The sequence below is a fragment of the Pseudorasbora parva genome, chromosome 2 (assembly GCF_024679245.1).
Source record: "Pseudorasbora parva isolate DD20220531a chromosome 2, ASM2467924v1, whole genome shotgun sequence".
Classification (NCBI taxonomy): Eukaryota; Metazoa; Chordata; class Actinopteri; order Cypriniformes; family Gobionidae; genus Pseudorasbora; species Pseudorasbora parva.
Genome location: NC_090173.1, coordinates 10,623,051 through 10,695,139, shown reverse-complemented (window position 1 = coordinate 10,695,139; position 72,089 = coordinate 10,623,051). Strand labels below are relative to the sequence as shown.

Below are 72,089 nucleotides of genomic sequence, written 5' to 3'. Positions count from 1 at the left end.
CGTGAGATGGCTGAGACGAACGCGCGCCACCAGACAGAGAGCTTGACTGATATTAACTGAACGCAGAACGAACCTCGCAAAAGACTTTTAAAAATGCCGGTTGAAATAAAATGCTGCGGAAGCTAAACCAATCAGCATGTTCAGCGCCCAAGTCCCGCCCTCGAAAGTTCCTGAATTTTAAAAAAGTACTACCTCGCGAGCAGGGCCGTTTGGAGGGGGAAATATTTACCCGGAACTTCATTTAGACCCTGGTTCCTGCGGTCTAAACACACCGAGCACCACCCAAAGTTCCTGGTTCCTGGGTAAAGTTCCTGTGGTGGAAACGTGGCTTTTGTTTAGAAGTAGCAAGCCACTTTGACGTCATTGTTACGCCCTGCCCACTGGCTCTATACACGACGTGATTGGCCTGACCAGAGTTAGTTTTTTCCAGCTCACAATCCACCGGAGAGTTACTAGATGAAACTTGCTGCAATATGAATAATGCTGCAATTTGATAATACATACTGCACCTTTATAACACGCATATAGTTGCTAATGCTAAAGCAGCAGGTTGGACCTCTGTCTACCCTGTGATTTCATCACGGGAGTTTCTATTGGGACTCTGAACACTTGGGTTGAAGCTCTTCAAAGAAACATCTGTTAAAGGTGCACTATGGAACTTTCCGTCCACTGGAGGGCACCTATTCAAAACAAATGCGTAGTTTGATGACGCAAAGTGGGAGCGCAGCATCTTGGGAGATGTGGTCTTCTCATCACAGCCGGTGGAAAATAGGACTCGGGCAGAAATCACGTTCATGCATGCGGTTATTAACGTTACTGTAGTGAAGCAGAGCAGGAGCGAGTGTTATGGACCTGATCACAGCTGCTGGAGCGATTGTTAAACAAATACCCGCCTCGCGAATACCGGGACTTTTATTATGACGGGACGGGACACAGTCGCCGGGCGCCTGCACAGATCCGCTCTTCCGGTTATGATTTTGAGGTAATGCTGCTCTGTTTATCATATTAGATACATTTAAGTGTGTTTAAAACGATGTTATGACGTTACTCCGTGCGTTCAGTTGTTCACACTGCTAAGAGTAAAGCGCTCCTGCCAAATAAAAGCCGAAACCCAGGGTAGCGCAGATATGACGCAATTGACAGGCGACTCCCTCAAATGCAATTCTGAAACGTCCCTGTCCTTAGTTAAAATAGCAATTTTCTCACAATTTACAAATAGTTGGAAACATCTGGGATATTGTAGGTACTCAACTGAACAAAATATATAACAGCGGCCTAGTGGTTTTTGGATATTTTACTGCAAAAATACTACATAGTGCACCTTTAAGGTGAAGGGGGACAAGTGCTCTGTATTCTAAAAAAAATATTTTTTTTCAAACATAATTTTTCAAACATTTCATATCCATATCCTAAGTCTTTTAAGATCAGATGTCTGATGACTGATAATCATTAATATTTTAAATCACCTTCCAGCATTAAATTCGGCAGACAAAGTGTTAAAAAACGCCAGACAAGATCATAAAAGTGAAAAAACTCCTCCCTCTTGTAACACTTACCAGGAAGTTACTGTCATTTCTCATTTCTGTCATACTAGCTCTGTTAGTGTCGCGACAGAATCGTAAAAGAATAAGTGGAGAACAAAGAAAAACATTTTCAAGAAGGATTTTTTGAGAAGTTTGTTTCTGACCAGATCTTTGTGATCTTTTTTGCAACGTCATTCAGAAAGTGAAAGTAAAGCTCAGATTGCTGGAGCTCAAACTGAGAAAATGGCTTCATTGTCTGACGATGATTTTTCTTGTCCTGTGTGTCAGGATATTTTCAAAGATCCTGTTATTTTATCTTGTAGTCACAGTTTCTGTAAAGAGTGTCTTCAACAGTTCTGGAGAACCAAGGACACTCAGGAGTGTCCTGTCTGCAGGAGTGTGTCAAGACATGAACCTCCGTGTAATCTTGTGTTAAAAAACTTGTGTGATTCGTTCCTGAAGGAGCGAAATGAGAGGCGTTCATTAGGATCTGCGGAGCTGTGCAGTTTACACAGTGAGAAACTCAAACTCTTCTGCCTGGAGGACAAACAGCCGGTGTGTGTAGTGTGTATTAACTCACAGAAACACGACAATCACAAATTCAGACCCATTGGGGAAGTGGTTTCATCATGCAAGGTAAGACAGATTTATTTACAATAAAAAATATATAAGTTGTATATCATTAATATACATATAATTTCTCTAGGCCATTTTACTCAAGTATTAAATACAAAATGTGACACAAATCTCTTAAATTCACTTTTAAATTCTAGGAGGAGTTCAATACAGCACTGAAGTCCTTACAAGAGAAAATCAAACGCAATAAAAACACTAAAGGAAAGTTTGAGAAAACAGCTCAACAAATCAAGGTGAGGATCGATTCTAGAACAGATGAACTGTTGTCTGTGTATTCTAATCATTTAACATGCAGCTGTCACTCACACACAGTGGTTTGTGTAAAATGGTGACCAAGCAGACGCCTCTGTTAGCTGTAGCTGCTAACCTATCACCTTCTACTTACACTAGCCTACATCTCGCAATGGCAAGAGAAATAATTATGAAATGTTTATACGTGGTGGATGGTGTACACAAACCCTGTTCTGAAGTTGAAGTTGAGAAACAAATAAAATATAAATCCAGTAAATGTGAGGTTTCTCATGCTACACAAATAAGAGCTCACTAACAGTATTATGAATTATTAGGAGCACACTTGATATCTTATTAGGCTACTACAGGATCTTGACTCATTTGAGCGGGACAAGACCACGTTTATATTCTTTTTAGACGATTTGATATTATTTGTGAACCAGTTGATTGAAAATCAGCTTTAAAGATTCGCTCACAAAACAGACATCACTATTGGGTCTCGGAGAAGATCTTGATTTATTTCCCTTAAAGGGGGGGTGAAACACTCAGTTTCAGTCAATCTCATGTCAATCTTGAGTACCTATAGAGTAGTATTGCATCCTTCATATCTCAGAAAAGTCTTTAGTTTTATCATATTTATAAAAGAAATATAGACTGTACCGAGTCTTTCCGGAAAAAACCGAGCGCCTGGAGGCGTATCGTGTGGGCGGAGCTAAAGAATGACAAGTGTGCAAAGCGGTGATGTCCTCAAGCGTGGAGAAACCCATCGCTATCTCAGCTAATACAGATAATGATCCACAATCAAATCTGAGGCTGAAATAAATTGAACAGGAGAAACGGCAACATCAGGACGTCCGTCTCTGTGGTATGTAAGTTACTGTATTTAGTGGCCTCTCCACATTTGTGTGTGTTTACTCGCAGTTTATGAGGACATGATTCGGTTTATGGACTATTGTATGCGACTAGACCTTAGAAGTAGCAAGCAAAACGGTTTTGCACGTCAGACTAGTGTAACGTTATACAGAGAACAACAATGGAGTTACCGTTAGCGCATTTGAATGACGAAGCACGCGATCGTGTCGTTTACTGATGTTTACTCATGCGTCCGTAGCCAAAAGCAGAGACATTTGAAGCAGTTTAACTCACCGGCTGCTTCCAAAGCAGGACCGAAGCTTTATCGCTGGGACTGCTCCGTCAAAAACGCACTTCTTTGGTATGATTTGGTAAAGTCCTGACAGCAGTGGCGTGTAAATCCACTTTGAGACGCGACTGAAACGATGTTGTGAAGCTTCCCGTCATTTCTGCGTTCAAATCTGTTTAAATGCAGCGCTGCCTTCCCGTTGAAGTCGCTCGACGTAACCCATAGGAATAAAGAGAAGCGCGGCGCCACATAAGTTTTCACGGACGACTAGATCTGCATCTGAGAGACTGTTTACGGCGTGCATTTCCTCTCTCTCGCTCTAGTCACGCGCGCACGCACCCTACCGGGAGAAGAGCCTGTACAGCCCATACAAGGAACTTCCGCTCTATTAACGTCAAGTCGACCCATACTCGAAAAAAACTCACCGAAACTTGTGAGAAACCGGAAGGAGTATTTTTAACACAGAAATACTCCATCAAACGTCCAACATTAGTTTTTGAAACTTTGTCTATGTTTAGGATGGGAATCCAAGTCTTTAACAGTGGAAAAAGCTCAGTGTGCATGAAACAGCATTTCACCCCCCCTTTAAAATAACGAGGAGCAACAGGTTTTTCTAAAATGAAGTAAGGGGTAAAAAGTCTGATATTGTGCTCATATTGCAATAATAGTGATGAAAAATAAAGGGTATTGCCTTAGATTACGGCCCGGAAAGTACTGCGTAATTAAAGTGAATTTACAACATAACTTTCAGTAATTATAGTATAACTATAAAGTAAGAAGCTACTTGTATAAGGGAATAATATGTAATATTCGGGGAATAAAGGTTTAACTCTTAGGAAAATTAAGAAATTATTTATACTGTAAGTATTTTTTAATTAAGGGATAATTATCCGTGTAGTTACAGAGTAAATAAATGAAAATAAATGAAATAAATAAATACACGGCAGACACATTAGCGTATTGTAGGGTCATTTAGTCATCATACAACTTCACACTTTCTTTTTTTAAAAATAAGTTTCCAGTCCATTGAGTGCTAGAATAAATTAATACCGAATACATTTCCAAATATACAAATAATGTAAAATAAAAAGTATAACAGCTTCTCTTGCCTTGTGCGCCTTTTTTCTCCACTGTTTCCCTCAAATAAATAAGGAGTAAGCACCTGTGGCGATAGAAATGATTGTAAATGAGCATAAGCCTCGTACAGTCCACCATGCTTTGTTTACATCTAGCTCCCACAATTCCTTGCACTCAGGCAGTTTGGCGTGACTTTGCCTGGAATGCTACAAAGTCGTGAGTTTTGGTTTGAAAACCCAACTTACGGGGTCAAAAACCTGCCTGGAACGCAGCAATAAGTGTCTTGCTGTTTTATTAAAATTAAAACAATACTGATAAATCTTTTTGTTTCTTTTCTCACATAATCTTGTGATTATGACGTAATCACATTTCATGAATCGCTTAATTCATAATTCATCCCTCTACCTGACTAACCCTCCTGCTGTGGATAATCAACCAATACTTTAGATCGATCAGACACTGAGCTGTTGACAACATATTACCTGAGGGAAAACATGAATAAAAAGTCCATCGATCCATTCTTAACACACCTTTACAGATGGCTAGTCCACCTCCAAAAAGAGAAATCTTCTTTGACTATTATAAGCTTATGTTGTTAAACAGATGAAAATATTTTACATTTTAGTAACTTTTTAATCTCAAATCTCCAAAAAATAATTTTTAGTCTTCACAGAAACATTGAATGTCTGAAGCACTTCCACCAAATCTCTAATTTCTGTTTAATACTGTATGGAAAAGATTAAGAGTGTGTATGTGAAGTTTGATCTTAAAATACCTCACAGATCTTTATAGCACATTAAAATTGTCACTTTTTGAGGGTGAGCAAAAATGCCCCATTTTTGTGTGTACCTTTAAATGCAAATGAGCTGCTGCCCCCCCCCCCCTTTCTAGAAGAGGGCGGAGCTTCAAGAGTCCATGTTAGCAGCATAGACCGTAAGAAAATATAGACTACTCGACATCATCCGTTTCCGCTTGCCATATTTGAAGCTTTCAGGCGGCCTTGCACGGCGCGGACATCTTGGGACCGAGTCTGCGCAGTAGCGATTTCGGGACCGGAGTTGCGCAGTAGAGCGCAGGAAGTAGAGCAGGAAGTACAGTCGCGATATCAAAAGCCCGCCCACACTCTCGCAGATGCAGAACAATTAATTATGTTGGTGTGAAATAAACAGTTATGGAAATGTAGAAATTAAAGCTCTAATCTGCTTCCAAAAATTTCGAAAAAAGTCCGTTAGTGCCTCAGTGACAACTTCACTCAGAGAAGACGTCAGTCTCAGCTGTCAATCATGACGTCACACACCTCGTTTTTATAGCATCAAATAACTAACTCAAACTAAACTTATTTTAAAAGCGAACACCTGAAAGGAAATCATCGTGATGATAACTGCCTTCAGTGACATAAACTAACTTTGGGGAAAATTTTTTTGAAGTGTAATTTTATTATTTAGTTTGCCTCGCGTCCATTAGAAAACACAGAGGGGCGGCTATACTGGGACCGGTCACCGGGGGGCGATCGAGGCGCGAAAGCTTCAGTAAATGAGAGGGAGACTGCAGGCTTGGTTAGCAGCGCTGATTAACTCACGCAAACACACACTGAAAATATCAGAAACTGCTCAGCCTTTTATGTTCAAACCAGAGTCGGACAATGATGGAGAGACTCAAGAAGAAGTGACAACATGTAGAATGAGACAGGACGTTTCTCAATGGTTAGTTGATTAATTTATGTAGCTGATGTGGAGTTAACGATCTTCAAGTCATCGATTAGCATATTCTGTAATGATAATCTATAAATCACTGGTCTGGGAACTGTTGTAAAATGAGCCAGAGAATATCTGCTGCATGAAGAGAGATGCAGAATATCATTTAGTTTAACGGTTATAACTTATGTTGTCACCTTCTCAACATGGCCTCACCCCATTTGTTGCGTGGGGGTGGGGTTTATGTACATCTTAGGGTTCGCGATTTCTTTAAAAGAAAATATCAATCAATCAATCAAACTTTATTTGTATAGCACCTTCCAACAACCAAAAGGAGGACCAAGGTGCTTTACATTTAAAACAGAAGAACATCTACAATAAATACTATATTAATACTTTAAGCAAAAACCAAAGGAACAGTTACAAAAAATACAAAAATAAAATTTAAAGTGCCACAGTGCTACAGTGTGGTAAAAGCCAGTCTAAATGAATGCGTTTTTAACCTGGACTTGAACAGGGCCAGGTCTGTAAGAACACGCAGGTCTACAGGTAAAGTGTTCCAAAGTTTAGGAGCAGCAAAAGCAAATGAACGATCACCCCACTGCTTGCAAATGTCTCCCTCGTTGAAACTTTGCAGATCTTGTTTATGCTCAAACAGCGACACTACACACCTGCTAAAGTTAAAAAAGGGAAATCTTAATCAACCACCCCTTTAAAATTTGGTCATAAAAATACTCATTTGACTGATGTTCCTTAAAAGTTCAGTATATGTGCTTTTAGATAATTATTATATCTTATTAAAAAAAATAATTTAAAATGGCTTCATTTGTAAATGGAGGCTGATGAGATTTAGATTTGTGTCTCCAGAATAAGATTCAGACGATTGAAGTGAATGTGATGTGATTTCAGTCTCAAGTCGAGGACACAGAGCGGCAGATTAAACAAGAGTTTGAGAAGCTTCATCGGTTTCTCAGAGATGAAGAGGAAGCGACGATCACTGCACTGAGAGAGGAAGAGGAGCAGAAGCAGCAGATGATGAAGGAGAAGCTGGAGGAGATGGACAGACACATCTCAGCTCTTTCACAAACTATCAAAGACATGGAGGAGATGATGAAGGCCAGCGACGTCTGCTTTCTGAAGGTCTGATTTCACACCATTGATTGATGGATGGATGGATGGATTGGTTGGTTGGTTGGTTTTTTTGATTGATTGATTGATTGATTGATTGATTGATTGATTGATTGATTGATTGATTGATTGATAAATGGTGTGTTTGTCCTGCAGGAGTTTCCAGTCTTAATGGAAAGGTGAGTGATCTGCTGGTGTCTCTGTTCTCTCTGGTTCTGATCAAAAGCCACTGCAGTTCTGACTCCTGAATGTTCTTCCAGAGTCCAGATCTCACAGCCAGATCCACAGATGGCTTCTGCAGCTTTGATTAATGTGCCACGGTACTTGGGCAACCTGCCGTTCAGAGTCTGGAAGAAGATGCAGAACATCGTCCAAAACAGCGAGTCTGGAGATGATCTGCCTGTCCTTAACCCTCTAAATGATGATCTTCCCAATGATGAGCAGAAGCGATTTCAGCACCTTCGCATCTCAAGGCCGGTACAACAGTCTGGTGGAGCTAGAGCTAACATCTGGACACAACCACCCCGACGTGGACACCCTGCCGATCGTAGACAGGCCTTATTTAACACCCTGGATCGTATACGAGACCCTGACGCTTATAGACAGGTGAGAGAAAAGCGCTGCTTCACTGTGTGAGGATGAGGAGCATGTGTTTGTCATGTAATGAAGAAATGCAACTTCACATTCTGGATTAACAATGTCTGTTAAATTAGCGATCTGGATTTCACCACCGTAACATTTGGTTCATGCTAATTTGAGAGTGTCTTTTCCACTCAGAATTAAGAAACATCAGAATCCATTTAAATTACTTCATACATCTAAATGATTGGATGAAGTCTCTCTGTTTGTGAGGGATCAGGAAAAATATAAAGAAGCTGCTCACTTTCTGAAATATTCCAGAAATATTGCTTTCCATCAGAGAGAAGACACTTGGGAAAGACCATCCTGCTATAAGTGAAATTAATGTTGATTTGAGCAATTCATGGGAAATTATTTACAGTGCATCCAGAAAATTAATCACAGCTCTTCACTTTTCCCACATTTTGTAATGTTACAGCCTTATTACAAAATCGATTAAATTCATATTTTGTTCCTCAATTCTACAAACAATACCCCATAATGACAACATGAAAGAAGTTTACTTATGTACATGTGATATTTTTATTTTTATACATTTGCAAAGATTTCAAACAAACGTCTTTCATGTTGTCATTATGGGGTACTGTTTGTAGAATTGAGAAAAAAAATGCATTTAATTCATTTTGGAATAAGGTGGAAGTTTAGGTCCTGTGCTCATGGGCACACAAACAGCATGAGAGATTTCTGTGCTTGTTTCTGACGGCTGCTTTGTGAGGTTCATGTTTGTCTTTCAGCAGCAGAAATACAGATCTGTGTTGAATAAAGCAGACAGAACATACTGTGTGTGAGAATAAGATGAAGGCTTATACTGTATTTGAATCAGTTATAATGCAACACACTCAGATAATCAAACTAATCTGTTCTGGATACAGTGACCCAAAACGTGTGTGTGTGTGTGTGTGTGTGTGTGTGTGTGTTTGTTTGTGTTTGTGCAGGACAGAAGCGCTGCACTGAATCACAGAGGTTCATTCACACGGCTCAGAGATTACGCACTGCGTAATCTTCAGGATAACCAACCACCAGAGCCACACAACACCATGTACAAGCACACAGACACGCGCGCGCGCGCACACACACACACACACACACACACACACACACACACACACACACACACACACACACACACACACACACACACACACACACACACACACACACACACACACACACACACACACACACACACACACACACACACACACACACACACACACACACACACACACACACACACAGTTTTTTGAAACATTTAGCAAAAATACCCTTTTAATTATTACAGCACATTAGGGATGGCTCGATACCACAATTTTGGCTTCGGTACGGTACCACAATCTAATACCGAAGTACCGATATTAAATCGATACCACAAGGTCTGATATTAGCGCGGGTTTATTGCACGCGAATGAGAACAATTATGCACGTTTTGAGTTTATAAAGTGGGAAATTACCACAAATGTTTATTAGTAAATTAATCAGCAAAGCTTATCACATCAAATCAGTCATTTGAAAACTTTCTTGTGAGAAATAATTTCAGCAAAAATCTCTCAAAATTAGCTAATTGCTTCTGGTTTCAAAAGACATCGCACTACACTAAAGCAATCTGCATTCCGATTCAACATTTCACCTTCGTCTCGGATGGAGAACGGAAATCATTTGAACACGCAAGAGATTTTATAGCATTTCGTAAGTTACAGGAGATATGAGCTCATACGACACACACACACACACACACACACACACACACACACACACACACACACACACACACACACACACACACACACACACACACACACACACCTGTCACTTAGTCACGCTCGCACATTACACATTAAGTTTCCTTAAACAGTTAAATACACAGAATTATGTACAAATGTCCGTCTTTAGTGAGTATTCACATAAACACAGTCGGTTGTGTCTAACGCGAATGTAAATAGTGCACTAGTACGCATGCAAATATAATGAGATCTAAATGTCATTGGTTGAAACAAACGCTGGAGATTGTGATATTTGATCTTATGTTAGGCTCTGTATGTGCGTTGATCAGTGTTAAAAGAAAATAAATGTCTAAATGAGATGGTTTGAATGATTCACTGAGCTGTCGATCTCTTCAGAAGTCTTAAAGTCAGGATAGTGACAGATGCTTGGCTAGGTTTGATGGTTCTTCATCAGTTTTATAAGCAAAGTCATTACAAATGTCACTTCTACTCCTCTCTTTATTAATTCGTTTTGGGCATCTTGAGTGAGATTCAACTGCTTTATCCATTTTGTCCCTCTCTGTTGTTGTCACATTTGCCGGTTGTTTCGGGTCAGTTTGGGTAGAGCGCTGCCATCTAGCGGTGAACTTCGGAACAGCGGCATATACCGAAATGTGCCAAATCATGATATCGTACCGTTTTAAATAAAATATATACCGGTATTTTTCCAGTACCGGTATATCGCGCATCCCTACAGCACATCCTGACTTGTAATGGGACAGAATTTCAGCCAAAAGCAACATTTGTCTCCACATTTGTCATATAATATGCTTTTTAAACTTTCAAAATCACCTCACCCATGTTTGATGATTAATATACATGAGGAGTATTTCTTTGGCCCAGTGAGAGTTTGATGTGGGCGTAGCTTCCCGGGACAACACCTTAAGCAACCGACAAAATGTAATGTTGCTGCCGGTTAGGACAAACTCCATGATAAATAGTTTTTGCTCTCTAATGTTTTATAATAGTATTTCTAATAGTATTTCTTTAGGGCTGGACTCTCATCTATGAGTATTTAGTCAATCTCAGGTCATGTGATGATGGCAAATACTTTATAACTGTGCTGTAAATTAGCACATGTTATAGACTTCTATTGGTGTTTTATGAAGCTAATTACAGTTACTACAGACTCAAAAAGAAAAGAAAATATTAGCATTTTTAGAAATTAGACTTTATTCTTCAATCATTTCTCTGTTTAAGGATGTTAATGGAGGGTTTGTCAGTTTTAGTTTAGTAAGTTTTGGGGGCAAATTTGTCCCCTGACCAGACAGACAGACACAAACACACACACACACGTTGGTGCAACTTCCTTATGAGGACTCACCATAGACGTAATGGTTTTTATACCGTACAAACTGTAAATTCTTTACCCCTACACTACCCTAAACCTGCACATCCCAGAAAACATTCTGCGTTTTTACATTATTAATAAAACATTGTTAAGTGTGTTTTTAAAGCTATTTTTATTATGAGGACACAGGAAATGTCGTCATTAACCACGTTTACGTTGTAATACCAGTGTAATTCCCATGTCATTATACAAATGTTTGTCCTCATAAATCACACACTCACACTACATGTTGTCATGACACATCACCACAAACATGAATATGAACACACATTTGAATTTTCAGACGTATTTTTTTGTTCAGTTTCATTTCAGTAGTAATTTTTCTATCGTATGTTTTTTTTCTCTCTAGAGAATGAACGCATGACACCTCACTAAACATGACGAGTGACAATTCCTGCCAGGTAACTGATACACAATCTCAGCTCATAATGTAAAAGATGTTAAATCACTGTCTTTTTCTCATAAATAAAAATGAATCGGTGCTCTCAACCCATTTAGATCCATAACGTGATGTATTTCTAAGTAAAACAAGGAAAAAAGAGCAAGTTATTACATCTGATGAAAGGTTATGAATTTCTTTAGAATAACTTCCCTGATGAACCAATCACAATCAGACTAGGAAGATGAATTAAGACAGTAAATAGAGTCTATTTTTATTTCATGTTGATCCAAAGGTCTGACTGTTACATCTTCAGATTGTTTCCTCTCACACTTTCAGCTCACACTCATTCGTTGTTTTGTGTGTCTTTCTCTTTATGTTTTGTTCTTATATTCAGAGTCTGAGCAGCTGACGTCTGAAAGACAGATGAGATTTGACTTCCAGTAATGTGTGAATCTGTACAATACAGTTAAAATCTGTCCACACAAACCGCTCCGCTCTCAACCAACCAGAACCTTCATATAAGACTTAAAACATACTTAAAAAAAAAAAAACTATATATATATATATATATATATATATATATATATATATATATATATATATATATATATATATATATATATATATATATATATATATATATATATATATATATATATATATATATTTTTTATTATTTTTTTTTTTTTATTTCAACACCATGTCAGATTTTACGTTGGAGTTGGCTTTGGGGTATATGGTATAGTTGAAGTATGTGGTGTCTTCTGTTTTAGGATAAACTCTTTGAGTATTTCACTTCTGGATCCGTTTGCAAGGAAGTAACCAGGACCAACCACTGGCCCAATGACTGAATTCAGTGGTGTGGGTTATATAACATACTTCGTGTATGTCTTTTCTTGCCCTTCTCTTAGTTGTTTTATTAATTTAATTTCAATGTAATTCTGACTCCCTTGTTGAGAAAGAAAACCATTATTTTAAATTGTAATGATATTTCACAATATTACACAATTTAACTGTATTTTTGATGACATAAATGCAGGCTTGATATTGTTAACTATATTCTCAATAAACTACAAAAATTATTATTTTGTCCTTTTATTCTTTCTTGTAATTCCCTCTCACATACCTGACTCAAAGGCTCATTCATTATGCGTTGCGTTGCATTGTCATGTTTTTGTTTTTAAAACCACGCATAAATGTTATTCTCTCGAATACAAGCATGTACATACATGTTGCTCACATATTATGGTAGCCCAGTTTGTGCTGAATACACTTTTGATATTAACGTGTTTATAAGCTACAGAAAAAAGCACAAATGTCAGAACATGTCAAAACTTCTAAAGGGTCCCAAAACAGCTCAGACCCCAGAGGTGAACATAATGACCAGGGCTGGACTGGGGCTAAAATTCGGCTCTGGCATACCCAGCACATCCGGCCCATGAGTTCCCCGTGAATGTTTTTGCTGGGGTTGGGGCCTTAAATTGGAGTAAATAAATAAAACTAGGACAAGGACAAATAAAGATAGATATTATCGAATTTGCTGCAAATGCAGATAAACTTAATATTGCTTTTTTTTGTCACACAGAAATGGCCTTGACAGTAAAGCACTGATGATTTTGAGCTAGGATGCAGTAAAGTACATTTACTTCTTTTAAATGCTGTCATCATTCACTCACTCTCGTGTCATTCCAAACCTGTATGACTTCTGTGAAACACAAAAGATGTTTTGAAGAATGTTGGCAACCGAGCCATTTTGGTTAGGCTACCATTTGAATATTGTATGAACAAAAAAACAGACTCAAATCATTTTATTTTATGCTACACAGAAATAAATTCATTTAGGTTTGGAATGACATTAGGGTGAGTAAAGGATCACATTTTTAGGTTGAACAATCATATTTGAATTAACACATCATTTAAGTAAGTCACTGATATCTATCTTTCATGAGGCTATTACATTTCATTAAATCTATTAAAAAAAGTAAAGTAAAACTTTTAAAAGAGGGGAAAAAGCTTTGTCCTTAATTCATGGGATCCAATTCAGAAGACAAACCAATGGGCTGCTGTCGCTGCATGTTGTCAGTGGTACAAAACAAAAAAACAAAAAAACACTACCGGCCCCAAAGTGCGTCGGCCCACCGGGCAAATGCCCGGTATGCCAGATTACCAGTCCAGCCCTGGTTTCAAAACAACTTCTCAATAATAAACAGGAACATAACAGAATCAATAGTGCTAACTTATAATATGAGACTAATTCGAATTCTGCTGTAAATCAGCTCTAAAAAGACAATAGTGTAATTATTTAGCTCAATTCAGTTTAGTGTTAAGTACAGTTCAATAACAGTGTCATCTGACTTTAGCCTCAGCTTTAGATCAAATCCACTGAAATGACATTAAATCTCTCTTATTCCTAAAACTGACTTTATTTCTGTAATTTGTCTATATTTCTTTTTGAGAATTACCAGGGGTTTAGATGTTGATCTTTTATTGAAAATGTTTGGTCACCATTATGGTGATCAGTGTTTGCTTTAGTTATCATTCGATTCAGTGTCATTAAGGGCCCTTTCACACCTATCTTGTTTGGTCCAGATTTTTGGACTTTTCAGTTTTGATCCGAATCAAAATTACAGGTGTGAATCCTCCCCTGGAACACGGTCCGGACCAAACAGATGAAATCTGGTCAGACAAACAGGTAATCTCCGTCCGGATCAAACTGAATGAAGGTTTGGTTCTTTTCTAGTGTGAAAGCATTTTCTGTATGGTTCAGTCTTTCAGACCATTTACAGGAAATTCCTGTTTATGTTTAAATATTGTTATTTTTAAATTTCATCTTGGCTATATTGATTATGAAAAGAGAAAAGATGCGCAATATGTCAGAAGACAGAAGGTCAGAAATCATTATGACCACTTCATTAAGTTTTGTTTTGTAGAAATCCTTTCTTTAAAGTAAATTTTGTTTTGTATATATTGTATCTTAATTTGAATCAATGTTTCATCAGCCAATTGCCTGGATTTAATCAATAAGAAAGCAAATAGGATAGCAGATAACAATCGTGACATGGAGGCGCCGCAGCTATCACTTGCATTGCTCTTGAACATGTCTCATAAATAACCCGAAACCCAGCAGGTTACTTGCCTCACAGACATGAGAAATATGTGTATAGATATTTTGAAATGTCCACTTGTAAACAAAACAATTCTGAACAAAAGTAAATAGTCAAGCAGTGCGCACTGTTCACTAGTGGTAACGATATGCGTCTGTTCATTCATTCTTCATACCTGCAAACTTGTCGCTTTTCGGCGACAATCACCGTTTTCTTGTTCAATTGGGTCATTTACGTGAATCACGTAGAACCGAAGAGGTTTTTATTTGTGGGGTGGAGGGGTCTACAGTTCTGTAGATTCTATTGGATAATTCTTATAACTGACATTTCTCTGGGCCAATCGGAATCTTAGCTCACTAGCGGCAGAATCTTGAAGCACACAGCGTCAACTGAGCTCGCTATTGAAATGAGATGCCTGGCTTTCGAGATACCACACGAATCTGACGGATGGAAGTAAGCAAGCTTAGTGTTCAATTCAAGCATGGGCGTAGATTACGGGACGTGTCCCCTGCACTTTTAATAAAGTGTACTTTTTACTGGGTCTCCCCGATCCTAGTCGACCCGCTCCGAGCAGGATATGAACCGGCGTTACCTGCGCGAGGACGGGCAAGTTAACAGGGACGCTAAAGAGAGCTTTCTCTACCTCGATTGCGCGCTTCTTGAGGTCACAATCAATACATGAATGCATGATAAATACATCAAGATTTAAATTCAGAGACAAAAAATAATCTATGCATGACCTGTCATTTTATTCGCATCTAAATATGAGGAGGGCGCTCTCACAGAAAGTCCAAAAGCGGATTCGTAGAAACTTTGTCACTGGAGCTGCAGCTGAAGGAAAACAATCGTTATGAGTGATGAAACGTGCTTTATGCTTTATGTGTGTTTTTCAAGCCATGTCAATGTAGGCTATTTATTGACTATAAAGTAGGCCTATATCATATGAATAATGCAGTGCTAACTGACAGCTTTTGAAATGTTTATCTTCTGCTCACCAAAGCTGCATTTAATCAAAAATGCAGTTAAAACAGTAATATTGTGAAATACCATTACAAATTAAAGGATTTCACAATCAAGAAACATTTTTGATTATTATCTGTGTTGAAAACAGTTGTGCTGCTTAAAAAAGTTGTGGAAACCATGATACATTTTATTTTTCAGGATTCTTTGATGAGAAAGTTCAATGGACAGCATTTATTAAATAAATTATCTTTTGTAATATTAAAAATATCACTTGTGATCAATTTAATGTAGCCTATGTCTGATCAACAAAAGTATTAATTTCTCTCTTTTTTAATTTTACCACAAATGTTTGAATGGTATGCTGGTTTCAGCAAAAATGATCAAAATGAAAAAAAGCAGCATGATCATCAAATCCTAATATGAGAATGATTAGTGACACTGAAAACTGGAGAAATGATGATAAATTCAGCTTTGATCACAGAAATAAATGACACTTCACTATATATTCATTTAGCGAACAGATGATGTACATCAGATATTATTTCATTGTATTACGTTATTTACTGCATTTTTAATTAAATAAATGATATATATAGTCTATGATATATATATATATACACCCCCCCCCCGGCACTGTCACCTTTTTTATTCTGAGGAGTTTGCTGGTCTGATTCTTGCTGGACGTCAGACGAATGTCCATTTACAAACCAATCAATGTAAGATGCAGCCCACATAGATGATGACGACAGGATGCAAGTACGTCATGTAAAGTCCTTTAGTCCGCTCACATAATTGCAATGTTAAGGCAAACCAAAACTAACCAAATGTATAACTTTGGTTCGGACCTTGGTGCGAACAGTGTGAAAGCTCCCTAAAGCAACAATATTACTGAATATTAAAGCATTTATCTCATAACATTATTTATGCAATTATAATTGCTGTAAATGCATTCATGTCACCTCTGAGCAGCATTAAACATTAGTGTAAATACATCTAATGCCAACTTCAGATGCAGCTTCTGGCCACCTTTTCACTGCAAACCTTGATTTTGTTGATACTGAAATCATTTATTGGTAACTGCTCTATAGTGCCATATATTCTATTGAAATGGCTCATATATTACTAAATTTGATTAATTTAAGAATTTGACATAAACGTTGACATGTTTAATAAGAATAGGCAAATCAATCAAAAATGTATGAACATTGTTTTATGTGGATCTGTAAGTCAATAAATTAGTATTAAAGTTAGTATTAAAAAACCAACAACAAAACAATCAGGTTGCAGCAATTTATAGCTTGTCTATAACTTTGTAGCTTGTTTTGTGATGTTTAGCGTTGCTCTATTTCTCTATTTCTATTTTCTTCATATGCTGATTCTTGATGTCTGTGTGAGGCAGGGGTCAGGAAGTATATTTGGCCACGGGCCATAAAAAAAATTCTCCACTATAATGGCGGGCCAGAATATAGTCAAAGGTTAAGAAATAAACTGATGAAAAATACAACTAAAATTACCTGACAGACTGTAACAGTGTATTTTGTAACTGGTAGTGAGCTGTTACTCTGTTGGATAAATTGGATAAATTAATAAAGAAGTAGTGACACGTAACCTGGCAAGTATCTTCATTCACCAACTTGCAACACTGACCCCCGTGCTAAAACACACTTATGTGCGAGATGCGGAATGGATAAAAATAACTCATAAAAGAGGACTTGAATAAGCCCATTAATGGCATGTTTGAATCATGCTCTTAACAAACTGTTTTATTTCCTCTTTCCATATTGTGAATAATAAATGTGTATTTTAATTAGCTTGTTACACAATGGAGCCTACCTTATTGTAATAATAATTTGAAGTAGCATACTTTTACACTCAGAATTATTTCTTGGCATCATCACGTACTAAACTGCCTTTTTTAACTGTTTGCGTGCTGGAGGTACGTGACGATGTCGCGTGCACAGTGATGTTAACATTTAAGCTATCACTATCAAAGAGTCTAAAGAGGAAAGTTGACAGCGAAAATACGGCATACAAAGAAGAATCAAAGACAACTATGTGATCATCCTATCTGATTTTGTGAATGTCTTATCTGCAACAAATTTGAGGCTGTTTATAAAGAATATAATATTAGACGGCACCACGAGAAGAAGCATGCCACCTTTTTTTACTGGTTGTCTTTGCTGGTAAAAAAGGAAGCTGAATCTGAGTTATTATTGTTCACGTGTTGGTCCTGAGGCCCAGCTTTATAAGCAAACATTTCAATGGTTCACTGTTCGGTTTTTCATACCACACATTTCATGACGGCTCTTTTAGTAATCCATTCCACAGACTCTTTTGAATGTCTTTCAGAAGTTTTCAAATTAAAACCTCTCAATTCATCCCAAAATAAAACATTGCTGCAAAAACATTCTTGTACCTTTTTTTTAAAGGCAAAATCACTAAAGACACAATGATTGTAAGTATCTGTTGTTGTGATTTCTTAGATTTCTTAGAAAATATCAAAGCACTGCAGGGCTACAGTATGGGGAATGAATAAATCTAAAAATTCTCAGATTAGACTCTAGATGAGATCAATGAATCAGGAATTACATGAAGGTTATATCACCACCAGAAAGTAACCAACTTCATCTGACCAGAATTTCTCTTGCAATCTTTAAAAAAAAGTCAAGGGTCAAGAGCCCAACTAAAGCAAACACTGATCACCATAATGGTGACTTCACACTTTATTATTTTCAATAAAACAACTAACATAAAAGATTTCCTTCTTTTTATAAAGAGCAATTTATTTATTTAAAGCAGCAATTTATAGCTGGTCTATAACTTTGTAGCTTGTTTTGTGATGTTTAGCGTTGCTCTATTTTTCTGAATATTTTGTTGATTGTCACCGTTGTTGAGATTCATATGCTGATTCTTGATGTCTGTGTGAGGCAGGGGTCAGGAAGTATATTTGGCCACGGGCCATTAAAAAAAAATTCTCCACTATAATGGCGGGCCAGAATATAGTCAAAGGTTAAGAAATAAAATGATGAAAAATACAACTAAAATTACCTGACAGACTGTAACAGTGACTTTTGTAACTGGTAGTGAGCTGTTACTCTGTTGGATAAATTAATAAAGTAGTAGTGACACGTAACCTGGCAAGTATCTTCATTCACCAACTTGTAACACTGACCCATAGTTCCTTATTAAGTAATCAATAATTACTGACTGAGATTAGCCTCATTGATAACTATTAACTAACTGACCAATTATCCCATTATTGTGTGTCTGAGATGTAATTAATCATATTCTTTACTCTGAATAAAGTCATAAAATGCATCACTAATTACTTAAGTGTTACCTAGTCATTATGCAGGAGATACTTGTGATCTGGACCATTATTTTAAAGTGGAAAATATGTTCCACTTTATTTTCACTTTAAAATAAGAGTCCAGATCGCCAGTAGTCCTTGAAGAGTGATTGGGTACTTTTATTTCTTTATTCAGAGTAACAAATGACAATTTTTAAGAACTACTAGTGATCTAATAATGTTTTCCACTTTAAAATAATGGTCCAGATCAGTAGAAGTTCCTGCATAATGACTAGATAACACTAAAGTAATTAGTGATGCATTTTATGACCACATTGAGAGTAAAAAAAGACAATTTCTCACATCTCAGACATGTTAATGCTGTGATTAGTAATTAATTAGTAATTCTTTATAATATTTCCTTGTTACCTATTAGTTATTAGTGACACCAATCTCATTCAGTAATTATTAATTACCTAATAAGGAACTATCTTAGTCCTGAATTCAATATTAGTTACTGATTATTTCAGCTTGTTTCTATATTAGTTAATCTGAAGTGTTAATGAAGTGCTGCTCATTAGTCCTGCATTACTTCCTGCATAGTTATCTATTAATAACAGACCATTATTCTAAAGTGTTACTGAAATTTCTTCTGCCAGGGAGTCCTGGCCAAGATGGCCATAATACAATTTCACAATAACCATATAACCAGTGTTGTGCAAGTTACTTCCAAACTGTAATATATTATAGATTACTTATTACTGCTATTTAAAAGTAATTCTTTACATTACAATACTGTCTCAGAATTGTAATGCGTTACATTACTCCTGTATTACTTTTGAGTTACTTTCACCAAAATAACTTCAGAAGTAGCTCTTAATATTCTAAGATGTAGGCAGAGAGCATTTTACATCCAGTAGAAGGCGATACGATGAATCATAGTGACTGTGGGCTATCCAGGCTAACAATAGAGAATTGACTCAAGACAATGCAAGAAATAATGACAGGCAGAATCACAAACGATCCAATTCTGTTATAAGAGAGAGTAGAGAAAGAGTAGAGTAGAGGTAAAGATTATCTGGCAATATCTGGGAATAGCTCTGCGTTACTGGAAATGTACCAAGTAAAATATTACTGAAAATTCATTAGTAATGCCTTACACTACTGCATTACATCAAAAAGTAATAAGTTACTGTAATGTATTACTTTTGTAATGCGTTACTCCCAACACTGCATATAACACACATGATATTCAGTATTCTAAACAGGGTAAGACTGTTTCTGATCAAACAACTCAACCGGGAACTGAATTACAATAAAAGAGAACCAAATTACATAAATAATTCAGAATTAATCTTTAACTCCTTATCAACTTTTCATCCACCGATATGTTTATTCATCCACCCATATGTCGACATTAGAGTATTTTACCAATTCTGATCAGGATATTACTTTGCCAATGGTAATAATTTCATACATTTTATGTTCATTGATATGAGCACGGTAACAAAATCGATCAGTTTAAGGCAATAACTTAAACACAAAGTACAAGACACTTGTATAGAGGAAACATTAATACAAGGCTTTATTGAACTATTCTAATACACATAAACTAATCTAACGAAACACACACACACAGGTACACATGATATACATCGTGCTGAAAGAGTCTCCAATCTCCGGATCTCTGGTTAATCGATGCCTGTTCATGTGTAATCCTACAACAGTCAAAGCTAAAACATTCATCATAAATCAACAAATTAATTAAAACAGCAACATGATTCATTCATTTTACACTGCAATACATTTGTGAACATATTCAAAGGAGGAATTGTTCCTAGTTTCTAGTAGTAGCTTGAAATTCATTCCACAGCCATGGGGCATAATAAGAGAAAGATGATTTTCCATGCTCTGAGCATACCTTGCCATATGGTACTAATTTAATCCCATTTGATGATCTGGTGCTATAGTTCTTTCGACATAAGCATAAAAGACTATGGTAATGTCATTTGGAGCAATACCTAACAATGTCTTTACAATATATACTAACATAAAAGATTTCCTTCTTTTTATAAAGAGGACCAACATAAATAGTTGTACAGCAAACAGTGATGAGTGTGTGAACAAGCATGTGTTATAAAACACAGCGCAGCATGATAAACACCATACATCCTTTTTAATCAATTGAAAGAAGAATGTAGAAGCATGCATTTAAATAACATCACCATACTCTAAAATGGGTAAGAAAGTACTCTGTATAATTCCCTTTCTAGCTCCAAAGGAAAGCCCTCGTTTTTTTTCTTTCTTTCTTTTTCTTTTTCTTTTTTGCTGTAAAAGAAAACCCAATCCTGGTTTAAGTCTTTCCCCCAATTACTCAATATGAACATCAAATGCTAACTTCTCATCAAGACTCCTAAATATTTGTAAGTTGGTACTCTCTCTATATGCAGGTCACCATAATGGTGACCAAATATTTTCTATAAAACATCAACATATAAACTTGTTAATTCTCACAAAGAACTGTGGACAAATGAAAGAAATAAAGTTTGTAATGAGAGCGATTTAATGTATCTTCAGGTGATTTAATCTAAGGCTGTGGCTGAAGTCAGATGTAGTTCTTGTGTTTCTCTTTCCTTCAGTGATTCTGATCATCATCAGTAGTTATATATATATTTTTTTAAAATCAAACAATTATCATTCATTTAATCTCTTACATATCTAATTTTTTTAAAGTTACTTTAACACCCTGCCGGTGGTTCCCATATGAACAATGAGCGGTGTTAATTTAACACTGGGGGATTTATTGTGAATTGATTCAGTGTTAAGGTCTTCCAGTAAATGTATTTTTAAATAAAAAAGTGCTGTTTTATTATAAATACAGCTTTCCTCTCTATAATGTTTTAAGTAATGATACAATAGAAAAAAGAAAAAAAAAAGAAAAAAAATATAAGTGCATGTTTATATTTTATATTGTGTTCTGCCAGTAAGTGGCTTAAATTAAGTTTTATTAAGCTCTGTTAGTTTATATATGTTTAAATGTATTTATCCAAACTCTCAATGGCATCCTGATTTGTGAGCTTTCTCCATTCATCTGGAATTGCGCCATCAAATTGTTTTTTATAGTGTGTTTCCAGATCTTTCTGGAATCTGCACACAAACCACTTCCAGTACGGCAGCTCAGAGCAGTCAGGGGTGATGCTCCAGTCTGCATAAACTCCTCCTGCTTTTCTGTATTCTTTGCATGGAAACGATACATCCTTTGAAAGAAATGTTGTATCACTCACCACTAAATTTGTGCAGATATTTGCACAGAGATTTTGTTTTCGAACTTTATGCCATCCATTAATTCCATTCACTCTGTGGAAAGGAACGCTGTGATCTCCTTCATGGTTTTCTATGGTGTTGGTACAGATGGCTGCACAGAACGGACACTGAACCCAACAGCACTGACAGAAGTGATCAATCAGAAGCTCATCTGGCCTGAACTTGAGGTCCAGTTTTTCATTAAATGTATTTGTTTTGAATCTACTGCTGATATCAGACATTATAGCAGGAAGTTCTTGTTTTATCACATCTTCTAGGAGGTTGAAATCATCAACATCATCATGTTTCACTCCACTGAGGTCTTTTTCAGAGAAGATCAGCTCATCTGAGAGCTGCTGTGTGAAACTCTTCAACCACAAATCAACATCTCCGCTGTTCTCTTTAACCTGTTCAGTAGATTCATGAGCTGCTTTCCTGATCTTCTGCTGCAGGAGTTCAATGTTCTCCTTCATCTTTGGTAAAACACTGATGCTGAACTTATCATTGATGTACCGACTGACTTCATCTCTGATGAAACTCTTGAAGTGATCTCTGGGATTCTGAATGTAGATTATGTATTTACAGAAATTCTCCTCTTCTGCCAGTGTCTTCAGGATGTGTTTCTCCAGATTTGATCTGTTTCCATTCAGTGATTCACAGTTTGATCTCATTTCACCAGCCAGTTCTCTGGCAGTCTTCTTGTAGACGCTCTGCTCAATGGGCTCTTTCAGTTTCTGACAGATGATCTCTCCAAAAATGGCAGCTGATGCTGCTCCAGTGAGATATTTTTTAAAAATACTATAGTACTCTTCTCTCTTTTTCTTAACATATATTAGAGGATCATTGGCTTCCCTGAACATGTTCTGTTGGTCAGTGATCGTCTTGTTTGCTCTCTTACAGATGGAAAGAACTAAATCCACGAAGAATTCATTCTTGAACACATATTGCTCTGATTCTTCCTCATGTTGTGTTACTCTTGCCTTGATGTAACCTGTGAGTTGTTGAATGCAGCTGATGTTGTAGCCCATCTTTGAAATGTTAGATGACATGATCATTGTGTCTGTATGCTGAGCAATATCTGTGACTAATGCTCTTATTTGGGCTTCATTCTCTTTAGATAGTATGTAACCAAGTGTCTTCTTAGTTGATCTGTAGGCATTTGTGAAAACTCCTGTAATTCCACTGGACTTTTTTACCTTTACATAATCTGAATAACTCGGCACAGTAAAGATATCTCTGCTCTCCTTACAGTGGTCTACAGAAACACTTCCATAGATGTCACTGAGGATCTCTCTCACATCTCTCATTATGTCAATGTCTTTGATTGGAGGAGAGTCTGAGATGATCTTCTTCACGCTTTTTTCCCAAAACAAATCAAACTCTTTCTTCAGAGTTTCTTCATCTTTTGCTTTGTCTTTGAGTTTTAAGGCAAGTTCTTTGCTCCTTTCAAAGAGAGTGTTTTCATGATTTGTCCTCTGAGCATCAATCTCTTTTTTCATGTCTCGCTGCCGAAGAAACTCATTTAATTTCCTCTTTGTTTCTCTCACAATGTTTTCCTCAACATATTTGATTTTGATTTTAAACGATGTTTTCCACTGAATCAGTATATCTTTATCTTTGTCTCTTTCAAATAATTCAGACATTGATTTCTCCACTTCTTCACTTGTCTCCTTCAGTTCTCTTTGAAGATCAGTTGTCTCAACCTCATGAATTGTTTCATTTTGTATTTTGTTGTGTAGTTTGTTCTCAGTTTCCATCATGACACTGCGAAGACTCCAGGTCCACTTGCTGTATTCTGTCTCCAGTTTCCTGTAGGCTGAAATCTCCAGAGAATTTCTGAAGCTGAAGACGAATCGCTCATTCAGTAAAGCCTCCCAGAGATCTTTAATACGAACTTTTAAGTCTTTCAGAATCATTCTATGTGATATTGAGGCATGAGACATAATCGATTTCTTTAGTTCTTGAATATTCTCGCAGTAGTTTGGGTTTGGTGGTGCCATCGGTGGGCTGCCCTCCCAGAGCTGAGCGAAATACTTCACATCATTCTGAACATCAAATTTAATGATATCACTGAAACATTCAGCATCACTGTCTTCCTCTTTAGCAGCGAGTTTTGTCATCTCATCCAGTGTCTTCTGCAGTCGTCTCCTTCCCTCCATGTTTTTCTCCCCAGCTGTGATGTCTGAGACGTTCTGATGCACAAACACACAGCTGGGATTCAGGCTGACCTTTTTCATCCTCATAAAGGCTTGAACAACAATCTGAAGAATGTCCTGCATCTCAGATGGGTTTTCTCCAAAGATGTTGATCAATGTCAGATTTCCAAGACCAACAACAAATGTGGCCAATTCATTGTCATGATGTCTTGTTGATCTTCCAGCCAGTTCTAGAGCACGAAGCCCCTCCGTATCAACAACCAGAATATAGTCAAAGTTCATCTGTGTTTTCATCTCATCTGATACTTTGACCAGCTGCATGAAAGCTCCTCTGGTGCACCTGCCAGCACTGACGGCAAACTGGAGTCCAAACATGGCATTGAGCATGGTGGATTTCCCAGAGCTCTGAAGCCCTAAAACTGACAGCACAAAGACTCTCTGGTCTCCCAGTTTCTGGATGAGTTTATCTAGAACAGCAGAGATCCAGAGCAGAGGAACATGAGCAGCATCTCCATCCATGAGCTCCAGTGGAAATCCAGAGATCATAATCTCAGCTGCAAGACTCGGGAGAGATGAGAAGTCAAACTGCAGATCTTTCTTTTTCTTCACAGATGAACATGATTCATAGATCTGACCGATCTCCCTCATGATGTGCTCCAAACCAAAGGATGCAGCTTGAAGATCCTCAGATATTCTCTCAAGTTCAGCTTGTTCAGTCTTGAGCAGTTCAGATTTATCATGACTCTCTTTCAGTTTTACAACTGTTGACCACTTTTCATTATACTCCTGGAGTAGATCAGAAAGATCAGTTGAGATATATTCATCAAGAAGTATTCCAAGATATTTCAGAAAAAATTTCCTCTCATGTTTATCGTCTGAGTTCATTTCTTGAATAAAGAGCTTAATAAACTCACATATGTCAGATTTATGCTGCTGTTCACGGATTGTATTCATCTCTGTTCGTTTTTCACTGATGTCTATTTCTGTCTCATCTCCTCGAGGTCGATGTAGTTCTTTGTTCTTCTCACACCACTGATGCCACAGTTTCCCCTGACGGGGCAGAAATGCTTCTTTGATTTCTGTCAGATGTTTCTTCTCCAGTAAACTCATCATCTGCTGTGCTGCTGCTCTTCCTCTCCTGCAGTCATCATCATCATCCTCATCTACTCTGATGTCTGAGTGTTTGGACACATCTTCAAGTCTGAAAGAAGAAGATGATTCTGAGAGACAATCATTTATTGCTCTTCTCAGTTCTTCAGATACATCTGACTGATTTCTGTCCTTCAGACCAATCTTGAATTTCCCTTTCTTCATTTGCATTACAGTAGATCCATCTTCTGTAAAAAGACATATAAGAGGCTTTCCATTTGTGTACAGGTTTTGGATTGTTCCTGCACTTCTGTCATTCTTGTCCAGTCGTGGTAGAAGAACAACATTGACTGAGGCCATTTCAGTGAGGATCTCCAGCTGTTTCTCATGGTCTCCAGCATCACCGTGTAGATTACAGAAAGCAACACAGTCAGTGAATTTATCCGTGTTTTTCCCAGAGGGGCAGAACCAGGCTATCTCCACCACCCCATCCATCAGGACTCTGGTTCTGCTGCTGCCTGGGCAGTTCCTGTGGAAGAACGTGTTGTGTTTCTCATTGATCAGACTGTTCATCAGCTGAGACTTGGATGAAGACACCGAGCCAAACCGGAAGAAAGACACCATTGGAGTCTGTGCCTCATAGATCGGCTGGGTTTGACTGATGATTTTATCATTGTTGTTTTTCTTCCAGCTCTTGTTGATTTGTTTGAATGTCCAGACAGGAAACTCAATCTCTCTTGTGAATGGATCAGGAACAAGCAGAGGCAGAGCGTACTGACACTGGGACAGTTTAGTGACCATCAGCTGCTTCAGGAAACCATCAGCACAATGAAACACGGCCATCTGAACATCCAACGGGTGGATTCGCTCAGATTGACTCGCTCCTTCATTAGAGAAAGATATTGCTTCAAAGATATCACTACTGTCTTCGGATAGGTCAGAGTCTCCTTGTTTTGTATGATCATGTTCATGGATATTAACATGAATGTATCTTGCTCTGTAGTTCATCATCAGTAGTTTTTGTATGAAACTCAAAACCAGCTCCTCTTCAGCACAGGATTCATGGGACTGTAATGAATGTTCAGTTATCTGAAGAATGTCTCCAGCTCTTAGTTTATCGTTCCTATGAAGACAGAGTCTGTGAAATAGATGCTCTATGTTTTCTCTTTCAGTCTTTTGCTGCTGTAGATGTTGTCCAATGTCCTTTTCTCTCTGTTTAACAGACACAATAATAATAGATGTATTTTATTCAGTCCCATTCTCATAGAATCACTTTCAGTACTGATTTGATTGCTTTTTATCTTAAACTTAGCCATATTAGCAGATGGTGTCATTTCTGTATTCGCTTCTCTTTCAAGATTGTAATTCTGATATTATTCAAAAAATATAGATTTTATTTAATTTTTTGTTTATCACTGAAATTGAACAATGATATTTGGTGCACTGACTGAAGAGGTTCTCAATATCCCTGGTCACAATTTCAGGAACTCTATGACTAATAGTAAAAACAATAGTATAATTTCATATAGCTTTAAGATTATAACTTTTGACCAGGACATCACATAAACAAAACGATGTCTATTGTTTTATTATTGAGTTCAACAGTGGCTGACTAGATTTTCCACCATTTTGAATTTTGTCAGATAATCAAATAATCTATTTATTCAAATAATCAGAATGTTGGCACCATTTCAGATTCACTGAGCAGTTTGGGAACAGGGACACCTACTGGTTAAAAAAAATCACCTAAACTATTATACCTTTGCTTAACCTTTAAATAATTTTACCTTACAAAATTGATCCAAACCATGCTAAATTTGAGTCAGATTATATATAATTTCATATTTTCTATAACATGCCAATGAACTTGACTATAACAGTCCCAAAAATGACTTAAGACTTCTCAGTTTGTGTGATATCTACATGCAGTGACACAGATCATGGGATAAATGGCTCTGAATGCTCACCTTTATATAATCATTAGATTCAACCTCTTCTGTCCATTGCTTTCCTGCCATCTCTGTGTTTTCAGGTGAATCTGAAAGAGAAAAGGGCACTACTTTGTAAAATAAAACCAATGAAGATTTTAGGGTTCAAGTAAGAAAAAAAAAAAAAAGAAAAAAACTATTTCTGCCTTTCGTTGTTTACTCAACCTTATTGTTCCAGTTACTTTTATATCTGGAATGCAAAAAATTAAAATGGAATGCAGAATGACAGCCACTTTATTCACAGTATTCATCTTTTTCCCATTCAGTGAAAATGAATGGTGACTGAGCCTTTCATTCTGCTTAATATCTACTGTAGTTTTTATCCACGTAAGAAAGAAAGACAGGTTTAAAACAACACAAGGACGAGTAAATGATAGAATTTGAAAATACTATTATACTGAATCACCAGATGATACCGTTTAAATATTTATTTATATGGTCTCGTCATTGTTACGCCCCGTGGCTCAAAGGGACGCTACAAAGATTGGGACACACACGAAAGCCGAAATAAAATATGACATTTATTAACAAAATAGAGCTATACAGAAAAGAAACAGTATTAAGTGTAACAGTCAGGAATCAGTGTGTTGTGTAAGGAATGCATGAAAGGGTAATGTGCTGTTGTAGTGTTGGATGTACCAAAGAAACAAAGTCAAACAAACGCAAAACAACAATCAAGTCCAGCTTGCCGACCTCATGGGCCTTTTCCTCAGACTCCTTTTAACAAGGCCCAACAGGATGTCAGCAACAGGTGTGCTTCATCAAGATATCTGAGAACAGCCATTTAAGGGCGGAGCCAGCCAACCATCCTCCTCAGCCTGGGGAAACCCCACTTAACACAGGAGTCGTCACATCATCCACATTCTGCCTCGGCAAATGCTAGATTAGATCCGTACACAATATATTTGGCTTTTATCCCTCAAGATGAAAGTCCACAAGCACAAGGCTGAAATACCCGAAGCATCGGGTTCTCCACCCAGAGGAAAGAAGACGCAGCACGGGCTTCCGCATGGGGAGTGAGAACATTGGAACTGTCTGATGACTGGGAAAGTGCCAGCTGCCTTTGCGATCCCCACGATCTGAGCCGCTGCGCTGCCTCAGCAAACACAGGACCCGAACCGCGAGGAATGCGAGCCTGACTGTCTTCATCAAACACGGCCAGACAGGAACGCAGCACTCTGATGTTTAGTGCTTCACAGTGCTCACAGCCAGCTCCCTCGAGAGCCGACCGAGCGTGCTGCGCTCCCAAACAGTTTACACACATAAGATGTGTGTTCCGACCCTGGATGTAGCGAGGGCAGGGGTGCATATATCTTTTAAACTGTTCACTCCTCCTTTTCTTTCACACAGTGACTTTACTGAACTAGAAAATCAGTCTTTAGCCCTGTCACAAATGGGACCCTAAACCCAAACTAAAATAAAACCTAATTCATAAATTTTATCTGTATAATTAGTTGAATAACTTTAATCATAATTTTAGTGTCCCCAACTGAGCAAGCCAAGCCAAAGGCGACAGTGGCAAGGAACCAAAACTCCATCAGGGCATGATGGAGAAAAATAAACCTTGGGAGAAACCAGACTCAGTCGGGGTGCCAGTTCTCCTCTGGCCTATTAACACACCGTGTAAGATTATTATTCTGGCAACCTTACAGGTCAGAAATCATATTAGATTGGAATATTAAAAATTTCAGGGTATCACGGAAGAGACGGGTTTATTTAGGATGGGGCGTCGATTACACAATAGTATGAATACATAAAGATCGGAATTATTGCGGCAGAGACGGGTTTTGAGCATGACGTGCCGGTGAGGCAAATTCGGAGGAGACACCATTTGACACGGCTCAGCAGACACTCCAGGATGCGTTGGTCATGTCCAGGCGCAGGTCCACCATCCGATCTGGACAGGGCCCAGATCCAGGATAAACCTCGGGAAAAACAGAGAGACTAACATTAGCGTAGATGCCACTCTTTTTATGATGTAACGAGTACATCAGGTGTTATGGGAAGTGTTCCCGGTTCCGGCTGACCTAGTTAATGCAGCCTAACAATCAGTCAATTGATTTGAATAATGAAAGTTAAAAATGTTCTATGTGTATGCCATAGTAAAGAGATGTGTTTTTAGTCTAGATTTAAACTGACAGAGTGTGTCTGCTTCCCGAACAATGCTAGGAAGACTATTCCAGAGTTTAGGTGTTAAATAGAAAAAGGATCGACCCCCTGCAGTTGATTTAGATATTCTAGGTATTATCATCTGGCCAGAGTTTTGAGACCGCAATAGACGTGATGGAGTATAATGTGTTGAGAGCTCACTTAAGTACCGGGGAGCTAAACCATTTAGTGCTTTGTAAGTAATAAGCAAGATTTTAAAATGTATGCGATGTTTAATAGGGAGCCAGTGCAGTGTTGACAGAACTGGACTAATATGATCATACTTACTGGTTCTAATGCCGCTTTGACTGCCGGGTAGAAGTCCTCTGGGTAGCTCGCAAACTTGCGGGCTCAGCTTAAGTGTACATCGAGGGCGCATAGCAGCCGCTAAGGGGGTGCTCACAAGCTCCCTTCTTTAAGCTAAAATGACGGATGGGACACTGTACAGTCTTGTAGCCTTAACGGACACGTGCACACAATGGCCATTGTAAGCGAAAAGTGCAATGGCAATGCGACCGAAAGTGCACATGAAGGGTGCCATTTGGGACGGGGCCAAAGTGTTGTTCTGACACAGATCTCCCTTGAAAGAGAACTAAGTAACTTCCGTTACTTATTTGAAGAAGTAACTATTTTGTTGTCAATTTTAAAAGCAGTGCATTACTTTACTAATTACTTGAAAAAAGTATTCTGATTACATAACCACACATTCAATGGAAGTCAATTCATTCCATTCAAACACATTATTTTGCAAAGCAATTTTTCCTTTTACAAAATTATTAAGAATAAGAGGATAGCATGGTAACCAGTGTTTATGAAATGAAGAGCCATTGATTATTAAGTTTCCCCAATAGCCAGAGAAGGAGAGTATTCAGTGCCTCTGTGCGCCTGCCCAAGTAGAATGCATGATATTGGGAAAAGAATGAGATCAGACTGATTTAGTTTTAGAAACTTCATCACCCCAGTTGAGTGAAGACAACTGAATCAGGAAAGGATCTTGAGTTGGGACTAAAACTCAGCAGTTTTTGTACTAACACCAACAATGATATGACTAATTCTGTCTCAGTGATTAAATTTTCCTAGATAAATTGTTTAAAAATGTATAAATATTTTTTACCTGGTTTTATAGGAGATTGTTCTTTTTCTGTTTGTAGGGGTTTATCTGTCTTTGGAGATTTGTCTGTCTTCGGAGATTCGTCAGTCTGTGAAGATTCGTCTGCCTGCAGAGATTCGTCTGTCTGTGGAGATTCGTCTGTCTGGAGAGGTTCGTCCGTCTTTGGAGATTTGTCTGTCTGCAGAGATTTGTCTGTCTGCAGAGATTCGTCTGTCTGTGGAGATTCATCTGTCTTTGGAGATTCGTCTGTCTTCAGATGTTCATCTGTCTGTGGAGATTTGTCTGTCTGGAGAGGTTCGTCTGTCTTTGGAGATTTGTCTGTCTTTGGAGATTTGTCTGTCTTTGGAGATTTGTCTGTCTGTGGAGATTCGTCTGTCTTTGGAGGTTCATCTGTCTGTGGAGGTTCATCTGTCTTTTGAGGTTCATCTCTCTGCAGAGGTTCATCTGTCTTTGGAGGTTCATCTGTTTTCAGAGGGTTGTCTGTCTGTGGAGATTCATCTGTCTTCAGAGGTTTGTCTGTCTGTAGATGTTCCTCTGACTGTGGACGTTCTCCTGTCTGCAGACATGAAGATGTGAGTTACAAATTACATATGAAAACAACATAAATATTAATAAAATTATAATTTCACATTTCTCAAAAATGAAAGATCAGTGTGGTCTTTCTCCCCATTGAAAAAATAGCCTTTATTAAAACTAAACCGCAAAAATGGTTAGTTGTTAACTTAAATTTTCTGATAAAAGAGCAAAGGGCTGAGCAAACTGTCTACCTATATACTGATGCGACTGATTTACCTCATCACCTCATTACTTTATCTGAACAGTTTGAGTGCCACATTTGTGCTGACTGTTTCATGAATCTGTCACAAAGTTATGAGACTTCATCTCAATAATTCAAAACTAGTTCAAAACTGTGATTCAATATAGTATTGTTTCTCATTTCACATGTGAAAAGGGTGAGCAACAGCGCAACGGACTAAGCTGTTCATAATTCATAAAGGGGGAAATATGTTAAAAACCAGCAGTGTAAATCTACTATTATTTACATCGCTGTTGTAATAATACTTTGCTTAATACTACATTGGTGACACTTTACAATACGGGTGCACTAATATGCATTCATTCATGCTTAATTACCAAGAGTTCACGCAAAGCAAGGAGAGTCTGCTTTTAGCTATTATGCCAGCCGTAGTTGGAACCAGCTTCCTGAACAGATCAGATGTGCTCCAACAGTAGCCACATTCAAATCCAGACTCAAAACACATCTGTTTAGCTGAGCATTTACTGAATGAGCACTGAGCACTGTACGTCCGACTGATTGCACCCTATCTTATCTCTTTATTCTTTTTATAATTGTTTTGGTTTACCTTTGTTCTTATCTTTGGTTATTGTTATTTTATATGTTCATTTGAGTTAAATATGATGAGTGAAAACTGGGTTTGATGGAAATAGTAAGTTTGACAATAAGGTTTGAGTATGTGGAAATCTGTGGAAAGGTATGATGAGTGAAAATGGCTTAAACAAGATGGTTCTTGAGTAAAAATCAGGGAATAGTGATTGAAATGGATGTGATGAACGTGTTTATGAAAGAAATGAATGAGAGGTGTTTCAATTAAGATGGTACATGCATGTAGACTGTAAACTGAAAGATGTTTTATTTTTGTTTCAGACCACTATAGTGTATCTGACCATTTTATTTTATTAATTATCTTTACAACTGTTTTATTATCCTTGTTTTTAATTTTTAATTTGTACACATGGTATTCTTTTTCTCATGCATATGTTATCACTATTTTAATTAATTTCTATGTAAAGCACTTTGAATTGCCATTGGGTATGAAATGTGCTATACAAATAAATTTGCCTTGCCTTGCCTAATTAATGCACAGATAATTATGAGTTAATGTATGACTCATGAAGAACTAACCCATTTATTAATGATTACTGCATCATCAACTAATGAAGAATTGATATGATTAATAGATTAAATAATATATGAATTGCTATTAATTAAATATGACATCAGGTATTAATTCCTTAATAACATATTATATTAACTAAAAGGCATGGGAAGTTTATTTTTATTTATAATAGTGTAAATTAATGTATTAATTACCACAACGGGTCAACGCCATACATTTCAGCTTCCAGTTGTCTGCTTTAATTAATCATTTGCTAATGATTTACAAAGGTATCATGCTGTTATGACTTTACTTGTTGAGGCACATGACTGTTAAATAATTCAAATTAATTAAAAACCCATAACCACAATTACATATTACTTAACAATTATTTAATAGTTAACTAATTAGGCCTAATAGTTATCGCTAAGACTTTTATATTGAAATAAATAAAACGTGTGAACACAGGAACTAGACGAAAATGACAAATGAGCACTGTCACTGTCAGGGCAAAGGAAAACCCAGCGGACATTCAACTGAATTTTTTTTTTTTTAATGAACATGGAACTGACCTTAAGGAATATGCTGAATGCAGGTAATACACTCAGTCACTTAATTTCTCTCTCACAATAATACCGTATATACCCGAATATAAGACGAGGTTTTGTGTCCTAAAAATAGGCTGAAAAATGGGGGGTCGTCTTATATTCGCGATATAGACAAAATCACATATCTATTAAACTGACGATAACAAGGTCGCGCTGTTGATGCTCGCACAGCCTCTCGAGGATAAATCAAAACACATGAGCATACAGAGCATTTCATACAGAGAAACTGTGCTACACATTCAAAATTTTGTTTTTATATTCATACCATATGATACAATTAAACAACATCACTCAATGAATGTTTTCCTGAATACCATCACGACTGAAAATTACATTGATTTCATGTGACAGTTCCATAAACAAATTAAAATTAAGTCACTTACATTTTAGATGCAGTATTGAGTGCTTTTTTTCAATTTCAGCAGTGAAAATAGTTCCAAAAAAAGATTCTAAGCAACAAAGTTCCAAACAGCAGAACCATAACGCGGCTCACAGCAACAGTATGCGTTACTGAATGATTTAGTGTTTGGATGAATCATTTGAATCAAAGATTCAATAACCTGTTCGTAAATGCCTCATTCTTGAATGAATCAGCCGTTTGAATGAATCATTTGAATGAATGACTCACTCATTAAGACTCACCTGCTGCCACCTACTGGTGGTTTTGTTTCATGTTTAGACATACTTTCTAAAATTTCTTATTTATCCAAAAATATAAATCTCATAACATTATTTAATGCAGTTGTAATTTTTCAGTGTAAATTATTTAATTTGATTTGTAACAGCCCTATAGTGTCTTGTTTTAATTGAATGTATAGATTTTTTTTGAGAATATAATATAAGATTGGGGGGGGGGGGGGGGGGTAAGTATTATAAGTATTTACTTATAGGCTACTCTTATATACTCTGCTGCCTGCTGCTGCTGCTGCCACCACAGTGTTTGTAGCTCTGTATAGCTGTGTTTGAATCTCTATTTGATATATTTTCTTTGTAATTTACACTGCTAAATATAACTTACCTATCACCATATAGTGTTTAATATAGCCTATCAAGTTAAATTTGACATTACTAGCTTTTAATCTAAATCACTACCACACGTTAGCTTTTCGCTAGCCTGGTAGCTTTCCATCCCAGCATCCGGGTCTCCTGTTTTCTGAGTTCTTTAGACAACTGTGGTGAGTTGGATTATTAAAAAGATTCCATTAGACAACTGTGGTAAGTTTTGGATTCATCAACAAATACGGTAAGCCATGTCTTCTTCTCCTGTCATTGTCACTTGCACTGCATGCTACATGTTTAGCATATCTATCTCCGTTGGCGAACAGGGCTTCACATGTGATAAATGTAAGGAATTAATCAGGCTGACGGAGAAGATTTCAGATTTAGAGACACGCATCCAAGCTTTATGTGAGAGTAGTGAGAATATAACAGCTTTAGATACTGCTTTGGATGCGACTAGCTTAGTGAACACTCATTGTTTGGTTCCGGCTGAGCCCGCGCAGCAGGGCTGGGTGACGATGAGAAAGCATAGTCGCGGATCAAAAAACCGCTCTTCCGTTCCGATTAGAACATCAAACAGGTTCTCCCCACTCAGTGACGCACCCACTGAGGATCCTGTTGAAAGTGCCCTAGTTATTGGCGATTCTATTACACGGAATGTGAAAATAGAGACACCAGCCACCATAGTCACATGTTTACCGGGAGCCAGAGCGCCTGACATCAAAGCAAATTTAAAAGTGCTGGCTAAAGCTAATCGTAAATTCTCTAAGATTATTATTCACGTTGGCACTAATGATGTTCGACTTCGCCAGTCGGAGATCACCAAAATTAACATTAAAGAGGTGTGTAAACTCGCAAGTACGATGTCAAAAGCGTATTTTTCTAATATGATTTCTGACCTGTAAGGTTGCCAGAATAATAATCTTACACGGTGTGTTAATAAGCCAGAGGAGAACTGGCACCCAGACTGAGTCTGGTTTCTCCCAAGGTTTATTTTTCTCCATCATGCCCTGATGGAGTTTTGGTTCCTTGCCACTGTCGCCTTTGGCTCGGCTTGCTCAGTTGGGGACACTAAAATTATGATCTAAGTTATTCAACTTATTATCCAAATAAAATGTATGAATTAGGTATTATTTACTTCTATAAACTTAAATACTGATCTGCCAACATTGTTGCTATATGATAATTTAAAATAAGCTGATAACATCACTGGTTTTTTTTCTCCAGTACGACTGTACAGCCAAATCTAATTTTGTCGCAATATTATCCTGTTTGACACTGTGAAGCTGCTTTGACACAATCGTGATTGTAAAAGCGCTATATAAATAAAGTTGATTGATTGATTATATCATTGATCACACATAAACTGACATTTAACAAGAGACTGGCCTGTGTTTTGTCATATTTCATTTTATTAGAGTGAAAATCATATATGCACACTTGTCTGAACCAAATATTATTATTATTATTATTCTTTAATGTAAATGAAAAAAGGCAGGGTTTTTTTATAGTTCGTTTTGTTATACATGTTATAATATTGTTACAGATAATGCATTGCCTGCACTACATTTGTGTGGCTATATCATGTTTAATTTTTTTTAATGAAAATTAAAAGAGGCAGAGTGGTGTTTAATCATATATTTCATTTTATTGTAGCCTAAAATACATAGCCTTTAGGCCTACACTTTCAGTGACACTATGAAGAACGCTGCTGTTAGCAGATCAGCCTACTTGACTTGTGTCCTGCCGTCCTCGGGAGTTTGTTCTCCAGTCGAACTTGGCAAGTCTGAATTAGCCTACACGGACGCAAGTCAGAAGTTCGCGTACTTGGTATTGAGAACCGTATATTCAAGGCTGCAATAAAACGATATGTCGTATATGTAGGATTTTAAGTGTAGCGTGCTTGGCTAGATGTGAACTTTGAATTGGAACAGTACTTGGGCAGCGACTGATGACGTTTCACAAGTCCACGAGAACACAAGTAAAGACAAGTACGCATATTGAGAAAGCGGCCGACAGTGAGTTAACCCCATGTTTAATCGATTTAGTCTCTCAAATCAACTCTAGACTTGTCTTGCCTATAATAAAATCCACAGATATAAAACACTTCAAGCATCACAATGTTAGTTAATTTCGCCTAGCCTACAATTACCACCACAGTAAAAGGCATTTTTGACGAGCTGAGGCAGGCCGATTCTGCTCGCGGCTATCGCAAACGGAGCTAAGCAATCTAAAAATAAATAAAAATAAAAAAAGAACATGCAGGTTGTCTTATACCTTACACCTACGCAAAAATGAATATAAATCCGATCTTTTTACAGATCCGGAGTTTACAGCAACGGAAGCAAAAGATTGAAGATGCATTTTATTCAGCAGCTTATTTCAAATTCAAAGACCACAATATAAGAGAGCGCGACCAAAGCACCGGTAAGATCATTTAGTCTCATTCATTTTTATTGAAGATGATTGTGTTTTTGAGCATCTAAGACTTATTTTAAGTTTCATTTACGGCCATTTGCGTTGGCTTGCTTTACTCATTTGCGGCGATGCGTGTTGCAGTAGCACCATCCTATCTATCTGACTACAACATATAGCCCATATAACGCTGTCACACGTTTATTTTTTAACCGTTTGCCAGGAGTAAAATTTATACATGTGATTTATACAACCAGATAGGCTACATTTACATTTGTCCGGTTTCGTCTGAAATGCTTTCATCCTTCTGAATTGGTCTGTTTAGTGATCGGAATTAAATAGGCTACGTCTCGAAAGAATCTCGGGACTACTCCTGGTCATTTCGCAATCAGATAAATACCTGGTCTGAGAAAACAAATGAAGGAACCAGCTGCGCTGAAGAAACGTGCGCTGCTGCTGCTGGCGCGGACACTGCTGGCGTGGACTGACAGTCGCATTAGCTATTATGGTCTCGTGTTGTTTCCACCAGCGCAGAACATCTCATTGTTCCTTTTAATTAATAAAATAAATATAAAACGAAGGACAAGCCTTAAAAAAAGGCCCGAACCCCGTTTTAGGTATGACGTGAAAATTGGCCCGAAGCGTGGCCCTAGGGGCATAAAAATGTCGGGGCCCGTCGGGCTCGGGCATAAATGCAGGGCTTTACTCCTGATTGGCCTAATCACTCTGTCTCCTCTCCACCAATCAGCTGGTGTGTGTGTGTGAGGAGATGCCCCTCTTCCATGTAAAGCGATTTAAGTGCCTAGAAAAACGCTGCATAAATGTAACTAATTATTATTATTATTATTATTATTATTATTATAAGAATATCCTGTAAGCTTCAGAGCTGAAAACGTTCTTGTTAGTCAAAGAAAAGCTTTTATTGACAGCAGACCCAGTAAACTCTCGATCTAAGAATATGCCCCACCTTTACGTCATTGTGTGGTGAAACCGCCTCAACAGAAGATGAACAACGCCTGATTCATCGAACTTCTAACATATGCATAAGTTTCTTTCGGATTCCAGTACTCTGAATGCATGAATGAACTTTATTTTTAATGAATATCCAGCTCACGTGGGGAAAACATTGCGAGTCTTTTCCTCATTTAACCAATGATTCGTTTGTAAACAAGACATTGGATTTGAGGACAGGATGAGATTAGATGATTGAATGAAGCAACACACTAATGTGAGTAAAAATGTTTTTTATATGTGATAGTATTGCATTGTTACAGATCATTTGATATACAGTAGATCGTATTGATTATGTGTACGTGTCTAACAGGGCATAGCTTAGCACGCTGTCAAAGGCTGGAGAATCCTTTAGTTGTGGTGTTGTTGGTTCATTGAGATTCGGGATCAGACTCGAACATGTATGGACCAGGGCTCGTAAAGCCTAACGTCCCGGGGCTATGTGTTTTCCAGACGGGCTACCAAAACGTATCACCGGCCTGCTGACGGGCTGTCTTAAGTAGTGAAATAACATTTCTTTCTTGATGTGCGTTGTTCACTCTCTAGACTTGATATTTGAAGAAAAAATATGTTTGACATGCTGTCTGCAACGTACTTAAGTGTGTGTGTGTGTGTGTGTGTGTGTGTGTGTGTGCGCGCTGTACGGTCGGACGGGCCAAGTAATACAAAAAATAAGATTCCAATCAATCGCGGGTGGATGAGAAATAAATCATTGTGTTTGTTTGATAAAGACGTTTACGAGCCCTGTGGGATGAATAATTCCGTTTGCCGTTTCCCCACACGCTTCAAAACAATTCCCACATGTACTGACAGGGGAGCTGAAGCTCATTAAAAATGCAAATCTTCCCCAATCCTGTCCGTGGGCGTTTACTTCCAAGTCTTCAGTGTGGCACGGCCATAAAATCTGAGCGTTCAGGAGAGAGACTCAAAACCAGTGTAGAAAAAAGTTTATTACTTGTTAGTTATGATATTTTTGAATGTAAAAACCACGCAAACGTCATAAGTTGACCTCAGACAACAGTATAAAAAACAAAAAAGCCAGTTCATGACACCATTAATGAGAACAGACATATGTTACATTACTAAGAGTGGTTGCTAAGGGTGTTGTGCAGTGATACACAGAACCATTGGGTGAAGCGGTCATAGCCTTGTTTTATTGTGAATAAAACACATCACACAATTAAGGATTGGAACTATCTGTTTTATAATGTATAACACCTATGTTCTTTATGGACAGGTTTTTTTTTTCTTGCACAATTACCCTTATTTTTGGTTTATGCATTTAAACAAAAAAGTATTAGATATCCCCACTTACATGCTGCCTCTCTGACGTTTTTGGGTACTGCAGTTTCCATTCTGTCAGTCACGTTTGTAGTTATGTCGGACTGACGTCATGGGGTCTCGCCTGGGAGCCCAATCACCTCCGAGTGGTAACAAAATGAGCCAATGGACATTGCCCATTGTGTGCCTGGTCACAGCCACCCAGACATACGGGTATAAATAGTCGAGAGTTATAAAGCAATCGCTCATTTCCAGCAATTTTCTTTGCTATTAAGAGTCTCACCTCCAAAAACAGCAATTGTTATCACTTTTTCTTTTTCTTTCACAGCTTGTTGTGGGTTCTACTCGGCCGGTGTGAAGACACATCGCAGCGGTGTGTTTCCAGTGTGCTGTGCACAGACGGTGCGGCATTCAGCTGAAACAGCAGTTACCTAAAACAGTACGGACGATCAGTGTCTTTCTCAAGAGTCTTTTCATCCATGTTTCTGGATGAGGTCGTTCCTGATCTCATCTGACAGCCATGATCGCTGTATCACATGCCTGGACAAACAGCATGCTGAGAGAGCATTTGTGGATGGTGCAGGCTTTCTTGCCAATCAATGTCCATGTTGGTGTTGCGGTCGCAACTCTCCTTATGGATGCAGGAGATTATGGAAACATGAGTTTTACTGCCAAAAGCTGCCCATTACTGCGAGATTCTGTAATCTCCAAGTGGAGCCGGGGCCTATACCATGCAGCCGGTTTAGCTATCTAGCCAGATATGTTTAAGATTAGTTTGTGCCAATCCTGGGTTTTAGGTAGGCTACCATTAAAGTGGTTTGGCTTTTAGCAGTGTTCATCTCCATAGTAACTTAAACTCCATGGCTAACCTGCTCCAGGGCAGGCTATGTTCTGGATAAGAGATCTCAAACTGAAATTGGACCAATCAGCTGTGAGTAAAGTGACACACCTCTGATGCAATAAAGTCACTCCCCTTGTTTCTACTCCAAATTAAAGGTTACTACATAGCAAATGTTTTTTAAAGACTGAAGCGTTTAGCTTTTAACAATGCTTATTTATAATAATAATAATAATAATAATAATAATAATTTTGAATGATTTTGATATAATTTATGTAATTATTATACCCTTAATTAGATGTTTCATTTTAGTTAATCAATCATTTATAGAAACTGTAGCCACAATGACGATGTCTGTTCATCTGGCAAATGGCCAGATGTCTCTCGCCTCTCGTGAGGCGCGTTATCAGATCATGTTAATACGATTGATGGCCGAAAATGGCACCACGATGTCTCAAAGACCACTCTTTGATCTCCCTTGGGAGATAACAAGCAGGCTCCGTAGTGACTTTTATTGCCCCCAAATGGCCCTGCACGATATCTGACACCTCACAAACATCTAGACACACACACCCACATAGAGTCCCACTAGTATCAGAGGAATTTATGATTAAAAGCCACCCCAAAAACGTATTAAATGCAGAGGTGTCAAGTAACGAAGTACAAATACTTCTTTACCTTACTTAAGTAGAAATTTTGGGTATCTATACTTTACTGGAGTAATTATTTTTCTGCTTACTTTTTACTTCTACTCCTTACATTTTAACACAATTATCTGTACTTTCTACTCCTTACTTTTTAAAAATCGTTACTCTTTCATTTCATCTTGTTTAAAAAAAAAACAAGCGTGTCCCCCTCACTTTTAATAAAATGTATTTTCGTCCCCCGCACTTTTACTTGGTCTCACCGATTCTAGTTGACCCGCTCCGAGCGGGATTCGAACCAGCGTTACCCTGCGCGGCGACGGCCAAATTAACAGGGACGCTAAAGACAGCCTTCTCTAATCTCGGTTGATAGAGCGCTTTTTGAGGTCACGGGCAAGTGTATTTACATAGAAACCAATGTGAATACATTAAGATTTAAAATCAGAGACAAAAATTAATCTATGCATGACCTGCTGTCATTTTATTCGCATCTAAATATGAGGAGGGCGCTCTTTCACAGAAAGTCCAAATTCCAAAAGCGGATTCGTAGAGGTAATACCCTGTCACGCTGGAGCTGCAGCTGAAGGAAAACAATCGTTATGAGTGATGAAACGTGACGAAGACAATCAGACGACTGCGACAATATATGCTTTATGTGTGTTTTTCAAGCCATCTCAATGTAGCCTATTTATTGACAATAAAGTAGCCTATCATATGAATAATGCAGCTTTTTTTAATGTTTAGTATATTCTGCTCGCCAAGGCTGCATTTATTTAATCAAAAATAGTTAAAACAGCAATATTGTGAAATATTATTACAAATTAAAACAGCTTTTTTCCTATGTGATCAAAGCTGAATTTATCATTACTCCAGTCTTCAGTGTGACATGATCCTTCACTAATCATTCTCAGATGAGGATTTTATAATCAACAAACATTTATGATTATTATCAGTGATGAAAACAGTTGTGCTGCTTTAAAATGTTGTGGAAACCATGATACATTTTATTTTTCAGGATTCTTTGATAAATAGAAAGTTCAATGGACAGCATTTATATGCATTTTTTAAAATCAATTATTATATTTTGTAATATTAACAATATCACTTTTGATCAATTAAATGCATGTCTGATCAATAAAAGTATTAATTTCTCTCTTTTTTTTAAATTTTACCACAAATGTTTAGATGGTTTCCACAAAATGTAAGCATCACCATGAGCAGCAAAACTGATAATAATCATAAATGTGTGTTGATCATCAGATCCTCATATGAGAATGATCTGTGAAGGATCATGTAACATTGAAGACTGGAGTAATGATGATAAATTCAGCTTTGATCACAGGAATGAATTGCATTTTTCTATATATTCTTTGAGCCCTGCACAGGCCCTGCACAATCATATGAAACACTCCTGCAGTCATTAAAACAGTTCAGCTTTGTTTGTAATGTCCAAGTAGTTATATTTCGTTTAGTTTCTTTATTAAAGTTAATTTAGAAAAATGTTTGGATAATTTGTTTGTTTGTTAATTTTTTTTAAAGTGACAACCAAGCAGTCAGCGGCCGACAGTGGGTATGAGGTTAGGGGTTTAAAAAAAACAGGGCCCGTAGGGCTCTAAAGCGTCGACCCAATCTGGCAACACTGATCACACATGTAGCCTACATCTACATTCCAATAAAGGTTATTGATAGGCAACTAGTCATCATATCTTCCGCTTCAGGAAACATATGTTAATGCTCAGCAGTACACATAATGGTATATTTCCATTGTACTAAAATGCATTCATTTTCAATGGGTATATATGCAGCTGAAGCAGGTAGCCAGTGCCTCCCAAATTTTTAAACATTAACATTTTAATATAACATTATAGTCAGTATGGCCTTTAGAAAAGTGTTTTTCTTGAGGAGGTGGGGTAGTGCTCTATATGCCCCTGTGGTGTGGCCTAAGCTTTTGTCTTTAATGGCATTTTTTCCTTACATTACTTTTACTTTTATACTTCAAGTAGTTTTGAAACCAGTACTTTTACACTTTTACTTAAGTAAAAAGCTTGAGTTGATACTTCAACTTCTACAGAATTATTTTTAAACCCTAGTATCTATACTTCCACTTGAGTAATGAATGCGAGTACTTTTGACACCTCTGATTAAATGTATGCTTTTCTGCTTGAAGTGTTTTTATATGTGTCTGGAATAATTAGGAGGATTATATGAATGTAACTCAAGCTGTGTAGGCCAACAGACAGTGGAAAGCCTGTATTTGTGTATTCCCAGATCTCAGACTTATGATCCATGGTATCCTTGTAATCAGAAAATGCGATCGTACCGAATCTTGTAAAAGAATTTACAGAACATGCATTATTACAAAACTACCAGCGTTGTAAAGAAAAATGCATGAGCATATCTTCCCCGGATAATAGCCAGGAGGAGGAACCCAGCCGAACAAAGAACTTTGTTTCGCGCCGAAAACGCCCAGATCGATTGGACCATCCAGAAAATGGGCGTCACTCTACCTGATCTACAAGTGCCAATGTGACCCTCACTTTTCCCCTTTTTTTTTTGCATTGCATCAACCGCCGCAGGCAATCTGCCATCTGCTTTCCAGCCCCCGAGGGCATTCTTCAGAGAGGAGAATTCAGCACACTTCCAAGAGACCCGCCACCCCAAACCGACCTCGGAAAGAACCACCGGACGCGCAGGACATTTGAACTCAGAATACACGCACACACGCGAGAAGCCAAAACCAAAGCAAGTATTCTTATTTCTACAATCCAAACTGCTGTGAAAAAGGTCGTGTTATTCCCGTTTGGGACGAGTTTAACTCCGTGAGGACTCTGTGTAACGAACTGAAGTGAACGCTGTCTCTCTCTCTCTCTCTCTCTCTCTCTCTCTCTCTCTCTCTCTCTCTCTCTCTCTCTCTCTCTCTCTCTCTCTCTCTCTCTCTTACGTTTAGTAACGTAAACTGTATGAACATATTAAATATTATTTTGTCCTGATCAGTAAAGTTAATGTTTCTTATGCGCTCGTAAAGCAGTAATCCCTTATTGAGAATTGATTTGAAAGTCTATAACTAATTTGCAGGACAAACTTAGTAAGATAATTTCAAGCAATTCCGTAAAGGTTACTTGTATTTAATTAAACATTTTCCTTATCGGAAAATTTAAATAACGTAATGAACGACTAGTAAATTATATTCATAAATTCATGAATATTAAATCCCTTTTGAGTTCATTATTCCCCGAGACATTAAACTCATAGTCAATATTATTACAGCACTATAGGACCTACCTCAGACCTACCTATAGGACCTACCTCAGAGATCTTTCATATACTGCCCCTCTGGTCAGTCCATATGTGTAGCCTCCAAACATTACCTCCCTTTGGGTGTGGCCTCTATAGCATTCCCCTCCCTTGGGATTGGGCACACTTCCCCAGCGTTTTGGTCATGGCTGGAAAACGATGGGAACTGAGTTCCGAATAATTTTTTTCCTGGGGTCCAACAGTAGCTTCGACCGTCCCCAGGGTAAGTCCTTAGTGTTTTGCTAATTTCAGCCCGACGCAGTTATCATTTTTATGTCCTGCACCACATTGGTTAAATAGCAAATGTGCTGCAAGCCCATCTGTACGCCCATCGGCGTGCTGGTCCGGCGTGCTAAGCTCATTTACCCTCCTCCATCCCCAGCGCCTCCTCTCGTCATTCAGGATTTGGTATAATAATCAGACTAAATTACCGAATTACTTTGTACATTTAATATCAACATTAACTCTTTCCCTGCCAGTATTTAAAAAAAAAGTTTCCAGCCACCGCCAGGGTTTTTGACCATTTACACAAAAGTTGAATAGCCCATAGAATATTTTGTTTTATTAATATTTGAGCGTGCAATATATCAAAAGAAAGAGCTGACCCTCTTCTTTTAAACAAAAATATGTTTTTATTCTTGCTTCATCCATTCCTTTTTTATCAACACTTGAATATGGGTAAGTTTCATAAAAAACAACATTTTAAACAAAAAGCTGAGCTTTTTTGTGAAAGACTGACTCCAGATCAGATTCAGAGTGATGATTAAACGCAGATGGAGGAGATCGAGTCCATCAAAACCCCTGATGCTTCACAGTTCTGTAGCTCGCTCTGGGTCCAAATTTCATTCAGGAACGTTGGGCAGTTTTGATTTATATGATGTTTAATGCGGATGATCACGTTATTTTTCATATGCATCTGCTTACATACGATGGCTTGTTTTACTGCGACGTCTTCGTGTGTGGTTTGATCAACAGATTCTGTACTCATTCAGAGGATGCCTAATTTTGCCCCCTAGCGTATGCAGTGAAAACACGGAAACACAGAAAAACTAGTTTTTGTCCGGGAACCGTTTTCTCACAAATAACTGAAAATTCGTTTGGCGGGGAAAGAGTTAATGATATCTGCAATACATTATGTTGGTTCTGTTCTGTTTACCCTAAGGGGGGTTATTGCTTGCCCACAGTGATGCCAATAACGCGTACATAGTAACGCGTTACTCTAATCTGACTACTTTTTTCCAGTAACGAGTAATCTAATGCATTACTATTTCCAAACCAGTAATCAGATTAAAGTCACTGTGAGATACTATTTTTGTCATTTTCCTTAGTTAAAACCGACAGCTTATCAAAATTCTCAGCCCGAGTCTGGGTGTTTTTTATTTTTATTTTTTATTTTTTTACATTGTTGCAGCCATTAAAATAGTTCAGTTTTGTTTTTAATGTCTAAGTAGTTATATTTTGTTTCGTATCTTTATTAACCTAATTTAGAAAAATGTTCAGAGCAATTTTTTGTTTGTTAAATTAAAGTTTATATCGGCAAGACAATTCAAGAGTTGGTTTGAGAGACTAGGCTATTAAGCATGCGGTTAACTCACTGGGTCGTCACATAAAAAAATGTAATCTTTAATTTAACAAACAAAAAATTGCTCTAAACATTTTTCTAAATTAACTTAATAAAGAAACGAAACAAAATATAACTACTTTGACATCAAAAACAAAGAAGGCTAGTTATTATACCCCCACAAAGGCATTTTTGACGAGCTGAGGCAGGATGATAGGCTAGCCTACTGCTCGCAATGGCGCTCAAAAAAACGAAACGGGCACACAATCTAAAATGAATAAATAAATAAATAAAGAACATGCAGGTTGTCTTATAGCCTACCTTACACTTCAGCAAAATTAATATAAATCCAATCTTCAATTCCCACGGTATGCTCATTTAACGGAGTTCACATCAAAGCAAAAGATTCCAGCATTTTATTCAGCAGCCCATTTCAAATTCAAAGATCGCAATATGAGAGAGAGTGACCTAAGCACTGGCAAGATTATTAGTCTCATTAATTTATATTGAAGATGATTGTGTTTTGTGTGACTTATTTTAAAGTTTCATTTGCGGCCATTTGCGTTGGGTTGCTTTACTCATTTGCAGCGATGTTGCAGTAGCACCATCATATCTATCTGACTACAACATAACACGCTCTCACACATTTATTTTTTAATTATTTGCCAGGAGTAAAGTTTACACATGTGGTTTAAACAACCAGATACATTTACATTTGTCCGGTTTGACAAATGCTTTCATGCACCTTCTGAATTGGCTTGTTTGAGTGATCAGAATTAAATACGTCTCGAAAGACTCTCGGAAGGCATTTAGGCCTATACTCCTGGTCATTTCGCAATCAGATAGATACCTGGTCAGAGAAAATGAATGAAGGAACCAGTTGTAAAAAGGCCATTACTCTAGCAACTGCGCTGAAGAAACAGACTCTTTAACCCTGCGCGAGCCATGTCTTGACAGTGGCGTAAGCTATCATGGTCTCATGTTGTTTCCACTAATACAGCACATCTCATTGTTCCTTTTAATTATTAAAATAAATATAAAAAGGAGAAGCCTAAAAAAAGGGGCATAAAAAAGTCGGGGCCGTCAGGCTAGGGCATAAATGCAGAGCTCTAGTCAGGATACATTGTTGACGTAACTGTTAAAAATGCACTTCCAATAAAGTGTGTTGCCAAAAACGGTTGTCATTTCTATGTTGAGGCTGCAGGTTAACTAATAAAGTAACTTGTAATCTAACTAAGTTACTTTTTAAATGAGTAATCAGTAATCAGATTACTTTTTCAAAGTAACTGTGGCAACACTGCTTGCCCAGAACAGAACCATACGGGCAATCCAAACTATATGCTAATAGTCAAGCAATCATATTTGATGATAGTGGTCCTGACAGAAATTGCTTCCCCTTATTGATGAGATCACTTCCTACTAGGGCTGCAGTAGATTCCACCATAGTCGTAGCCTGTGTTGCATGGTGTGTCAGGAATTTAGGGGCAGAGTTTTCAAACTAGGGCTGTGATCCTTTTGGGTAGGGTCATGTTTGTTTTGGTCATTTCAACATAATTTCTCAGAAATCCCTTACTGCACCTTTAGTGGTATAAATAATATTAAAAGCCAGACTTAGAAGGTAAGCTGCCACTGGAACCCCAGAAGTTTTCCAGTGCAGTTCATAACAGGGAGCGCAGTTATTCTGGCAAAATCTGAATTCTTACCATCACTGCTGCTGGTGTCTGTGATTGTCCTGATCCTGTCACAAGTCCTCCCATTAATCCTCCGATGAATCCTGATGCTGCAGCTGTTCCTGCTACTACTGCTACTCCTACTCCTACTCCTGCTGCTCCTGATCCTGCTAGTCCTGCTGCTGCTGACCCTGCTCCTGTTGTTCCTGCTGCTGCTGATCCTGCTGCAGATGACCCTGTTCCTTGCGCTGCTGTTCCTGCTGAGCCTGTTCCTGCTGACCCTGTTCCTTGCGCTGCTGTTCCTGCTGACTCTGTTCCTTGCGCTGTTGTCCCTGCTGACCCTGTTCCTTGCGCTGTTGTTCCTGCTGACCCTGTTCCTTGCGCTGTTGTTCCTGCTGACCCTGTTCCTTGCGCTTCTGTTCCTGCTGACCCTGTTCCTTGCGCTGCTGTTCCTGCTGACCCTGTTCCTTGCGCTGCTGTTCCTGCTGACCCTGTTCCTTGTGCTGTTGTTCCTGCGGACCCTGTTCCTTGTGCTGCTGTTCCTGCTGCTGTTCCTGCTGACCCTGTTCCTGCTGCTGTTGATTCTGCTGCTGCTACTCCTGCCTGTGATACTTGTTTATATACAGCTACTGCTGCTGCTGCTGCTAATCCTGATCCTCCAATTACTGTTGCTGTGGGTTTTGCTAATTCAATAACCCATTTTACTGCTGCTATACATTTTTTTACTATAGATATCACCCACTTTACGGTATCTATTGCCCACTGTATTGTATTTGTTAACCATTGTAATTGTGGTCTTGCTATTGCTACTATTGCAGCTCCTGCTATTGCTCCAACTACTGCTGTTCCTATGTGTGAGTGTGCTCCTACTAATGATTGCAATATTGCAGCTGCTGTTCCTGCTACACCTCCAGCTACTGCTGCTATTGCTGCTGTTCCCACTTCTGCTGCTACTTCACTCACTTCTGCTTCCGATAATGATCTTAAAGTGCATATAGCTGCTGCTCCTGCTGCTGCTCCTGCTACTGCTCCCGCTACTGCTCCCGCTACTGCATCAACCCCTATTGTTCCTGCCTTATCTACTACTACTGCAACTACTGCAACTGCCAGTGCTATTATTACTGTTGATTTTAATGCTGTTTGTGTCCATGTTTTTGCAGGTAGTTGTGATTGTAGACTTGCCATTCCTTCTTCTCCTGCAGCTGCATTTGCAGATGCTGCCATGGCTCCTGCTCCTGCACCTGTAATAGGTAAAGGAATAAGGAATAAGAAGTTATTACATCATACAAACCTGATTCCAAAAAAGTTGGGACACTGTGTACATTGTGAATATAAAAGGAATGCAATAATTTACAAATCTCATAAAATAGAATATAGATAACATATAAAATTTTGAAAGTGAGACATTTTGAAATGTCCTGCCAAATATTGACTCAATTTGGATTTCATGAGAGCTACACATTCCAAAAAATTTGGGACAGGTAGGAATAAGAGGCCGGAAAAGTTAAATGTACATATAAGGAACAGCTGGAGGACCAATTTGCAACTTATTGGGTCCATTGGCAACATGATTGGGTATAAAAAGAGTCTCTCAGAGTGGCAGTGTCTCTCAGAAGTCAAGATGGGCTGAGGATCACCAATTCCCCTCTGAATTAAAAAAAATAGTGGAGCAATATCAGAAAGGAGTTTCTCAGAGAAAAATTGCAAAGAGTTTGAAGTTATCATCATCTACAGTGCATAATATCCAAAGATTCAGAGAATCTAGAATTATCTCTGTGCGTAAGGGTCAAGGCCGGAAAACCTTACTGGATGCCGGTGATCTTCAGGCCCTTAGACGGCACTGCATCACATACAGGAATGCTACTGTAATGGAAATCACAACATGGCCTCAGGAAAACCCCCAGAGAACATTTTTGGTGAACACAATCCACCACGTATTTCGCCGTTGCTACCTAAAACTTTATAGGTCAAAAAAGAAGCCATATCTAAACATGATCCAGAGACGCAGGCGTTTTCTTTGGCCAAGGGTCATTTAAAATGGACTGTGGCAAAGTGGGAACAAATCAAGTTATTTTTAAAACTGTCATCCGGACTAAAGAGGACAAGGACAACCCAAGTTGCTTGCATCTCTGATGGTATGGGGTTGCATGAGTATGTATGGCATGGGCAGCTTACACATCTGGAAAGGCACCATAAATGCTGAACGGTATATCTAAGTTCTAGAACAACATATGCTCCCATCCAGATATCGTCTCTTTCAGGGAAGACCTTGCATTTTCCAGCAATGCCAGACCAAATACTACATCAATTACAACATCATGGCTGCGTAGAAGAAGGACCCGGGTACTGAAATGGGCAGCCTGCAGCCTAGTTTTTTCACCCATAGAAAATATTTGGCGCTTCATAAAGAGGAAGATGCGGCAAAGAAGACCTAAGACAGTTGAGCTACTAGAAGCCTGTATTAGACAAGAACATTCCTATTTCTAAACTTGAGCGACTTGTCTCCTTAGTCCCCAGATGTTTACAGACTGTTATAAAAAAGAAGAGGGGATGCCACACAGTGCTAAACTGTCACAGGTTTGTAGTGCAGCAGAGATGAGGAGATCCAGGACTTCCAAACAGATATGCTTTATTATAATATACATTAATCAAAACACCATACACCACTAACCTAATGTAAGATCAGACATGGAATCTGACTGCACAAGAGGAACTTAAATATCAAACAGAAACAAGAGACAGCTGAACTTAAGTAGACTAATGAGGGAAACCATGGACACAAACAAGTGGCAGGAAACAAAGACAAAAGAACATGTAACAAATGCAAAAAAACCAACAGAACGACTCAGGTTAAGCATGTAATCATGGTTCCCTTTCAAGGGAATGAGACGCTGCATCGAAACACTACGGGAAAGCCTCGTGATTGCGTCATGAAGCACTTGTGAAATCAGTCCAATGGCGTGACGAGACGTCATAGGCGGATGACGTCATTGACCAGGAAACTATAAAGCACCCCTGAACCAAACAGTGTTAGATTCTCGTGAGGTTGAACAAGTCGGTCACAGGCATGTCGGGAGTATGGCAAAGTGACACAGCGTCTCGGTTCCTCTCAGGGAACCATGGTTACATGCGTAACCTGAGACGTTCCCTTTTAAGGGAACTTGCGCTGCGTCGAAACGCTGCTGGAACTGTATACTCACTGTAGGAATATACATTCTCCTGAATATATTGATATATTATATTCTCCTGCTGCATTGGAAAAACTGCTGCGAAGCAGTGATGAAGAAAATGTGGAATATTCAGAAGAGAGTGCTGTATCCAGCGTCGACTCTGAAGAAGAGGATGTGTTTTTGGAAGGTCTCAATCTTGTTTTAGATTGGTAAGTGTCTAACGTTACATTTTTGTGAGTTTTTGTTTTTTAGTTTTGAGTAAGCAAATAATCCGGAGCAAGTAGTTTTGTGAGAGAAGAAAAAGTTTTGTGGTATCATTATTGTCTGAATGCAGTCTGAGTATTTAGCTGGTAACGTTAATGTAAATGTTTCATTAAGGGAAACAATAGAGTGTGTATGGAGGTAGATCACTGTATGTGAAAGATACTTTGAATTTGAATACAAAATTTGTGAGCTGGTGTAAATGTGCCATCCTGGCAACATTATAGTGGGTATGAAGGTAAATTGCTGTATGTGAATGAATCTTTGAATTTGAATAAAAAATCTGTAAGCTGGTGTAAATGTGCCATCAGGACAACAATACAGTGGGCATGAGAGTAAATTGCTGTATTTTTTCTATGTGTAAGATAAACAGTTGTGTTGGGTGTATTTTTAATCCTTTTTGTTTGATTCAGCAGTGAAGAAACTTCAGATGATGACTGGGTACCAGAGGCCTCTGGACAACAGACAAAACATCCCTGCCTAGCTGCAACATCTTTAGCTGCCTCCAGAAGTACACGGTACACAGATTACCACGGTAATGCATACACGAATAACTCTGTAGTGTATGTAATGCATACACTACATTTGTGTGGGGGTTGTTATGGGAATTTTTTATCAGTGTGTGTTGAATGCTAATAACAAAGGAACAGTTGTTTGTATGTATATATATATATATATATATATATATATATATATATATATATATATATATATATATATATATATATATATATGCTTATGTTATATATATAACTTTTTATTTGCTAAATAATGTATGCCATTATTCTAAACCTTTAAATGAATCGAAGTGAACAAAGACTTTGGTAATACATTACCAAGTGTCACTTTGGTGTTCTTTTGGAGCTCTTTAAAAAAACTGCACGTTCATGCATTTTTATAAACATTTAGGGATGACAAATATACCAGAGAAAATATATAAATTGTGCTTTGTCATATTTTAATGAGAAAATATGTGGAAATGATCAAACAAACTTGTTATACCTCTTGGTAAAAGATGGTTACCAAGTGCCCCTTTGGAGTCTCCAAGTGGCCTTTTTGGAAAGGTGCCAAGGCATACGCAGAACTAAATGCTTGTAAAAAAGTATTTTTGGCTAGTATCAACTTCAAATTTGAAACATACATTTACAAGACATGTGGCTTTAGTTTGCATGTGTTTCCAGGTCCGTATATATATTTCTGCCTTGTGTATTTTTCTTTTTAATAAACAGTTAACATAAAAAACATTGTGTTTAAGCTTATTTATCTCTCTACTAGTAATTTTTAGAGTAATTACGAGTCTTTCCTAGTAAACTGTCAAGTGTCATTTTTCAAATGATACCTTTGAGTCAGAAGGACTCATTAGCAGCAACATTTTTATTTTGGATATGTCATTTTGCACTCCCTTGCCAATAGTGGGGGTGACCTCTAAGGGGTTAACCCCACCACTAGATCCATTTGGGACCCTAGGACGCAAGCCTCCTCTGTGCCTCGGCAGCAGCGGGACCCAAGCCCAGAGGAACGTGAGCCAAAGCATCCTCCTCAAAGAAAAAAAAATTGATCATTTAGGTGTAGACAAACACGCAGAGATGATGGATCATTTAGGCATAGACAAACACGCCGAGATGATGGATCATTTAGGTGTAGACAAACACGCAGAGATGATGGATCTTTTAGGCGTAGACATACACGTGGAGATGATGGATCATTTAGGCGTAGACAAACACGCAGAGATGATGGATCGTTTAGGTGTAGACATACACGCGGAGATGATGGATCGTTTAGGCGTAGACATACACGCGGAATTGATGGTTCGTTTAGGCGTAGACATACACGCGGAGATGATGGATCGTTTAGGCGTAGACATACACGTGGAGATGATGGTTCGTTTAGGCGTAGACATACATGCAGAGATGATGGATCGTTTAGGCGTAGACATACACACGGAGATGATGGATCATTTAGGCGTAGACATATACGCGGAGATGATGGATCTTTTAGGCGTAGACATATACGCGGAGATGATGGATCTTTTAGGCGTAGACATACACACGGAGATGATGGATCGTTTAGGCATAGACAAACACGCGGAGATGATGGATCCTTTAGACGTAGACATACACGTGGAGATGATGGATTGTTTAGGCGTAGACAAACACGCGGAGATGATGGATCGTTTAGGCGTAGACATACACGTGGAGATGATGGATCATTTAGGCGTAGACAAACACGCGGAGATGATGGATCGTTTAGGCGTAGACATACACGCGGAATTGATGGTTCGTTTAGGCGTAGACATACACGCGGAGATGATGGATCGTTTAGGCGTAGACATACACGTGGAGATGATGGTTCGTTTAGGCGTAGACATACATGCGGAGATGATGGATCGTTTAGGCGTAGACATACACACGGAGATGATGGATAATTTAGGCGTAGACATATACGCGGAGATGATGGATCTTTTAGGCGTAGACATACATGCGGAGATGATGGATCGTTTAGGCGTAGACATACACACGGAGATGATGGATCGTTTAGGCGTAGACATATACGCGGAGATGATGGATCTTTTAGGCGTAGACATACACCAGGAGATGATGGATCGTTTAGGCGTAGACAAACACGCGGAGATGATGGATCCTTTAGGCGTAGACATACACGTGGAGATGATGGATTGTTTAGGCGTAGACAAACACGCGGAGATGATGGTTCGTTTAGGCGTAGACATACACGCGGAGATGATGGATCGTTTAGGCGTAGACATACACGCGGAGATGATGGTTTGTTTAGGCGTAGACATACACGCGGAGATGATGGATCGTTTAGGCGTAGACACACACGCGGAGATGATGGATCGTTTAGGCGTAGACATACACGCGGAGATGATGGATCGTTTAGGCGTAGACATACACGCGGAATTGATGGTTCGTTTAGGCGTAGACATACACGCGGAGATGATAGATCGTTTAGGCGTAGACATACACGCGGAGATGATGGATCGTTTAGGCGTAGACATACACGTGGAGATGATGGATCGTTTAGGCGTAGACAAACACGCGATGATGGATCCTTTAGGCGTAGACATACACGTGGAGATGATGGTTTGTTTAGGCGTAGACATACACGCGGAGATGATGGTTCGTTTAGGCATAGACATACATGCGGAGAAGATGGTTTGTTTAGGCGTAGACATACACGCGGAGATGATGGTTCGTTTAGGCGTAGACATACACGCGGAGATGATGGTTCGTTTAGGCGTAGACATACACGCGGAGATGATGGTTCGTTTAGGCGTAGACATACACGCGGAGATGATGGATCGTTTAGGCGTAGACATACACGCAGAGATGATGGATCGTTTAGGCGTAGACATACACGCGGAGATGATGGTTCGTTTAGGCGTAGACATACACGCGGATATGATGGATCGTTTAGGCGTAGACAAACACGCGGAGATGATGGTTCGTTTAGGCGTAGACATACACGCGGAGATGATGGATCGTTTAGGCCTAGACATACATGCGGAATCACACGGCGTAGACATACACGCAGAGATGATGGATCGTTTAGGCGTAGACATACATGCGGAATCACACGGCGTAGACATACACGCGGAGATGATGGATCGTTTAGGCGTAGATATACACGCGGAGATGATGGTTCGTTTAGGCGTAGACATACACGCGGAGATGATGGATCGTTTAGGCGTAGACATACACGCGGAGATGATGGATCGTTTAGGCGTAGACATACACGCGGAGATGATGGTTCGTTTAGGCGTAGACATACACGCGGAGATGATGGATCGTTTAGGCGTAGACAAACACGCGGAGATGATGGTTCGTTTAGGCGTAGACATACACGCGGAGATGATGGATCGTTTAGGCGTAGACATACATGCGGAATCACACGGCGTAGACATACACGCAGAGATGATGGATCGTTTAGGCGTAGACATACATGCGGAATCACACGGCGTAGACATACACGCGGAGATGATGGATCGTTTAGGCGTAGATATACACGCGGAGATGATGGTTCGTTCAGGCGTAGACATACACGCGGAGATGATGGATCGTTTAGGCGTATATATACATGCGTAGATGATGGATCGTTTAGGCGTAGACATACACGCGGAGATGATGGATCGTTTAGGCGTAGACATACACGCGGAGATGATGGATCGTTTAGGCGTAGACGTTTAGGCGTAGGTTACACATGTTTTTGTGAATTAAAAAAAAAAAAAAACTTCCCCCAAGAAACCTTGAAAAAGGCTGCTTGAGTGTGCAGAGGTGCAGTCACATTTTTCACATTTATAATCGAATTATTTGAATGTGTTTAAAAAAGCAATCATTGAAAAATGTGCAAATATTAAGCAACGTCGGGCCAAATTGTTTTGATGATGGATCGTTTAGGCGTAGACATACACGCGGAGATGATGGATCGTTTAGGCGTAGACATAAATGCGGAATCACACGGCGTAGACATACACGCAGAGATGATGGATCGTTTAGGCGTAGACATACATGCGGAGATGATGGATCGTTTAGGCGTAGACATACACGCGGAGATGATGGATCGTTTAGGCGTAGATATACACGCGGAGATGATGGATCGTTTAGGCGTAGACATACACGCGGAGATGATGGATCGTTTAGGCGTAGACATACACGCGGAGATGATGGATCGTTTAGGCGTAGACATACACGCGGAGATGATGGATCGTTTAGGCGTAGACATACACGCGGAGATGATGGATCGTTTAGGCGTAGACATACACGCGGAGATGATGGATCGTTTAGGCGTAGACATACACGCGGAGATGATGGATCGTTTAGGCGTAGACATACACGCGGAGATGATGGATCGTTTAGGCGTAGACATTCACGCGGAGATGATGGATCGTTTAGGCGTAGACATACACGCGGAGATGATGGATCGTTTAGGCGTAGACATACACGTGGAGATGATTGATCGTTTAGGCGTAGACATACACGCGGAGATGATGGGTTACACATGTTTTTGTGAATTAAAAAAAAAAAAAAACTTCCCCCAAGAAACCTTGAAAAAGGCTGCTTGAGTGTGCAGAGGTGCAGTCACATTTTTCACATTTATAATCGAATTATTTGAATGTGTTTAAAAAAGCAATCATTGAAAAATGTGCAAATATTAAGCAACGTCGGGCCAAATTGTTTTCAAAATCACCATCAGAAAAGTGAAAGTATTAATCGGTTTAAACATGCTTTTGTAAATAGCCTGTGTAAATAAATATGAGGCCTATGCAACATCTACAATCCAGAAACGATTTCCAGAGAACAATCAATAATTTTTTTTGAGATAAATTAAAAGCCTGTAAATAGTTTGTTAGTGTTTGTTGGAATCATCATAAATCAACAAGCCGCTCCTGGATTTTACTATAGTGCTGTTCATAAACTACATGCTCTAGTGAGACAGGCGGGCAAACGTAACCTCATGTAACTGAAAGCAGACCAGGGAAAGTCTATCATAATACAATTCTTATTTTAGATTAGTAAGGCAAAAAAGTTAAGTTAAAAACAGAAAAGGGCATTTACCATTTGCGACACGTCTTGAAATCGCACTTTCACTTTCGTTTGGAACGCACTGCGTTATGTGTCATCTACATTGCTTTCTTTTGGAGGAACATGATTAATTCATCGTGTTGCGTTCAGAATAATATCTGCCTGTATGCATCATTAATGTAGACTATGGGCACCTTTATGTTCTTAGGTCATATTTTTTAAAGTACATTTTGGACAGATTTCGCTTTCTTCGTCAAGCTAACAATACAATTTCTTAATACATTGATTTTTATAATTTTTATATTAATATATTAGGACTATACTTTTAATATATATCTACGTAGCCTACTGTTTCTCTTCATTTACGTTAATTCATTTTCATTTCCTCAACGCCGTCCTTTCCATCACCACACACATTTTTTAAAAATACTTTAAAATGTCTCATCACACATTAAAAATGTATCCACAATTAATTTATTAGATAATGCTCGAATTAATATATATATATATATATATATATATATATATATATATATATATATATATATATATATATATATATATATATATATATATATATATATATATATAAACGTTATTTATTTTATAATAAGCTCTTACACAAACCAATATTACATTTCAGAGTGTGACAGATGTACAGTTCAGCATTTGGTCCTTAGACAGGTCATTTATCTCATTGACAAATGTAGAATTATTGCACATTGTGGACAAACTAGTAAAAATAGTTTAAAAAATGATCTTGAGTGGCATAAGTTATTCTGTTTTTAAATAATAGCTGTGTATTGAGATGTGGTGGAAATTATATTTATTCACTGCAGGTCGGACAAAAATGTAAAATATTAAACATTTCTCTTGTAATCTAAGTTTCTCCTCTTACGGACCTTAAAACTAGACAAATTATTTAAACTTATGAGACTGTGTTACGTGACTTTTGAACAAGTTTTTTACTTCACTTTAACAATTCACAGTTAACAATTTAACTTCACATGGCTAAAAGTGCCCCTACTTAAAGAAACGCCCGTATTAATTTGCTCGTCGTTTTCACATTAAAAGTTTTAGCACAACATGCATTCGAACAGAACGAATCAGAATCTCATTAGCTCTGTTCTGAGAGTGTTCTGACAAAAATTAACATTCTCGTAATTTCCTAGGAACCAAACAATGTTTATTTAATGACGTATAATAAATGTAATTATACATAAAAATCAAACCTGGGGAAATCTGGATTCGAAACAGCCAACTGAAGTTTTCTGTAGGTGATGTATTAAAAAGATGCCTTCTTTTCTTGAACTCTTTTTCACACTCGTTCGTGACGCTACGTTGCGGCTTTAAATAACGGTTTATGTAAGATGCATGTCAGCCAATCAGAATGGATCGGCTAAGGTTACAGCGTCTGCTCTTTTTCTAGACATCACCTAACATCGAAGAAACCTTCATAGTAGAGGGTCTGGGCGGGGCTTGGATCCAACAAATGACATCTGCTGAACCCTGTGAGAATGGGTCAATTTAACACATAGGCTACTTGCTGAATAAAGTATTCCTTTCAATAAAGAAAGAAAGAAAGAAAGAAAGAAAGAAAGAAAGAAAGAAAGAAAGAAAGAAAGAAAGAAAGAAAGAAAGAAAGAAAGAAAGAAAAAGAAACACTGCCCCCAAAACTGTGTAAATTGTTACAAAAGATTTCTATTTTAAATAAATGTGGTTCTTTTAAAACTTTTTATTAATCAAAGGTTCGTGAAAAAAATATCACAGGTTATAAAAAAATATATATTAGGCTAAGCAGCGGAGCTGTTTCCAACATTGATAATAAATCCTCTTATCAGAATGATTTCTGAAGGATCATGTGACACTGACGACTGGAGTAATGATGCTGAAAACACAGCTTTGCATCACAGGAATAAATTACATTTTAAAATATTTATTTATTTACTCATTATTATATTACTGTTTGTTCTGTATTTTTGATCAAATAGCATAAGAGACTTCTTTCAAAAACATAAAACATAGCAACATTTCCAAACTTTTGACCGGTACTGTATATAAGAGCCTGAATACAAATTTGAATATTTAGCCTAGAATTATAACTCTGAATATGATAGTAAATACTGAATAGATATACTCTTAAATATTGAACATTAAAATAGCTTAATATCTGATATTTTGAAAGGCCTATTTACTTTCACTTTCTTTAAGTCACATGATTTTGGAGAAACTTTTTTTTAACATTGTTATTTAGAGGAAGTCTGTGGACGCCACTGCTGTGAGCCATGAAGGAATGTCATATGCTAGAGTGAAGCATGTCACCCATTGTTTCATTATTGATGTCTGTGAGTTTCTGTATAACACTGTGTAGTTTATAACTTCATGCTCATAAATGTTTCATTATTTTTCAGAAAATCACATTGTCAGTACCATAATATATAAACAAACTAATAACAAAGATAATTACACGACTCTGTAAAATTCTGATTGGTCAATCGTGCATTCAAGCGGTATGTTATTCCCAGATAAAAAACAAACCACTTATCTGAGTACTAAAAATTGTCTTGACCGGTACTACTTATATGTTTAACGTGTGACTCCGCTGTCGTCGAATGTCTGGCACCATCTTATGACTGAAACCACCACGGGTTACAATGGAAGAAGACTTCAAGCTGTTAACCCAATTTTTGAAGTCCATAAAAAATGCATCTGTCCATCAAATAACGTGCTCCACACGCCTCTGGGGGGTTAATAAAGGTCTTTTGTCTGATCGCATTCCATATTCAAAAGTGTTGAAAGTGCCTCTGCAGTTCAAAAGGCCGAACGTTCAAAACGCATTTTGACCTGCAGAGGCACTTTAAACAATTTTTTCCACGGAAGGCCATAGGATGGAACTTTAAATTATAATGTTTTGAATATGGATATTTTTCTTACACAAACTCATCAATTCACTTCAGAAGTCTTTATTAACCCCTGGAGCTATGTGGAGCATGTTATTTGACAGAGATGCATTTTTTATGGACTTCAAAAACAGAGCTACAAATACTGCCAAAGCTTGGACTAGCCAGAACTCCCATTTTATTCGTCTGAAAGAAGAATGTCATTAGCCCCGTTTCCACGGAAATTACCCCGAACAATTTGTACCACAAAATTTGTACCAACAAATAATGCTGCGTGAGCTCAACCAATCAGCATGTTCAGTGCCCAAGTCCCACCCCCGAAAGTTCCTGAACTTTGAAAAAGTACTACCTCGATGCAGGGCTGTTTTGAGGGGGAAATATTTACCCAGAACTTCATTTTGACCCTGGTTCCTATGGTCGAAACACACCAATGCTGCGTCCCTATTCGCCTACTTATACTACGTCCGAAAAGAATGTACTCTTGTGCAGAAAAAGTATATACTTTTGAGTGTGTAGCAGAAAAGTATGCAAGCTTCGGGACAAACTACTTCGTCATCTTTAACTGGCTCTGTCGCTTTGTTACGAGCATCCCATCACCGTTTAACTGCCCTGTCAATTATCGTCAGATTCGTCACAGTTTAAATCCTCCACATTCAGTTTAATCTCCTGCCGTATCGGAGAGAAATGTAGCCGCTCGTTGATCTGCCATGTGTGGGTCTTTGTGGGTCAGAGACTCTCCTCATGTGTTTGCAGCTTAAATATAATGACGCATTTAAAAGTTAATGGCCAAACGTGTCATTAAAAAAGTTCACAATGCTGCTGCAGGTGAAATATAATATGGACAACACTCAATAAATAAATATTTTGTCAGGTTAAATATTGATAGTTGGTCACTCAAACAAACCCCTTTATCTAAACTTCTCTACTTAACCGTCGGACTCGCACATCCGTTATGTTTGTAGTTTTTTAACGCTTTTATCCGTGTTTGTAGTTAATAATCAAATCCTCGTCCAACTCGCAATGGGTTGTGGGCAATATCAGCCGTTAGAGTGCGCATCGATCCATACTTCCAATTTGGACTGGAAATAGTAAACCATTTGGGCATCTTTGGAATACTCTTTTCAACATACTACGATTTGGGACATACTAATTCTATTTTCGAATACTATTTAGTATGGATAGTATGCGAATTGGGACACAGGGCAAGTACCAGCCCAAAGCTCCCAAAGCTCCTAGTTCCTGGGGAAAGTTCCTGCGGTGGAAACGCGGCTATATACATCTAGGATGACTTGAGAGTGAGTAAATCATGGGCTAATTTTCATTTTTGGGTGAACTATCCCTTTCAGCATTAATTTCAGCATATATGGTGAAAAAACAAAACAAACCTCTTCAGCAATAGACAAAGGCTTAAAGCAGTTTTTAACTTGTAGACTAAAAATTAAGCTTTTCCCCATGGTAGTTTAATTCACAGGACCAGACACCAGTTATTTTGCCAAGAGATTTATTTTGGATAATTGTATACACCCAGTTTGGATTTTATAGGTTGCTCAGACAGAGAAATCAATTGTATTACCAGATAAACAGGTTGTTTGCACTATACCTCGTGCTTTCACGCGGCATAATATACCCTAGAACATATGTATAGAGAAACTTGTTGTTCATTGTTCAAAATATGTCTTGTAGAGAACTTGTGACATGTGTTATATGCATTGGTAGGAAAACAACTTTATGCTACACAATACTTCCTTACAGAGAATTACAGTCACATGTGAATAATTGGAAAACTTATGCTACATATTCCTGTGTTCAAAATTATTTTCTCTCCATGTCTCTCTCACTCCTGTGCTCAGACTCATTCTGACTAAATAATAATGATTATACAAATTATAATGAATATTAGTAAAGAATAATAATACAAATACATAATATTAACTGATTATACATACTAATAATACAAAAAAATATTAAGCAGTAAAATTTCGTAGAAATGTTGGCCCATATTGATAGGATAGCATCTTGCAGTTGATGGAGATTTGTGGGATGCACATCCAGGGCACGAAGCTCCCGTTCCACCACATCCCAAAGATGCTCTATTGGGTTGAGATCTGGTGACTGTGGGGGCCATTTTAGTACAGTGAACTCATTGTCATGTTCAAGAAACCAATTTGAAATGTTTCTAGCTTTGTGACATGGTGCATTATCCTGCTGGGAGTAGCCATCAGAGGATGGGTATATGGTGGTCATAAAGGGATGGACATGGTCAGAAACAATGCTCAGGTAGGCCATGGCATTTAAACGATGCCCAATTGGCACTACGGGCCTAATGTGTGCCAAGAAAACATCCCCCACACCATTACACCACCACCACCAGCCTGCACAGTGGTCACTGAATGTCTCAACATAAATCGAGACTCTGACTCTGTCAACTGTCCAATTTTGGTGAGTTTGTGCAAATTGTCGCCTCTTTTTCCTATTTGTAGTGGAGATGAGTGGTACCCGGTGGGGTCTTCTGCTGTTGTAGCCCATCCGCCTCAAGGTTGTGCATGTTGTGGCTTCACAAATGCTTTGCTGCATACCTCGGTTGTAACGAGTGGTTATTTCAGTCAAAGTTGCTCTTCTATCAGCTTGAATCAGTCGGCCGATTCTCCTCTGACCTCTAGCATCAACAAGGCATTTCCGCCCACAGGACTGCCGCATACTGGATGTTTTTCCCTTTTCACACCATTATTTGTAAATCCTAGAAATGGTTGTGTGTGAAAATCCCAGTAACTGAGCAGATTGTGAAATACTCAGACCGGCCCGTCTGGCACCAACAAACATGCCATGTTCAAAATTGCTTAAATCACCTTTCTTTCGCATTCGGACATTCAGTTTGGAGTTCAGGAGATTGTCTTGACCAGGACCACACCCCTAAATGCACGGAAGCAACTGTCATGTGATTGGTTTGTTTAGATAATTGCATTAATGAGAAATTGAACAGGTGTTCCTAATCCTTTAGGTGTGTGTGTGTGTATATATATATATATATATATATATATATATATATATATATATATATATATATATATATATATATATATATATATATATATATATAGGCATGTTGAAGCGGTAGTGGATTTCATAATCCCCCTTTTATTCGAGTAAAGTAAACAACATTAATTTCAGTCTATCTCAAGCCCACTTGTTAACAGGAATATACTTATTGCCTCATTGGCCATTTCCACTCCTTTTATATATATATATATATATATATATATACAGATGATCAAATCACTATTATAACATTAAAATATCGATTTTGGTAACTTTATTTGTACTGAAATGTTACTTATATAGGCTAATCGTTGGGAAAATCAAAAGGTCTCATGAAAAGCAAAAACTTCTGACTAAAAACTTCACAAAAAAATCTTTATTATTTCCATGCCTGGAATTTGGGCCAACTAACTCTCACGTTGTCCTGAGACCCTGGCCCGGATATGTGCCCAATTGGTTCCCACCACTCCTTACAGGGACCAGGTGTTAAACCTGGAGGAGAACCTACTGGAGGGGACTGACCCAGTCCTTGCTTTGCTCTGTCCTGTTTGTGCTTTGCTTCAGAATCTCAGACCAGCTCTCGGCAGAGCAGAGGTTGGCCCCCTGGATAGTGGATGCCATCGACTTGGCATACCAGACCCAAGGCAAGCCGTGCCCCCTTGGGTTGAGAGCTCACTCTGCCAGGAGGGTTGATTCCTCCTGGGTGCTGGCGCACAGCGCCTCACTTGCAGATATATGTAGAGCTGCTAGATTCTATAGTTCATGTAGTTTGTGTAGAGTCTGTATCCTCCTGAGTGCTGGCTTTAAGTAGCCAGTAACACCAGAGACCCACTCTGTGTATCACTTGCTTCGCCACTGCCTTCCCAAGGACTGGATAAGTGCGCTATCTTGTGCTATCTTGCTCTCAGATGAGTTCCGTAGCTGTCAAACCCTGTTTGAGTTCCTCCAGCACACTTGGCAGTCAGTTGTGGTTTAGACCATTTTGAAGGTGCTGCCCACTTTTGGAGTTCACACCCCAATTTTAAGATCTCCAGTCTGCAGCTATACCTATACTTGCAATTCTGCTGGAAAAGTGCAGACTATGCAACCCTGGCTTGCTGGTTGCTTCGGCAGTGGGTGGGACTATTTGCTGGCTAGTGCTCAACTTTCTCCATCTGAAATTCTTATTTTTATGGAGTACTGCAGTAATTATTATAATGTATTTATCCGTGAACATCATTATTGTGTAACATTTAATCTAAAAAACTTCCACATCTCTTTAACTTCAGTTTCATGACAAATTTGAAATATTCATGAGAATATACCTCAGCAAAAGAAAAGTAATCTTTGTTGAGTTTAAGTTAATTAGCTATGTAATAGGTAGCTTTTAAATAGGGGAAAATATTTACATTCATCAACTTTTAGCTAGTTTTATCTCAACCCTTATTATACACAGAAAAATGTTCATAGTTCAGTTGTTATGAGGCTGATGAGATTGAGAATGTTTAGTTGTATCCAACAGACATTGAATATCTACTACTACAGAACTAGTACTTCAGAAAGTTAAAGTTTTAGTTAACTAACCCACATGCTGCTCCAGAATAAGTTGCATCTTTGAGATAATTGAAGTGAATGTGATTTGATTTCAGTATCACGCTGAGCACACAGAGCGTCAGATTAAACAAGAGTTTGAGAAGCTTCATCGGTTTCTCAGAGATGAAAGAGAAGAGAAGCTAACATAATTAAACATAACACAATTTCACATAATTAATTGATTGATTGATTGATTGAGTTCTTGATGATAAATTATGTGTTTGTTCTGCAGGAGTTTCCAGTCCCTATGGAAAGTTGAGTGATCTGCTGGTGTCTCTTGTCTGGTTCTGATCCATCTTGCCGTTCAAAAACAGTGAGTCTGGAGAAGAGCTATGCTCTCACACACACACTGGAAAATTTTTAAGTTTTATGTGATTGTAACGGAGTTCGTGGATGGAAGGAAGGAGGCGGGAACCGGCGAACATTCAACAACTTTTATTAAATAAACAAAACGAAAGTAAACCGCGGGCAGCCCCTCACGGACGACTGCCCACACACACATAACAAAACTCATCATAAAATCCAGGCCTGGTCCTCTCTCGTCTTCCGCTGCCTTCGCTCCTCCTTTTATGCTCCCGTCCCTTGGCCGCGAGACGAGACAGGTGTGTCACGCAGCTGGTACTCATTACCACTCGTCACCGGCCCGCTCTCGCGGTCCCTCGCCCCGCTGCTTGCCACACCACAGTGATTATAAAAGAAAATATCTTAGTTACGTATGTAACTGAACCAACAAACTGGGGCTCGCTTTCAAAGACCAATCCACTTTGAATGTAACTAAATATGCTAATGCACATTGGCATACAAGATTTGCATCTGATGCTCCGTCCTAGCCTGGATGCCAGACGAACATAGCCCCGCCCACAACATTTGAGTTCGGGAAGTTCGGTCTTGACTTGATCCGTTGTGGAGCAACTATGCTGGAAGCAGAGCTGTTCGGGCCAATCAAATTGTTAGGGCAGGCTTTATACGATTTTATGTTTAGACTTTTAAAAGGCCTTTGACATGGGTGAGCATAAGTTTATGTTTGAATTTTTGCCTAGATTTGGTTTTGGCTCTACCTTTATCAAAATAGTTCAGACTTTCTACAAAAATATTAACAGCAATGTATCTTTGGTGAATCATGTTTCTCCTTGGTTTATGATTAGTAGGGGCATCAGACAAGGGTGTCCTTTTTTGCCATTTTTGTTTTTTTGTTGGTCACTGATGTTCTCAATATTTGTATTCATCTTTGTGTAAATGTTCAGCGTATTGTAGTAGCTGAACACACTTTCCTAATTAGTCAACTGGCGGAAGACACCTGTCTGAGTCTTCTTAAAAGATAAGAAACAGGTTCCTGTCATTTTGAATTCTTTAATGCTTCTGGTCTCACAGTCAATCGAAATAAAAGTAAAATTATACCTGTTGACAGTCTTGATAAAGATCATATAAAATGTATATTGGTCAAAAGTTCTGTTAGATATTTGGGTATTTTAATAAGTAAATCACCCATGGATAGAGTTGTACATATTTTTTGCAAAGGACAAAAAAAAAAGAAAAAAGAAAAAAAAAAGAACGAATGTCTTCAATTGTTGGCTACAGAGAAATTTAACTATCTATGGTCATGGCTTAATATGTAAAGCTGAAGGCATTTCTAGGATTATTTATCCACCTTTGTCTTTATATGTTAATCTGAAAACCTGTTTGTCTATTGACTCCATACTATTTAATCTGTTATGGGTTTACATACCTAAATAGATTTTTGAAAAATGTGGGGATTACATTTCTTATTGTCCTGCGATTTTAAATGTAACAAACTTCTGGTCAGACTTGCTCATTTTCACAAGCAATCCTTTGAAGCCTGTAAGCTTGCCCTTTGCCACACTTTTTCTCCTCCTATGAGTATTATATTGAACAATCAGAATGTGCTGCACAGAGGAAAATCAATTTTTCTTTAGAATTGGTAAGACACAGGTGTATTTTTTGTTTTGGATTTGTTGAAAGAGGATGGCTGCTTTTATTCCTCCTGAATGTACTGCCATTTTTGGAGTAGATTCCTCGCCTAAGGTTTATGAATGGGTTTCTAACTCTATTTCACCTAAACTGTTGCATGTGTTTAGGTCATACTGTAGTTACAGAGTATCAGTCTGTGAAATGCCACAATTATCCATAGGAGGATTGGAGCTTTCCAATGTCAAATATAATTTTTTTGTGATTAGAAGAATCCTTATTAGGAAAATTAATAAGTTTCTGTTACCTAACAAGTTAAAAGAACTTCAATATAAAATTCTAAAAGTTTATTTTAGTTGGACATCTTTTCACATTCTGTAATTTTAATCTTAAAAAAAGACCACATTTGTTTTTTGAATGTGATTTATGCTAAGGAGTTCTGGAAAGAAGTGTCTTGGCTTAGTTTTTCTGCTTATAGCAAACTTTTTATTTTTGAATTAATGAATGCACTGTTTTTGATTTGGGACTCAAAAGGAGATAGACGATAGCAAATGTCATCATCATACATGTAAATTCACTGATTCTAAGCCCAATTTTAGGCTTTTCTGTGTTGATTTAAAGTTCTTTAAGTTCTTTAAAGTACTTTTCATACCCTTCCCACAGATAAAAAATGTCAACAGTCATGGTTGATGTTTATTATAATTGGATACCGCAACAATTTAATTCAAAATCGTTGGTTTGTTCGCCCCATTTCACTGCGGACAGTTTTTCTCACCTGGACAATGTCAAGCAAGCTTCGCTCAGCATCTAAACCTGAAGCAAGGGGAAATTCCAACTATATTCCTGCAAGCAGTAAGTAGTGATTTATCCACTTATTGACTGTTTAAACAATGTCTGATTAAATTGAAAGTTTCTTAGAGAGACCGCATTGTCTAGATAATGCAAGATGCTTACAGTTACAACAGGAAACACCATACCAAACAAAAGTACCATACCAAACTAAATAGTGTGTCTAATGACAAAGGGTAATATTATTTTGTATTACAAAATACAACGGTAGATACGTCATAGGCTACTACGTTAGTTTAGTTGCTTACAGATTGCTCACTCGAACAAAATGCACTGGTTTTGGTTTTGTCAGGGGGAGAAGAAGCGCCAGCGTTTGTGCTTGCGGTTGCCAGATTTCAGGCATTTAAATCCCCCAATCAAAGCTTTTCTGTGAAAAGAACACGTATGCTATCCGGTGTTTTACCTAAACATGTGCAATCTGGCAACCATATGTACGATCTGAACGATCTTTGATGATCTTAAAACACCAATAAACAAGTAAAGTTAAGCTGCATTTTATCAAATCTCCATTTGAGATGTTCTGCTTAAAGTGTCATTCAGTCGGTCTGTGTTCAGTCAGGACGGTCAGGACTCACGAGCCGCTTTGCTAAACAACTGAACAGCTGTGAGCTGCTGAAATAAGCCAATCAGAGCAGAGCTCAACAATAATATTTATGACCCTTCCAAATAAGGCAGAAGCATTGCATATAGGGACAATTTATAGGGTTATAAATGGACCTGTGAAACCGTATCTGGACAATTTTTGCCCTTAAATAAGCCACACACCCTCTATGTAGATATCAGAGAACTATTTAACATATTGTTTCAAATCATTCTAGGGCACCTTTAAGAACGTGCATGGAAACGCACCCATTGTTAAGGTAGGCAGGTTTTTTGCATTTATTTTAATTCCACCGGTATGCTTGTTGAGTTTCGTTGTCCACCGGTATGCTTGTTGTGACTAATCACATCTACATTTTTCAGTTGGCCGAACTGAAATTCTGTGAATTGATGCAGAGAACATGCCTCTAAAATGGACATAGATGTGATAAATCAACCTTCAACATCTCATTTGTCAAGACCAGGTAAAAGATATGTGTGCATCGATTATAGTAAAGTTATAGGGCAGTGGTGTTGCCATCAGTCTTGTGTTATCTATTGTTGAAAGTTTTAAGGAGTATGTTGATGAAGTTCATGCAAGTCTTAAAGAACAAGTGCTAAGTGCAGTGCCTCCTGACAATCCATGCAGAAATGCAATTGAAGAGATATTCAGCAAATTCAATCTATTCAGTGACTTAAAATGTTAGTTCACCCAAAAATGAAAATTATGTCATTAAAGGGATCCCATGGTGTTGAGACTTGTATGGCTTAATATAACATAAATGATGTCTCTTACTGAATTATGTAGTAGAAAACCCATGAAAGATCTACGTTATTTAAAAAATCGATTTTATATTTGGACCATGGGCGGCGCCATTTTGTTTGCGTTCTAGGTTGATGACGTAGAGTGGTTGAACTCCTCAATCAGCTGGCGTTACCCGTTGCTATTTTTACCACAACGCAACTCGAAAATTGTTTCAGAGTTAAACAAAACAAATGAATTGCTTTGTAATTGTACTTAAAACACACTCAAACATACATGTGCAAACAAACTCACCTACACAAGTCACAAACAGATCGGCGGGCGCGCACACACACACTGACAGACTGCTCTGTCTCAATCCCATGCATCATCACCAAAACATCCTGCCTCTCTTCCTCACGTTACTTTATCCCATCGTCCTACCTAGATATTTCCCTCTGCTGGTCACATTAGGCATTACAGTTAATCTACTATCAACAGTCTATCTAGGATATCAACACAGGGAATAGATTGAGGGTTATGTATGCGCGCACGCAGTGCGTGCGTGTGTGTGTGTGTGTGTGTGTGTGTGTGTGTGTTCGCGCCGATCTGTTGGGGTGTGTGTGTGTGTGTGTGTGTGTTCGCGCCGATCTGTTGGGGTGTGTGTGAGTCTGTGTGAGCGAGAGAGTTTGTGTGCACATGTATGTTTGAGTGCGTGAAGTCGGACAGCTGTTTGTAAATCGGCTTTACACTCGTTATTGCGGTGGAACGTGAGACTGAATGACTGCACTCGAACATGTCCACTATGGTGTCAGACAACACTACAAATGTCCGTCCCTTCAAATAATGCGCTATTTAAGGGTATAGGGTCGATTTCAGATTCAGCCCCTGTCGTGGAGACTGAGCAGCCCAACATCTCGATTGAAACAGAGCCTGTCGTGTGCGCGCCCGCCGATCTGTTTGTGACTTGTGTAGGTGAGTTTGTGTGCACATTTATGTTTGAGTGTGTTTTAAGTATAATTACAAAGGAATTCATTGGTTTTGTTTAACTCTGAAACAATTTTCGAGTTGAGTTGTGGTAAAAATAGCTACGGGTAATGCCAGCTGATTGAGGAGTTCAACCACTCTACGTCATCAACCTAGACCGCAAACAAAATGGCGCCGCCCATGGTCCAAATATAAAATCGATTTTTAAAATAACGTAGATGGTTTCCCTTTCATGGGTTTTCTACTACATAATTCAGTAAGAGACATCATTTATGTTATATTAAGCCATACAAGTCTCAACACCAGGGGATCCCTTTAATGACTCGCCCTAATGTGGTTCCACACCCGTAAGACCTCCGTTTCATCTTCAGTATGCACACTGTACTGTCCATGTCCAGAAAGGGAATAAAACAAAAATTTGAACGGTTTTTAATCAGAGTATTGATTCCTGATTCGGACCCTCCAACCCTGCCATCTAAACCACTGAAAACGACATTGCGTTGAAATGGCATGGCAAATGCGGCAGCAGGTCAGGCTGGTGCTGCACTGCATACGATGACTCCCAGTGCTCCAAGCTTACCAGGAAGACCTGCTGAAGGACTTGAACCAGGGCCAGGGTCTTTCTCCTGATGCAGTCTCCAAGCTGTACCACACCACAGATTGCTGCCGTGGTCGGGAGATCGATGGAGAGACATCTATGGGTGAACTTGGCGAGCATCAGGGAGAAAGTAAAATCCTTTATCCTTGCTGCTCCTCTCAACTGTTTGGCACATCCGTCGAGGCGGTGGTCGGGAAGTTTGCACTTGGCTCGTTTAGTACTTTAGGTACTTTAGGTCTGAGCCTGCACCCAGACAGTCAGGTGGTCCTGGCCCATCTCGGTTTGAGGATCTAAGTCAGGACCAGAGAGAGAGCGTCACCACTCATGCACCACCTCTGGCAATGAGCAGGATGCAGAGACGGCGTGAATCGAGGCGGAAAAAGTAGGACCTCAGGGAGGTAATACAGTACAAACATGACCGGAGGTTTGGGTCTGGTGGAGGCAGATGACATTGCCTCCCTCTCTGAGGGTTATATTAACAACTACCCTCTCTTTCTGCCTTCCCCCTCCTCTTTTAAAAGAAAACATCAGGACCTGGGCTGGACCAATAATATTGCTTTACATATTTTATTAAATATACTTCCTTCTGGTTATTAAAAGTGATTTACATATACACTTGTGTTAACCACATATACACTTTACACTTTAATGAATCTCCTCAACCACCACCAATGTGCAGCACTACCTGGATGATACGACGGCAGCCATTTTGCGCCAGAACACCCAGCACACCCCAGCTGATTTGTGGAGAGGAGACAGTGTGATGAAACCGATCAGTATGTGGGGAAGATTAGGAGGCCATGATGGACAGAGGCCAATGGCGAAATTTGGCCAGGATGCCGAGAATACACCCCTATTCTTTTTCAGGACATCCTGAGATTTTTAAAGACCACAGAGAGTCAGGACCTCGGTTTAAAATCTCATCTGAAGGACGGTGCTTGTTACAGTACAGTGCCCCCATCACTATACTGGGGTGTTAGGACCCACACAGACCAAAGTGTGAGTGCCCCCTGCTGGCCTCACTAACACCTCTACCAGCAGCAGCCTACCCTACCCAGATAGCATTTAACCATTCAAACAGTTTTGAGCCAGTGTTGATGCTTCAACGCCAATTACATTGAATAAATGTTACAAAGTTATGTTGCTTTAGCATCACTCTTGCACCCTCAGTGAATGTTAAAACAATACTGAGATTTTGACCACAAAAAATGGTGATAATATTGATTCAACATTACAAAGTGATGTTTTCAACATCCCTTTTGAAATAATGTTAAGATTGCAACCATAAATCAATGTTAATATCATTGATTGAACATTATAGAATATTTTTTTCAACATTACTTGCATCACACACACTCAGTTACTGTTGAATCAATGGTGAAATAAAAATGAATGGTAATGCTATAATCAACATGAAACTATGATGGATTGTACATAACTGTTTTTGAATCAACACTGAAATTAAGAAAAATAATCTTTGGTAATTGTTGCTAAGTTGGTTGGTTAACATAAAAATCATCACAAACATCATCGCAAATCACACAAATTTTGCTTGGGCACAATGCAGATTTGCTTAATAAAAGACAACACACACACACACACACACACACACACACACACACACACACACAAACACACACACACACACACACACGACAACACGTATTGTTTGATTAATATTACTGTGATGTGGATTCTAGATCACTTTTATTGATACAGTCAGTATCAATGCAAATCAAATGCAAATAACAAGCAAACAAAATAAAGGAACACAGAAATAATAAGGTAGATAAGGTCAATTGTACAAGAGAAGTCATGTATTGAGAAGTAGCCTATACATGCTAAACCAAAATGAGAGTACCAATCACTGTTCAATTTCAAACTACAATAGATGATTTTCAACAATTTTCAAGATTCAACAAGATCTTTTCAACAGACTTGTTAAACTCATGAAGGCCCATTCCTAAACCATGCTCCCAGTGGATTAGAGCAAACCAGGTAAAGGAATTTCGTGGTTTCGTGGCCCATCGTGGTTTGAAAACACCTCATTGATTGGGAAACACCCACTAGTGTTACTAGTGATACACACCTGCATGAGCTTGTGCTCATCAACTACAAATCACTGTTAGCTCAATGTCTCTGTCTTCACCCATGTGTGCTGTTGACTTTCATCACAGTTTCAATGCTGATCCAACACACTTTAAACATTGAAATGTCAATCTCAACCAAAATGATGGCTTGGATCAAAACTCAACATTGTATCAATGTTACCATGCTGTCTGGGTTGTTTTCTCAGGAGGTCTACCATTCAGGTACTGACCAGGCTCAACCCTTAGCTTTTCGGTGGGAAACCAGTCTTAGGCTACAGATGGCTGCTGGTTATAATGATGAAATGAATGTTCTGCCGGTCTGGCTATGGTCTTTTGTTAATAAATACCAAAAATCATGGCAGGAGTTTGGGTAAAGGCTTCCACTCACCGGATACAGGTAAGAGCTGTTTATATCTCCTCTTAATAATGTGTGAATTTTTTTTTGTTTTTGTTTTTGTAAAGATTTCAGTTCCCTGTAACTTTGTATTTAACTATAGCAGAGTTGTTAGTTTTTTCGTCTCCTCTACCTAACACGAGGAGGTGAGAATGTAATTAGTTCCATCTGGCCTTTATGAAGTGCTAAGGATGTTTACTGCGCTATTTTTTGTCTAGCTTCTACCACAGTTTTTGTAACCAGGAATGTGGTTCTGAATTAGGCCAGAGGTGTCAAAAAGTACTCTCATTCATCACTCAAGTGGAAGTATAGATACTAGGGTTTAAAATACTTCTGTAGAAGTTGAAGTATCAACTCAAGCTTTTTACTTAAGTAAAAGTGTAAAAGTACTGGTTTCAAAACTACTTAAAGTATAAAAGTAAAAGTAATGTAAGGGAAAAATGCCATTAAAGACAAAAGCTTAGGCCACACCACAGGGGCCTATAGTGCACTACCCCACCTCATCAAAAAAC

General features: G+C 38.4%; 2 protein-coding genes across 4 annotated transcripts; one reads left to right on the top strand and one right to left on the bottom strand.

Annotated features, from left to right (window-relative positions):
* The first annotated feature begins 1,567 nt into the window (after nucleotides 1-1,567).
* On the top strand, nucleotides 1,568-12,635 carry LOC137091597 (E3 ubiquitin-protein ligase TRIM35-like). Of its 3 annotated transcripts, none has more exons than XR_010908101.1 (8): nucleotides 1,568-2,159; nucleotides 2,297-2,392; nucleotides 7,212-7,442; nucleotides 7,587-7,609; nucleotides 7,691-8,036; nucleotides 9,010-9,108; nucleotides 11,530-11,581; nucleotides 11,957-12,105. XR_010908101.1 is itself a non-coding variant. In XM_067456197.1 (8 exons), the coding sequence occupies exons 1-7, from the start codon at nucleotides 1,767-1,769 to the stop codon at nucleotides 11,534-11,536; spliced, it is 1,200 nt and encodes a 399-aa protein (XP_067312298.1). In that variant the 5' UTR covers nucleotides 1,568-1,766; the 3' UTR covers nucleotides 11,537-11,581; nucleotides 12,336-12,635. The 3 variants fall into 3 exon arrangements, 2 of the variants coding, with proteins under 2 accessions (XP_067312298.1, XP_067312289.1); XM_067456197.1 differs by lacking the exon at nucleotides 11,957-12,105 and adding an exon at nucleotides 12,336-12,635 and having other exon boundaries at nucleotides 9,005-9,108; XM_067456188.1 differs by having other exon boundaries at nucleotides 9,005-9,108.
* A 7,885-nt stretch (nucleotides 12,636-20,520) lies between these two features.
* Nucleotides 20,521-57,216, bottom strand: LOC137091586 (interferon-induced very large GTPase 1-like). Its single transcript, XM_067456161.1, has 5 exons — nucleotides 57,137-57,216; nucleotides 46,967-48,174; nucleotides 30,717-31,269; nucleotides 27,434-27,504; nucleotides 20,521-26,678 (listed from the first exon to the last, which is right to left on the bottom strand). The coding sequence occupies exons 2-5, from the start codon at nucleotides 48,155-48,157 to the stop codon at nucleotides 21,951-21,953; spliced, it is 6,543 nt and encodes a 2,180-aa protein (XP_067312262.1). The 5' UTR covers nucleotides 48,158-48,174; nucleotides 57,137-57,216; the 3' UTR covers nucleotides 20,521-21,950.
* Nucleotides 57,217-72,089: the final 14,873 nt, after the last annotated feature.

Bases quoted from the DNA above. Each gene is read 5' to 3' on its own strand.
- LOC137091597 (XM_067456197.1), top strand. From the start codon at position 1,767: ATGGCTTCATTGTCTGACGATGATTTTTCTTGTCCTGTGTGTCAGGAT. The intron at 7,610-7,690 runs GTGAGTGATCTG...ATGTTCTTCCAG, and splicing joins TTTCCAGTCTTAATGGAAAG to AGTCCAGATCTCACAGCCAG. The intron at 8,037-9,004 runs GTGAGAGAAAAG...GTGTTTGTGCAG, and splicing joins ACCCTGACGCTTATAGACAG to GACAGAAGCGCTGCACTGAA.
- LOC137091586 (XM_067456161.1), bottom strand. From the start codon at position 48,157: ATGGCAGCATCTGCAAATGCAGCTGCAGGAGAAGAAGGAATGGCAAGT. The intron at 31,270-46,966 runs GTAAGAATTCAG...TCATGTCTGCAG, and splicing joins AGACACCAGCAGCAGTGATG to ACAGGAGAACGTCCACAGTC. The intron at 27,505-30,716 runs GTAAAAAATATT...TTTCTCTTTCAG, and splicing joins ACAATCTCCTATAAAACCAG to ATTCACCTGAAAACACAGAG.